This window comes from Periplaneta americana, chromosome 7 (assembly GCF_040183065.1).
Source record: "Periplaneta americana isolate PAMFEO1 chromosome 7, P.americana_PAMFEO1_priV1, whole genome shotgun sequence".
NCBI classification, from domain to species: Eukaryota; Metazoa; Arthropoda; class Insecta; order Blattodea; family Blattidae; genus Periplaneta; species Periplaneta americana.
This window is the reverse complement of record NC_091123.1, coordinates 2,174,226-2,246,314: the sequence shown is the minus strand read 5'-3', so window position 1 is coordinate 2,246,314 and position 72,089 is coordinate 2,174,226. Positions and strand designations below refer to the sequence as shown.

Here is a 72,089-nt window from a genome sequence, read left to right as displayed (position 1 = left end):
TAACTTTCCAAGAATTTTTTAATATACTGGGGTGAATCATGTTGCTTTTTGTCAAGTGATATCGACCAGAAATCAAGTTTTCTTATAAATCCTTTGATTTTATCTTGGCCTCGCAAACTACTGTTCAAAGTATTTAAGTGTTCGCAAAACATATCAACAATCTAAGAAGCTAAACAGAATTGGAAAATAGCTTTGCATGTTTGCATTCCTCGTGTAGCACGTGTTGGTTGGGTGGTATCAGTGCTTTTGAGTATAATTATCATTGTTTCTGATTTTACAGGGGATTTACGTTTTTCATGTTGAATCTTTCGCACACTACATTTAACACTTGAATATAAATAATTGATTAAATGGCGATGTTACTCGTGTTAATTATGTAAGCACAAACATGCTGCATTCAGGACAATGGTACACAGATTACTCAACATACCCATGAGCCAACAACACTACAATGAAGAAGTGAACACAATCAAATGCATAGCACAAGAAAACGGTTACAATCCAAACAGAATAGACAACATCATAAGGAAAACAAAACAAAACAAAAACACAACAAACACAAAAACACAACACAAACACAAGAAATACATCACACTAACATACGAAAACAAAAACACACATAAGATCGCATTCTCATTCAGAAAACAGAAATACAACATAGCATACAGAACAGAAAACACACTAAAAAGACATCTCAACACACAAACAAATAAATACAACCACACAGGCGTATACAAACTCACGTGCAATAGTTGCGACAGTTTCTACATTGGACAGACAGGCAGATCATTCCAAACTTGATACAAAGAACACATTAAAGCAATAACCAGAGGACACAATACATCTACATATGCCGAACACATAACTAATGCTAACCATACATACAATAACATAAATGCAGACATGGAAATCCTACACATACAACCCAAAAACCAGAATCTCAACACACTAGAACAATATGAAATATACAGACACACTAAAACACACCCTGATCAAATTCTCAACACAGATCAATTTCAGAACACACACACTATTTGACACCACATTTCAACACTTTTCAACAATCGAACACATCCACACAACAGGCAGAGAAGTACGAGATGACGCCGAGATCTAGTAGGCTCTGAGGATGGTGTGAAGAAGCACCGAAACAGCTGTAAGCCGCACAGACTTACATAATTAATACGAGTAAGTCCGCTAGTTAATCAATTACTTATATTCAAGTGTTAAAAGTAGTGTATGCAAGATACAAAATGGGCCAAATTTGTAGTTGGAAAATTATATAATAATGATATTTCATATGCAACCCTCCAAAAATGCTTAGGAGGACAGCAAGGGCTAAAATGTGGGTTAGTATTCGAAGGGAGATACTCCCATCTAACTATATTCATTCTTTGAACTAAAAGTAAATTTTGAATGCAGCTATTGTTAATTTTGTCTACACACACACATAGTCGATATGATTTTCTTTTAATTTTGTCTTGCTTTAATTTTCATTAATTTTTTTATTTCATGGGTTCTTGTCGTCAACTGCTGCTTTCCTGTGCACGAGAATGTCCGCTTCTCCACTCCCTGCTAAGCTTGCATGGACAGAGGTTTACCGTCCCTGGCACATTTTAAGGAGGTCAGTCGATATTCCCATTCTTGCATTCTGGTTGTTGTTGGGTTGTAATGGGAAATAATATCTTACTAGTGGCTTGTGCAAGAACTGCTGCAAACTAAGTTCTTTAGACGTTCAATTAAACATTTTTCAGATTTATTTTCAGTGAAGAATTGCAGACATTCTGAAAGTTATTTGCTTCCATAATAATGAAAGATACTCTCTCTCGAGCCAATACAGAAGAGAACCACGCATATAAATATCTACACCACACCGCCATTAAATGTATGAAAAAGACCCAACCCCACTTGATTAATAACTATAAAAATATTTGATTTTTAATAACATTATTATCTTACGTAAGTTTTATAGCTTCCAGTAACATATACTATATGTACTATATAGCCGCCACTCAGTAAAATATAGAAATCAAAATCTAATTTAAGTAATTCTCTATATCTACTTATATAACCTCAAAACGTTTCACTTTCATATCATCAATATAGCATTAATATGTGTAATTAATGAAAAATAGTCACATCATGGTATTAACTACAATAATATTTCATTTCTAATGGTAATAATGTCATTAATTGATGAACTAGTGGACTTACTCGTGTTAAATATGTAATATTTGTCCAGCTTACAGCTGTTTCAGTGCTTGACGCACCATCATCAGAGCCTACTAGATCGCGGCATCATCTCGAACTTCTCTGCCTGTTAGGAGGGTGTGTTTTATTGTTGGAAGGTGTTGAAGTGTGGAGTCGAATAGTGTGTGTAAGCCGGACAAATATTACATATTTAACACGAATAAGTCCACTAGTTCATCAATTAATTATATTCAAGTGTTAAAAGTGGTGTACGCAAGATTCAAAATGTAATAATGTCATCAAACCATCTCAAGTTTTGTAATTTTTAATATCCAATACACAGCTGTACCCAGAAAATTACACACCACAGAATCGAACCTGTAAATTACTTTTAGTAAGTTAAGTTTTTAATAACCAATTTAATTTGAGCTCTAAATATGTCAGCATTCTTGCAGATCATGGCCTTCGTGTAATATTGTTTACTGTAGTGTGTGTTTTGTTTTATTCTGAAATGCAATTAGCTAGTTCTCAAAACTGACGACAGATGGATTTTGGAAAATAGGAAAATTATGTTGAAAAATTGACATTTCACTGAAAAGTACTATTTTTCTGAAAAACTTTGAGTTCCAAGCTTCAAAATGAGGGGTCATTTATTAAAATCCGTTCAGCCATTTTCCCGTAATTTCCATTACCATTTCAAATTATATATAGGCTATAGATATGTTGGAATTACGTGCTTGCTTCATACTTCGCTAGCAGACTCTAATTTTGATGCTAAAAATACTAAATGTTATCACAGTTTCTATTCCAAGCAGAAAATGTTTATAGAGTTCAACAGATTCATGAGTGGATGCGGTAAAAAAACTTCAGTGTGGCTGGTAGATGATGAATTCAGGATTATTCTTCTCTGGAGATTTCAGATTTCTTTAACGAAGTAATATGATTTAGACAAAAGAACTTTATGTGGCAGTGTTACATAGAAGTATAATAACCTTTCGTATTCATTATGTTTTAATGATGCAGTATTAACATTATTAAGTTAATGCCTAGGCTATATTAACCTGTAGTAGTAGCTATTTAAAACAATAATTATAAACGAATGAAATGTTTCTTTTGCTGTTGGTTCCAACCCTCCCCCAAAAGTCTGAATTCAACACTATAAAGCAATAGGACTAGAATTATAATTTGAACATTTTTCTGGTGTTTCCAAACTTATTGAGGGAAAAAAAGGACCCTGTTGCATGATTTTACTAATATTACAGTATTAGAATAAATTTACTAATACTTTCTGTTACATAATATCCATCAGTTTACTGATATTGTTAGTGATAGTCGCTAGAAAAATTTTACAAGTTCTCCAGAGAACCATAGGCATGTCACGGCCTCTTGGACTATAACGTATATATCAGTGCCATGGTGACAACGATGGCAACTATAACAATCTAGATGGCAGTGAGTGTAAATACCGCGTAAATTAAAAAGTAATTGTTGTGTCTAAATTTTTTGCAATGGAGAAGAGAGAGGAGCAACGAAACTCAAATTGTGCTTATGAAACAAAATTAAATTCAAATTGTGCTTATGAAACAAAATTAAATGTAAAAAAATGAATATTCTTTTGTCGATTTGGCGACACATTAATATTAAAGATGACATAATTAATAGTTGAAAAGAAATATGTGAATATGGGAAATCAATTGGAGCAATACTGCAGAACAAAGATTGGACATATTCGAGAGATGTTTGGTGGCCAAATATAAAAAGGCATCAGTGGTAAGAAATAAGACTTCTATGAACAATATATAGTTACAGTTACACACTTTCTAGGAGGAGGCCTTGGTACCAGTAAGAATCCAAAACTAGATAATTAATCAGAATTTAGTTCACTATTATTGACTAACAACAAACTAACCTCACTAATTTGTAATAATGGGCGAATGCAAACTTGTAGAAAGAATATTAGACTAATAACTAATAATATTAGTTTCAATTATGCAACAAGAGCTTCTAAAATTTACTAATAATATTAATATTTTACTAGTAATTTGTAAGTTGTCTTCTTAGCATTATGCAACAGAAATATTCTACAAATTACAAATCACAAGTAAATTTACTAATTTCATTAGTTTGTAAATTATTATCCGACAGAGGTGTAATCTGGAACCCTCTTGAACCCTAATAATATGGTACCAGTCATGTGAAGAATTCCATTTCTGAGATTGCAGGGCAGAAGGGCACCTTTAAGGAGAAATTTATTACCCCTGATTATAGGACATAGGTAGAAATAATGACTGGCAGAGTTTAGCTTTGCTGTAGACGAGAAGTAACTGGTTGGCTGTTGAAGAGCTGAGCGTTTTGAATAATCAACTGTGTTGTTGTTTTACTTTCCCCATAAAGGAAGGCATGCTGAGTATTTTATTGCCTTTAAAAGCTACTGCCATGCCTCAGGAAGTTCGGATGTGATGACAAGCTTAGTGTGAACCATTAAAATGAATGAATCACCAATGGCACACACATTTTTTCATTATGCATTTTGTACGTTTCGAAATAATTCGGTTCTGAATAATTTCTAGGGAAAAATTGTTCCTGGGCCGGGCATCGAACCCGGGACCTTTGGTTTAACGTACCAACGCTCTACCAACTGAGCTACCCGGGAACTCTACCCGACACCGATCCAATTTTTCCCTCTATATCCAGAGACCTCAAAGTGGGCTGACAACCGTCAAGCAACCAACTCCGAGTGCACACTAACTCCGTGTGACTTAAATTGTGGTTTTCTGTTAACGAACAGTGGCGTGTATTATGCAAATCAAGATTTCAGGTGTAACTCCCTGTAAAGTTGATTTGAATAATTTCGAAATCTTGATTTGCATAATACACGTCACTGTTCGTTAACAGAAAGCCACAATTTAAGTCACACGGAGTTAGTGTGCACTCGAAGTTGGTTGCTTGACGGTTGTCAGCCCACTTTGAGGTCTATGGATATAGAGGGAAAATTTGGATTGGTGTCGGGTAGAGTTCCCAGGTAGCTCAGTTGGTAGAGCGTTGGTACTTTAAACCAAAGGTCCCGGGTTCGATGCCCGGCCCCGGAACAATTTTTCCCTCGAAATTATTCAAATCAACTTTACAGGGAGTTATACCTGAAATCTTGATTTGCATAATTCGGTTCTGTAATCATGTTGCAAATTATATTATTGTTTGCAATTTGTTTTCTTGAATTGCTGTTCAGAAAAATGCCCAAATCAAAATACGGTATAATATATTTGTATGTATTTAACCCATCATTGACATACGTATCTCTGGCAGAGTTTCGGTACCTGCAAGAAATATAGTTACACTTATTTGCCAACAGGGACAGAGGGTCAAGTGGTAAGCTCATCACCTCACGTGCCACCTAAGGTATTACTAGGATGCGAGAGAGGAGAAATTTGGTCCACAGGCTCTAATTTAGGTTTGGATATCTTTAACATGCCGGGAAACTCCGACATGGGACACACAGCTTAAAGTCCCTCCTGGAGGACTTGCGCTCCGGATTTTTGGATTCTGAAAAATCCTTAGACCTCAGCTGGGTTTGAACCCACAACCCTTAGGTCTAGAGGGGAGCGTTTTACCCCTAGACCACTGGGGGTGACCATTTAATATGTATGCAAATTAGAAAAAAAAACATTTTCTGTAATACAAAAATTAAGATTTTTACGATACCTACTTACAAATTGTACTATTCAAACATTGTAATATATCATTAATAATAATTATTCAGGAATTACCTACTTAAAGTAACTGTATGTACAGGATTGCTAAGGATCTAACGTAAAAGTAAGCCTGCATAAACACACTTGGCTGTTGTAACTTCCTTAATTATAAATAATTGATTAAATGGCGATCTTACTCGTGTTAATTGTGTAAGCATGTAACTCCATAAATTTCCTAGACATCACCATAACAAAAGTTGACAACAAACACACCTTCAAAATATACAGAAAATCAACCACCACCACCACACACATACACAACACATCTAACCACCCCACACAACACAAACATGCTGCATTCAGGACAATGGTACACAGATTACTGAACATACCCATGAGCCAACAACACTACAATGAGGAAGTGAACACAATCAAATACATAGCACAAGAAAACGGTTACAACCCAAACATAATAGACAACATCATAAGGAAGACAAAACAAAAACTCAACAAACACAAAAACACAAGAAATACATCACACTAACATACGAAAACAAAAACACACACAAGATCGCATCCTCATTCAGAAAGCAGAAATACAACATAGCATACAGAACAGAAAACACATTACAAAAACATCTCAACACACAAACAAATAAATACGACCACACAGGCGTATACAAACTCACATGCAATAGTTGCGACAGTTTCTACATTGGACAGACAGGCAGATCATTCCAAACTCGATACAAAGAACACATTAAAGCAATAACCAGAGGACACAATACATCTACATATGCCGAACACATAACTAATGCTAACCACACATACAATAACATAAATACAGACATGGAAATCCTACGCATACAACCCAAAAACTCAACACACTAGAATATGAAATATACAGACACACTAAAACACACCCTGATCAAATTCTTAACACACAGATCAATTTCAGAACACACACACTATTTGACAACACATTTCAACACTTTTCAACAATCGAACGCACCCACACAACAGGCAGCGAAGTTCGAGATGACGCCGAGATCTAGTAGGCTCTGAGGATGGTGTCAAGTAACATCGAAACAGCTGTAAGCCACACTTGCTTACATAATTAACACGAGTAAGACGCCATTATATCAATTATTTATATTCAAGTGTTAAAAGTTGCATACGAAAGATTGAACATGAAATAAACTCTCTTATTATTATATTTACTCTTTGACACTAAGAAATAAAAAATAATAAAAATTCGTTTCTATTCACCCCCACTTTATGGTTCCATACTCATTATTTCTCATTGAATAGCTTATTTCTAGCTTTAATGCAAACATGTACAGTAAGTAAGGGCAATTGAGGAGCATTTTTGCAAAAGTCAATAGATGCAGAAATCAAGATTTTACAGAAATTACACTAAGTGACAGGATCTATCGAGTTTTGAAAAAAACCTGGAAGGTTTGGTAGTTTCTACATACGGTATGAATCAAGTTTTGGTAAATCTGATTTCATAGATCGATTCCGGAGGTAGAAAATATACGATATCCATATGTAACTCACTTTCGAAAAGTTCTGCATCTATCGACTTTTGCAAAAACGCTCCTCAATTGTGCAGGTTAATTTCATGGTTTTCCTTAAATTTTCAAACAAAATTCCAGTAATACTCCATATTCGAAAGTCTTACACCTGATTTTATTTTTCAACATGCAATAATTTACTAATCATTCATTGGTCGTTTTAACTTAAAGAAAGGTTTACTGCATATTATGCCAACTTCTAAGCACGTAGAACTAAAATGGCTCGGTCGGATAGAATCCTTCTGTATAGAAGGAATGATTCAATGTATCACCTCTTCACAGAAAAGTCACGAGTGATTGCTTCAAAATGGGCTGTGATCTGTATTTGATATAGCACTGTTAAATAGAACTAAGAATTTAAGCATAGTTGATAGTATGTGGGTCAGAATATCAGTGGAAGTAATTTATTCTATTTGCCATTATTGTCTTGAGATTTGCTTCAAAGAATTTGAGGGCAGCTAGACACTATATTTAACATGGGCATCGTTCTTAACAATTTTATGAACATTAACTACTATTCCATATTAATGAATGACGACAACATAACATTTCGCTCAATCTTGCAATCACATTCATTTTTAGATTCGTCATTGTGTTATTTTTAACACCAGAAGCAATTTTTTTTCTTAAGTAACTTATTTTTAAATGTACAGGAAAATAATTTTCTTAATTCATTCTACCAGTGATTACGTTTATGCATAATTTTTAAGCATCGTTCCTGAAAACACACACTAAACCAAAAATGAATTTGAAACTGGTATGATTATTGTCAAGTACACATATGCGAAAAGAATATACACTTTTTTTTTTTTTTTTTTTTCAAAATAATTCACTTTCCATGGAAATTTTTATCTCCCTGTAAATTGAAGCTTGAATATTGTTTTGTAATGTACAGAATTTCTTCAACATTTCATCAGTATTAACTTCTTTTATATTGAATTTGAAGATATTGTTGATATCTTCTAGATCAAACTATCTTATACTTGCATTGTTTAATTGTAAACATTGTAAATATTTATAATCCTCTTAAAATGCCACCATTGTTTGATATACTGTAAAAATTTGTTGTAAAACTTAAAAAAAAAATTATAAAAAGTTTGGAATTTTAACTGTAGTAGAAGTTTATCTGCAGCAAATTTCCCTTAAGTTTATTACAGAGTGAACTTTCACAGTTATTCACGTGATAAGCACAGATAAGTGAGAAAATCCTGCTTAGCATTACACGTTTATCAATTGTTTACAATCAGACCTCATTGAAATTATTGATAATATGTATGTATAAGTTTGGAATTGTATCTGTTGTCAGAGTTTATTTTCATTATATCCCATTTGAGTTTATTTTTATTCAAACATAGAGGAATCTTAATTGCATAAAAATCAACATAAAGTTCTGTTTGCAGTGAGATTATTGTAGATGGATATCATTGGAAATTAATGTCAACAATTAATCTGCCAATTAAACCATAAACAGCCCGAATAGAAGAAAATTTAATAAACATAGGTATGAGATAATGGTAGGGCAAACTCGGCTAATTTCGTGATACTTTTATTTAAATTTATCACGAAATTATACCAGCCACAAAAGAAATTCTGTAGGTATAGTATAAATGACATAAGATGTACTATAACATAGATTTTGTTGTTGTTTTCTAATGCCAGGCATTTGACAATAAAGTCATTTGACCTCTTGCACTCCAATATTTTTCAAAGATATTGTCATGGTTAGCCACTGACGCACAGATTTTGAGGTGTTCCGAATCCATTTCTTGGTTTGAGTTGCACAATGGGCAGTTAGGGGACTGATATATTCCAATTCTATGCAGGTGCTTGGTCAAACAGTCATGGCCTGTTGCCAATCTAAATGCAGCTACAGACGATTTTCGTGGTAAATCGGGAATTAACTGTGGATTATGATGCAGAGAGTTTCATTTTTTCCCTTGGGATTGTGTTATCAAATTTTGTTTGTTGAAGTCTAAGTATGTAGATTTAATAAATCTTTTCACAGAGTAATACGTAGATTTAGTAACAGGTCTGTAAGTAGCAGTGCTGCCCTTCTTTGCTAAAGCATCCGCATTCTCGTTTCCCAGGATTCCACAATGGGATGGTATCCATTGGAATACAATTCTTTTATTGAGTGATATTAATTGAGAGAGCATTTTAGTTATTTCTGCTGTTTAAGATGAAGGTGTGTGTTTAGAGACTATTGATAGAATAGCTGCTTTGGAGTTGACAATATAACTGCATTCTTAAATTTATTGATGTGGCATAGAAGATTCCTGAGACTTTCACTTATTGCAACGATTTCTCCATCAAAACTTGTTATTCCATATCCAAGAGATCTATAAAGTGAGAAGAGACAGCACGTAACACCTGCACCGGCACCTTGTTCTCTGGAGATCAAGGATCCGTCGGTGTATAAATGAAGCCAATTTTGTGGAGGGTACCTAATATTGATTGTCTCAAAAGACAATTGTTTCATTATTTCAGTATTTCTTGTGTTAAATTTAGATTACACTCTATATTTAATAATTGTTAAAGGGTTTGGTTTAATTTGTAAGTTTTCTTTTAAATTCGGGACGTTGATTTTCTGTTTTAATTCTTGAACCATGGATATGAAACTTTTTTGAGTTTTTAATCTATGGAGAGGACTGTGTGAATGCCAAACATAGATTTTGTTCACTGCGCTCTTGCAGTGATGTAAGCAGATTTTTTTTAACTACTTGAAGAGTTGTGAGATCTATAGCTCTGTGAAGATTCCTTTCAAAAGATTTTCTTTGTTAAAAGAAGAGTGTTTTGCTATGTTTTGTGGTCCAAATTGTTTTCAATGGTAAGTACTAACATTGTATACTTCTTGGTAAAAAAATATAAACTTATCAGTCCACTGATTATGTAACAGTGCCTTATCTTGGGAGGTTATTTTCTTAGCGTTTTTCTCATTTCACGAGACCATTTTTTCTCTTTAAATTTTTTCTATGTTATAATAGCATTCTCTGGTGGAAGAAATATCAAATGCATGAAACGTAAAACATTTGTGTGTGTATTTATAGCATCTCTGATATGTTGTGCATGTTGCAGATAATCGCAGGGTCAAATGTGAAAAGAATACAATATGAGTGATATGAAAGATGCAGTTGGTTGTGTCTAAAATGAAGGAAAACCGTCGCAGAGAAACTTCGTCTTTTTCCTGGCAAGTTCGATGAGGACCAAAGCAGCTGACAAGGAGAATGACATTTTCAGCCTCTGAAGTGAGTTAAAAGAGGTAGACAACGAAACAGCATCATCTTCAGGAGCCAAACAAAGATGATCTGTGCTTGAAGAAGAGTCAAATGATAAGCCTAATGATTTTTGTGCGAATCTTGCTCAGGAAATTTCAACGACTACAAGCAAAAAATGGATTCAGTGTGTCAATTGTGGTCAATACTTTTCAATTATAAGAAGAACTTTAATTGTTTGGGTTGTAGTATGAATTTGACTGAGGAATTAAAATTTGACTGAATAAGCCTAAATATTTTGGATTTAAGGACTATCACGAAATTATACCAACCCTTCTAGAGTGCTAATTTTTTTTTTTTTGTTTATTTATATTGCTTGTTCGTATTTTTTTTTTTTTGTCGTTGTTGGTAACTCTTTAGCATCTATTAGATGCTTTATGGTTGTGCTAATAGATGGAGTTACTTGTCAACAATGTGACGCTGAAATGTGTGTTCAGGTTACTGCCCGGCGACAGTCCTGATGTATTTTTATATTTTAATGATTGGTTAATTAATATTAACCCGACACACTCACATTCATACGAATTTCCAGACTCTAGACACCCAGGCCCAGGGAATTCCTCTTCTTCAAGAAAAATTCACTGAGAGCTGAGCCCGGGAATCGAACCCGGGACCTCCTTATCTGGAAGCCAGCATGCTGACCAGCAGACCACGGAGGCAGTCTATTCGTAATTATTGTATAAATTTATTTGAGGTAAAAATGCTGGTATGTAACTTTCTGAAACCTAATAATGTACGTACATTAAAAACACTATTTTTAATTTGAATCTTATTTTTGCACCAAAACCTTAGTATCACGAAATCAGCCGAGTCTGCCCTTTAATATCACACTGTGCTACAATATACTCATATACAGTGAGTTCCAAAATAAAACTTATAACCATTCTATTATATGAGTATATTTTAACAAGAAAAGTGGTCATACATTAACTCATTAAGTCAAAATAACAGATATTCAAAATGACCACCACCACTGCCAGTACATTGTTGATAGCGTACAATAGAATGAAACATGCACTTTGTTGTTTGTTGCAAAATAGCAGTAAAGAAAATTTCGTGTCTGGTGTTTTTGGTTTTGTGGCGTACACAGTGTTTTTTAGAGTCCCTCTCTGATGCTGAGTCAGTAGATTAAGCTGGATATTTCACACTTCCTCTTCGTCCTAGAGAAAGTGACATTGAAAACATTTCTCACATCAGTGTGGTAATGTGATAGGCATTGATACAAGATATGACATTGTATTGCAACATAAGTGAATAAATAAGAAAGTAAGTAAATAAATAACTAAATTCATCTTTATATCGGGCTTTCCAGTCTAAATAACAATTTATTTCAATTAAATTTAACTTAAACAAAAAACGTCAATTGAAGATTTGAGTACAATAAGTGGGTTATGAACCAAAAGGCAACTTTTCAGGACAACAAAAACAAGTTTCTATTCACTTTATTTTTTAGAACAGTATATTACATGAACTTCAGTTTCTAATACTACAAATGGGTTTATGAGAGAACCAATGACAGATTCCGATTCTATGAGGTGGGAATAGTAGGAAAGTTTGAAAATCCGAAAATGCCACATTTGGTCGATAACCTACTTATTGTTCTGAGGTCTTCAATTTATATATCGAGAGGGAAGTTTAAAACCAGTATTAATTGCTTTGTAAGTTTCATTTCCCCTTTGAAATTTCATATGGCACTTTTATAATACTTAAATTTTATTTTTAAAAGTTTTCAATTGTCTATACATCTCATTCATTTTTTTTTTTTCTTTTTTCACATCTTTTGTTTTGTATCATGGCCTGGAAAAACAAGATGGAGGATAATAAAAGCCAAAGTTTGTATTTACGTTATTTATGTATGATTTTGATACTATGGCAATGCTCTGTAGAGGAGTTCCAGCATTACTGCCTAGCCAACAATGGAGCACATTTTGAACATTTAATTTAGTAAATTTAATAATTACATTTAGGAAATTACCCAAAATAAACCGTGTTTTCATCCTACAAGTAACTGACAATAACAACAATCTAGGTTGCCAGGCAGTGATGGAAAACAAAAGATGTGAAACAAATGAATGAGATGTATAAACAATTGAATGCTTCTTCAAATTTAATTATGAAAGTATAGCTAAAAGATGTCATTTGAAATTTCAAGTCGACGTGAAAGGATGAAAGCTAAAATGCAATTAACACTGGCTTTAAACTTATCTAAATTGACGTGTTTTTTTTTGGTTAAATTAAATTAAATTTAAATAAAAGTTGTTTTGAATGGAAGCCCTGTAATATTTTGTGCAGTGAGACAATAAAAATGAAGCTGGCATGTAAATTTAGACAATTTCTCCATAAATCGAGAGATGTTTTCGATCTGTTAGTAGACCATTTTTACACAATATACAATTGGGAGAGTGAGTGCTGGTTCGAGTCCTCATGAGGAACTAATTTTTTTTATGGAATCTCGACCAGTGTAAGGCACCAGTGCCCACCCATCATGATGAATTTGGGGAGTAGATGATTGCTCACCACCGCTGAGGCCTGTGGTCGTTGTGGATGCTTCTGGTCGGTGTTGGCTTGCCATAAGGATAGTTTTAGGGAAATAAAGTAGTGTTAAGAAGTAAATCTCTGGAATAAATAAACATAAAATTCCTGAACAGTTTCGTTGAACTTTGGGAACGTGTTCTACTGTCTGCAAGAATCAAATGGTTTACAGAAACTGAATACTGGCATTGCACATTCACTTGCTACAATTTCAGCTTGAGTGAATATTGGCTTTGATACGGTAAGTAATGTATGTATTATATCGCAATAAGTAATAACTGTTCTTGCCTATTATTACTTGAAACTATACAGGGTGGACCATAAGTAATGTCATTAATTTCAGGGAGTTATTCTTTGAGATATTTCAAACAAAAAAGTTCAATACAATTGTGGTCGTTTTTTGTTTCCTTTTCGAGATGAAAATTGTTTTACATGAAACATTTCATTTGGAAAAGCCATTGATTTAATTCCCAATATGCTCAGTCAGTTAAAGAGAGCAGTGTGTTTTGATAGTAAATTAGATAATAATTTTAGTTTTGTCCATTAAATGTGCAGAAACTTGATCCTAACAGATGTAATTTTTTGTTCTGCAAATGAATTTTTCAGTGTTACATTTCTTTGGATCAAATAATTGCACATTTAAAGTACAAAACTAAAATTCTTTCAATCATTTATTATCATAACACACTTACTTACTTACCTGCTTTTAAGGAACCCGGAGGTTCATTGCCGCCCTCACATAAGCCTGCCATTGGTCTCTATCCTGAGCAAGATTAATCCAGTCTCTACCATCATATCCCACCGCCCTCAAATCCATTTTAATATTATCTTCCCATCTACGTCTCGGCCTCCCCAAAGGTCTTTTCCCCTCTGGCCTCCCAACTAACACTCTATATGCATTTCTGGATTCGCCCATACGTGGTACATGCCCTGCCCATCTCAAACGTCTGGATTTAATGTTCCTAATTATGTCAGGTGAAGAATACAATGCGTGCAGTTCTGCGTTGTGTAACTTTCTCCATTCTCCTGTAACTTCATCCCTCTTAGCCCCAAATATTTTCCTAAGCACCTTGTTCTCAAACTCCCTTAACCTATGTTCCTCTCTCAAAGTGAGAGTCCAAGTTTCACAACCATACAGAAGAACCGGTAATATAACTGTTTTATAAATTCTAACTTTCAGATTTTTTGACAGCAGACTGGATGACAAAAACTTCTCAACCGAATAATAACAGGCATTTCCCATATTTATTCTGTGTTTAATTTCCTCCCAAGTATCATTTATATTTGTTACTGTATCATAATACACTGCTCTCTTAAATTGACTAAGCATATTGGGAATTAAATCAATGGCTTTCCCAAAACACGCTATGAAATGTTTCATATAAAACAGTTTTTATCTCGAAAAGGAAGCAAAAGCGATCAAAATTATATGAAACTTTTTTGTTTGAAATAACTCAAAGAATAACCCCCTGAAATTAATGATAATATTTACCATTCTCCCTGTATTTCTATTAAAATACGTATGTTGTGATAGTATAGAACTAAGAGGTTTTTATACAATAGCACTTGGAGGTTTCTGTCTAGTACAGTGAAACCTTGTAAACCGGAAGTGCTTGGGATTGGAAATAATTTTCGTTTTAGGGAGGTTTCTGTTTCATGCAAGGGTGACAGAATTTTTAAACATCTCTGCTAGTATTTGAATATGTGCATTAAAATTTTAAAATTCAATAACCTTTAATGAAAAATAAATAAGTAATTATAATATTATGAAAACAGCTATTTATTGAAAAGCAAAAGGCACTCCAGTGCTATAAAGCTGTAAAGTACAGCGAAACCTGTCTAAAGTGGCCATCTGAAGTTACCTTGTAAAATGGCCATTTTATCAGGTGGCCGCTTGATTAAGGTTGTGGTTTTTTTATGAATCAGCGTGAAAGTACTGAATTTCATTGACTTTTTAGTATTGTGCGCGTACAACAATCGTGCATATTAATGTCAGCCTCTTCCATTCTTGCAATTAGCCTTTTCAAAACTCAATTTCTTCGCCCTCGCACACTTGAACCATTCGTAAACAAAATCATTCACATTACTAAACACAGATTCTCTCTTCTTTTTTGGCCACCATGCATATTTTCCTCCCATTGTTTTAATATTTCATCTTAATTATACCGTGTATTTGTGTCCTTCCACATTTGAATATTTCTGCAATTTTTCTCGCAGATGTTCCCTTCTCACTTTCTTCAATCATTTTTCGTCTCACCTCTAAACTTAATACCACTCTAGATTTATTGTTAGACTCAAACTAACGTCACAGTTCCTCTGAATCAACTGAATGAAAAGAAGAAAAATTCGTAAAAGCTGGTCCAAATAGAAAAAGATGGAAAGAGGAGAAAAATAAATTTAAAAAACTTCGAATGGTTAACTACTGACCTCTAAAACATACTGTGACATTTTCGATAGAAAACGTCCGTGTTTCAATCCTTTAAAAACGAGTAAGAATTTATAGCTGTGCAGGGTCGGAGTGGAAAGTGACAAAAGAGTCATAAAACTAACCAACTAACTCCAAGATATGGAGGGTGTACTGTTGTACACTTAGCTATTGTACTCGTGATATTGCTCTCTGTCCTCTAACCATCGAAGAAATAGGTCAGACAGTATCCGTGAAAAAAAAATTTTGTTGGACAGTGACTGTTATAGTCAGGTTCCAATCCAAAGAGACCCCGGCCGCTGGCCAAAGCATGAGGTGGCCACTAAATGAAGAGACAATTTGTATTGATCTTATGGCAAATCCAATTGGTTCCAGAGAAAATTGGCCTTTTGGCCAGGTGCCGTTTAAATGAAGTGACCGCAAAGGCAGGTTTCACTGTATTATTTTCTCCAAATTCCTTCAATATTTTTTTCTTCATAACTTTCCAGGAGCTTTCTCAATTACACATTTTGCTGATGAAAGATATAGTAGTAGTTCTAAATCATTTGCAGTTATTGCAAATTCCTCCAATTGCAGAATAAATTGCTTCTGAATATTGCTTGCTTTTGTGAGCTTAATTTCTTCGTGTGGGGTAAGAGCTGTATGTTTCTTCTCTGCCTCGTCACTACCAAAGGGTAACACTCACAGCATGACCACACTAACGGATTGAAGTTGTAGAAGGGTACGTCTGCAACCCAAGGTTATCAGTACACTAGTAACACCAAAGAACAAGCATTGTATTGTATTGTATTTATTAACATTCCATGGTATTTATACATTGCTTCACAGCTAGAATATGGAACAAGTAAAAAAACTTAATACTATTATAAAGTCTTAATTTATAGTCACAGTCTAGATGAAATATATACAGACGAGATTTACAATATAGTCTACTAGTACAACACAAAGTTTTAGTATCAATTTCATGAAGCGTTATTGAATGTCATGAATTCACCTACAGAATAGAAGGCGTGAAAAATTAGGTACTTCTTTAATTTGGCCCTAAATAATTTTATGTTTTGAGTTTCATTTTTTATATCGATAGGGAGGCTATTAAAAATTTTTACTGCCATATAACGCACCCCTTTTTGATATCACGATAGACTTGCCGATGGAGTATGAAAGTCATTTTTTAACGTGTATTTATGCTATGAACTGTTGAATTAGTTACAAAGTTTTCACGATTACATACGAGGAAGATTATTGATGAAAAGATATACTGACAAGCCATGGGCATTATTTGTAGTTTTTTTTAAAATAGTCCTACAAGATTCCCTAGATTTGGCACCTACTATTATTCTAATTACTCTTTTTTTGTAATAGGAATATACTGTTACTATCTGTGGAATTTCCCCAGAATATTATTCCAAAACTCATTACCGAGTGGAAGTATGCAAAGTATATTGTTTTTAAGGTATTGATATTTACTATCTTTTGCATAGATCTAATAGCAAAACAAGCTGAATTTAGTTTGGGGGTAATTTATTTAATATGATTTTTAAGCCAAGAAATTTGGTTGTTGTTGTTGTTTCTAATAGGGATCTATTGTTAATCATTGCGCTAGACATTTGCGTCATTGAATTTGGACAGGATTTAAATTGAATTATGTTAGTTTTGTTACAATTTAATACTAATTTTATTGACTGAGAACCAGTCACATATTTTGAAGAGAATTTCCTCTGTTGAAGATTGCATCACATAGCTAGTGAGTGGTACAATTTCTTGTCTGTGATTTTTGCAGTATTTTGTTTTAATGTTATTGCATTTAACTGGCAGCAATTCCGTTTTATTCAATGATGTTTCTCTCGTAGGACTGGAAGTATTGTTCCGTTTCTGCATTGAACAGGTTTCCAATTTAATTAATTTTTATCGTCAGTTACGTTCATATTATTCTATACAATTTTGATAAGTAACATCAACTAACATTACAAATTTGTAGTACAAAGTAAAGCGAAGGCATAACTTTAACATAAAAAGTTAAAAAAAATAATCAATGCTGTAAAAAAGAGATTTTTAACACCTGTATTGTGAGAAACTTTTTTTTACGGACTCCTAGCCTTATTTTTCTTTTGAAAGAAGTCATGTTTTTTTATCGCTGTTAAAAATCGATCACTAATTAGATTTGAAACTGGAAATCTTTAATGAGAAGTGTGGTAATAACTCAGTCATCGAAAATAGTAAGTAACATTGCTGTCAACAAAAGAAAAGTAACTGGTATTCACGTGTAGGCTACAAAAGTGACCTGCGATTTAATACCCAAGAAAATAATTACACCACAGTCTAATATATAGTCACGAAGCTCAATATGTAGTAAATATATAAACATTAGATAGTTGCTCACCACTAGGATCGCTAATATCGCCTCATTACAGACAATGCGAAATAGTACCAGCACAGTCTATTGTTTCTAGCATCCTCAAAACTCTAGCTTCGTGACTGTGATTACATCCACAAGAACGAAGACAGAGGAAGATCTCCCATAACGATGAAGAAAAAAAAAATGAATACTGTTTCAAAACATATATTTTCGAAGGAGAGTAACTAATTTATGACGCTATTGCATTAAGTGAGTCCAAAACCTTAAAAAATGTGTATGCAAAAATCTGACTTCTGTGCAAAGGAACTTCTACAGAAATTATAAAAGAAACAGTTTCAGTAAAAAGCGGTTTGTGATTGGAGAATATCGAGTTCAAAACTACATCAATACATGAAGCAGCATTTGTAAGAAGGATCAAAATGTAAATTTATTTAAAAGGATAATAAAGCTACCATTTCTTGGATATTGTTATTTTATCGTGAATCATTTCAGTTGCAACATCTTAACATGCTGTAGACATTGTAACCTTCACTTCAACCTGCTATCCTGACAGACCAGTCCTCGGCTGGTGTTAAAATGCAAATAATTATTATACTAAATGTTGAAAAAACTAAATGGTACTTTCTAACCAAATAATTATTAATTAAAAACTTCTTTGTATGCACTCATTTTCTTTTTATCTGTAACTATTTTGATGCTTTTTGATATTCGTGACATGCATTTGAGCTTTCCATCCCTCTGCCAAATCTGTATTCATATATCAAGCAGCAGATCTTGAATGCCAGCATTCTTCTTTTCAGCCTTCTTTTAATAAATGCGCAAAAATCCTATTGCCTGGCCATTGAAGAGTGTTTACTTACTTTTAAGGAACCCGGAGGTTCATTGCCGCCCTCACATAAGCCAGCCATTGGTCCCTATCCTGAGCAAGATTAATCCATTCTCTTTCATCATATCCCATCTCCTTCAAATCCATTTTAATATCCTCCCATCTACGTCTCGGCCTCCCCAAACGTCTTTTTCCCTCCGGCCTCCCAACTAACACTCTATATGCATTTCTGGATTCGCCCATACGTGCTATATGCCCTGCCCATCTCAGACGTCTGAATTTAATGTTCCTAATTATGTCAGGTGAAGAATACAATGCGTGCAGTTCTGTGTTGTGTAACTTTCTCCATTCTCCTGTAACTTCATCCCTCTTAGCCCCAAATATTTTCCTAAGCACCTTATTCTCAAACACCCTTACTATATTACTATATTTTAATTTTACAAGTTGCTAAAAAACTTCTCTTCATGGCAGGGAGCTGTCTTGTGCATCAGAGCCATTGTTTGTGAACTATTTATTTTATGTGGAGAATGTCTGATGTCCAGTACTGTTTGTTCATAGTCCTTACAATACAGCAGGTCCATATACGGACAGACATACAGATTTACATTATTATTGACGGTGAATATCCGACTGTCTATGGGACACACTGTACATAAAACAGCTTAGCAAATATTTTTCTTGTGTACTGACTGACAGGTGTTACATTAACAGACGGAATCTCTGTTGTAATTAGTGGAACAAAGCTGCATCAAGAATATAAAAATATTTATTGAATAAGTTGTCATCAAAATGACATCAATATTAAAAAAAAAAAACCTGTAGACACATAAATAATTCATTGAAGTTAATATGTTGTTAATTATTTATTTATTTATTCTGGTGTAGTTAAGGCCATCAGGCCTTCTCTTCCACAACACCAGGAATACAAATACAATAATAAAAATAAACAGAAAAAAATTCATTTACAAAGTAAAGCTACACAAGAAATAAAGACGGAGAGAAAAAAACACTACAAACAAAGTAAAGCCACACAAAAATATACACAGGTTGCAGTCACACAAACTTTAAATGAGTGATTAAGTATCATAATTAATTGTATCCTAACTAATTAACTAACATAAACAAGAAACTTGCAATTTTAATCTAGATTAAAAAAGAAAAAAGAAACACAAATCAATACTTCTAGCAATACCTAAAAACATTAACTAAGACAAAATTTTCCAATTTAATTTTGAATTGTGATAAAGTCCGGCAGTCCCTGACGTCATTAGGTAACGAATTCCAGAGGCGAGGTATTTCTACAGTATAGGAAGATGAGTATAAAGACGTTCTATGATGAGGGATAGAAAGAAGTGCTTGATGTCGGTTTCAAAGAGTTGTAAGAAATTGAAAGCGCGATAACAGATAATTCGGAGTAGAAGTATGCATGATTCTAAACAGAAGAGACAGTGAATGTATTGTTCTTCGTTCCTTCAGACGCACCCATGAAAGTAACTGGAGGGAAGGCGTTACATGGTCAAGTTTACGAGTATTGCAGATGAATCATATGCACACATTATGAACACGTTGTAGTCTCTCAGCTAAGAATGAACTTACATTAGTTAGTTATATGCCTAAATATATATTTTTTTTAATATTGATAAGTCATTTGACGGAAACTTATTCAATAAATATTTTTATATTATATTTGACTTATCTGAATACCTCTACATTGTTTTCTAACATACATCAAGAATGTCTGGATTTGCCCTGCTGTTGTAGGAAGGTCAGGAGCTATAACAAAGTAACTGCTGAGTACGTACTACAAACATCTTAGACCAGGCATCTTTCTGTGAAGTTTTTTATGATCTTCAATATCTTTTTGAAGCCACTTACAAAAAATTCAGTATGGATTCCAAAACCTCTAGGAATCTGAGTGCCTCGTTTGCTCATGGGATGACAGGAAAATGCCTCATTGGAAAATTCATTTTTATTATTTTCATTTGTTATTGCTTGATGGTATTCAGTGCGTAGCCAGGAATTTAAGAAGGGGTGGGGCGTAAGTTTTTGGATCTTTAGTTGGAAAATTTACCCATAGCTTACAACGTGCTGCCTAGATCTGATAGACTTGTTAAAAATTTCTATATGTTTCTTTTAAAACTGGACATTGCCTATTATTTAAGGTGCCCTTTACATGCATCTGGCCTGAAAATATGGGCCTTTAAAAGGACAATTTGTTATTAAAATATGTTTACTGCATTTTAAGCATCTGAGTTTGCACTGGTAGCCAGAGAAGGACTGAACTGTATGACATTGACGTAAACGTTCTTGTGGATTGTGTGATTCTATTTTCATACATTAAAACTTTTCATTCTTAGGCTTTCATGTGATCTTGTGTTGTTTTCAAGAGTTATTAGGTAGGCCTAAATAGGGAGTTTGTAAGACTCATCTGCTGAGCTTTTATTTGTTACCCATTGATACAATACAACCAACCCGCTCTAGGACGTAGTTCAAGAATTTCCGAGTAGATGTCACGTCTATTTTCTTTTATTTATATTATATTAAGCAAATTGTACTCGTCTTTTGTTCGTATTTACCGTATCCTATGTATGATTATAAAAGAGTTAAATTTATTAATAACTTTAGAAAAAAATCGGTCCTTTTATTATGAAGTATTCAGCTTTTTGACTAGCATAGTTAGCCTCCACAGATCATAGCCACTTCCTGTTATTATGTGTGGGGTTGTTGGCAACATTGTAAATGTTTCCGTTCCAAGCTTGATCAAATATTGTGGTCTGGGTTTTCAATAATGAATCATGATGGATATTGTTTTTCTGCAGTTTTCGTAGAACTGGTGAAATTATAAGTATTCCTCAGTAGAACTACACGAAAAGAAGAGGACATAAATAATGGATCCAGCACTTTTGAGGGAGCGGGAGCTCTTTAAAAAGAGAGCTCTTGCTACACCAACGTAAGTTCTGAACAAGGGTTATGTTACCTGTCAGTTTCACATATTATATTATAGGAGACTGAATTTGCTTCTGTATTCCATTTATGTTTAATACAACAGAATGTGTATATTAATTTAATGAAACACAAAAATAATTTTGTTTGTCTTTAGTGTAGAGAAAAAGAAGAAAGATGCAGATATTATTCCATCACAGAAAGATGAGTCTTCAAAGAAAAAGTCAAAACCACCTTCATCATCGTCGGCTGGACCAAAGCTTGATGTTGTTAAGTAAGTAAAAGTATGAAATACGGAATAGTGAGCTCTGAAATTGTAGTTCAGCCTTTGAGGCCGTAGTAAACTTTGTACTTACGTTTTCTTTAAGTTATTGGTGAATGTTACTTATGTCCCGTCCACTATAGAGACATAGGCCAGTTTTACACTAAACATATTAAGTATAACTTGTTGAATAATTATATTATATTATTACTCATTTCAACGAGTACTGACGACCACTGCAAAATACGATAATTTGGTCCAGGGAGCATTCTCTTTTGGCACAAGGATGATTTATGTAACATGTTTCTAAATTAGTCTTTTAAATACGGGTACATTCTTTAATAAATCACTGAAAAACAAAATTTGTTTCACATTTAATGTGAATATAGGAAGTGGAGTGAGTACGAAATTATTATTATTTTTGACGCATCATTTTTTAAGTAAATAACGACAAATAAAAAGGGATTATTAGCAAGTATGTACACTGCGTTTGTCAAATGCGCGTCACCATGCCTTCGAAAAGGCACTTTTCAGTGCCCGACACCCCGCGTTTTTTCATTATGTGCTACACGTCGGATCATCATCGGGGCTTGCAGCTCCGATACCCCGCTTTTTACATCATGTGCTACACGTCCGATCATCATCGGGGCTGGCAGCCCTGATACCCCACTTGCTACGTACAACATAATTATATTGTTACCCATTTCAGCGAGTACTGACGACCACTGCAAAATACGACAATTTGGTCCAGGGAGCATTCTCTTTTGGCACAAGGATGATTTATGTAACATGTTTCTAAATTAGTCTTTTAAATACCGGTACATTCTTTAATATAATTTGGTCCAGGGAGCATTCTCTTCTGGCACAAGGATGATTTATGTAACATGTTTCTAAATTAGTCTTTTAAATACCGGTACATTCTTTAATATAATTTGGTCCAGGGAGCATTCTCTTCTGGCACAAGGATGATTTATGTAACATGTTTCTAAATTAGTCTTTTAAATACCGGTACATTCTTTAATATAATTTGGTCCAGGGAGCATTCTCTTCTGGCACAAGGATGATTTATGTAACATGTTTCTAAATTAGTCTTTTAAATACCGGTACATTCTTTAATATAATTTGGTCCAGGGAGCATTCTCTTCTGGCACAAGGATGATTTATGTAACATGTTTCTAAATTAGTCTTTTAAATACCGGTACATTCTTTAATATAATTTGGTCCAGGGAGCATTCTCTTCTGGCACAAGGATGATTTATGTAACATGTTTCTAAATTAGTCTTTTAAATACCGGTACATTCTTTAATAAATGACTGAAAAACAAATGTGAATATATAGGATGTGGAGTGAGTACGAAATTATTATTGTTTTTTATTTTTGACGCATCATTTTTACGTAAATAACGACAAATAAAAACTAACATGCCACATAACATTATTTTAAGAAATACAGGAAACAAGCATGAATAATATTCACCATTCTAAATGATCTTGGGATAGAAAAAAAAAGTATGGAATAGAGATTACATACAAATGTGCGTGTAATAAACAATAAGCAAACCATCTTCGATTAATCATTTCAAAACAACGTGAATATAGCGTGGATTGTGTAGGAAAATAATTTCTTATAAGTTGCTCCCATGTGCATCATTGTTAACTTACGAAAACAAATGAAAATTAACATGGCATATAAACACTATTTGAAGAAAGATAGTAGATATTAAGTAATATTCAGCGTTCTTAATGAACTTTGGATGGGAAATAAAAATGAAATATGTATAAAATAAAAATTACATAACAGGTGATCGTATAAAAACAGTAAGTAGAATCATATTTGATTGATAAGCTGAAATTACTCCAGTTTAGTGTAAGAGTGGTCTATATCTAACGATGTCTCCCAGCAAATTACTTAATTATTTAAAAAACAAAAATATCGTGTTAGAAAATTGAATTTGTGTATTTTCTCTGAAACTTTCCAAATATCTGTAGGCAGTCTTTTACATTAGATTGCCGAAAATTGGTTTATAGTGCATTGGGAGTGATAAAAGTGATAATATTCGTTCAGTGGCGGTGGATACTCTACATTGACCAAGTTATTTTATTCCTGAGTACCGAAATATTATTTCACTTGTATCCTGAGGTTTAGAGTGTTGCTCTCGTGTTGCTGGTTGCAGTTACAAGACTATGAGCCACAGTTCACAGTACAAATTTGGAGTACTGGCTAAGATAGTGAAGCACATGAGGTCGAGACATCAGGAGGGCGACGATCATCCCCTGACACTGGACGAAATCCTGGACGAAACGAACCAGTTGGATGTAGGGTCTAAAGTGAAACAGGTTTGTAGTGGTGGTGATTTATTTAACAACGCTTTCTGCAGATTAGGCTTGAGCCTCTATCAGGGACAGAATTCTTTTATTTGCTGTAAATCTGCTACGTGGGACCCTCAGCTTTACTTCCTTCCTAGAGGGATTTCATTGCCCTCGACTGGGCTTGAACTCGCGAGTATCTGCGTCAACAGTGAACTTGACTGTCCGGGGTTGTTATAATGTGCAAACACAACTTCTTGATACAAATCTGGCTTTCAGGTAGTAGCTCCCTGTAAAGCAGGTTTGAATAATTTCAAGGAAAAATTGTTCCATGGCCAGGTATCGATCCCGGGACCCTTCGCTTAGCGCGCGAACGCTCTACCAACTGAGCTACCCCAGGAACTATACACGACACTGTTACAAAAAAAAAAAAAAGGAAAAATTGTAACGGTGTCGTGTATAGTTCCTGGGGTAGCTCAGACGGTAGAGCGCACGCTAAGCAAAGGGTCCCGGGATCGATACCCGTCCCCGGAACAATTTTTCCTTAAAATTATTCACAACTTCTTGAAATAGAATATAACTGTAGTAGGCCTAGTATGTTTTCCTCTGAATGTAATGATTAGGGGCTAGGTTTTAATTATTTAAAAAGATGACTTTATGGAGCATAAAGTAGTAACCTATATTATGCTTAAGTATGATAAGCGAATCCAATGTTTCCGGCCAAGGTGCAGCCGACTCCAGAATATGGGATGAGTCCACTGAAGTTCTTCACGTAGGCCCTACATGTTGCATACAATATTATTTTTAGTAAAAAATTCTCTCCTACATATTATATGAGGAATCAATCAATCTCCTTACTGTATCCAGCTGTTTGCTGACAACATAAAGTTGTTGTTGTTGTTTTCTAATACCAAGCATTTGACAATAAAGTCATTTGACCTCTTGCACTCCAATATTTTTCAAAGATATTGTCATGGTTAGCCACTGACGCACAGATTTTGAGATGTTCTGAATCCATTTCTTGGTTTGAGTTGCACAATGGACAGTTAGGAGACTGATATATTCCAATTCTGTTAAATGGCAAGTTGTAGCTGATTTAAGTGAACACCATATTTTAACGTTTTGTTGGCTACTTCATTCACACACAACCCCCAGAATGTCTGGAGGACCACACCTGCTGTTGGTCGACGGGTCCATTGGACCTAGCTGGGAGATCTTGTTGATCACCAGCTTTCCCTCCTTAAGCCACTGGAGGACGATTTTAGTGCCATAGCAGGTCAGCACTAGGAACAGAAAAGTGGAAAGAGGAGGAAGGAAAGGGAAATAAACCCCTAGGCCTCGATTGCTCTAATGCCGTCAGGGTCGAAGAAAGTAAGAGTTCAGTCAGAGGACTGGATAAGAAAGGGTAAAGAGGGAATTAGGTATTGGATAGAGGAAAATTATACCAAATTCAGTCATTAACTCATCAAGCTGACCAGTGCTAATTGATGAGTAGCCCCTCCCTTTAGTTCAGCTTGTAAAATTATGCTTACTAACAGCTGCACCACGGGAAGGTAGGGATGGGACATTGGGTATTTGTCCAGGTTGGTTCCTTAAAGCCTTCAATGGGAAGGATTAATGGCTCTCCCCCCTGTATCCGACATACCGTTTTGCAACTTAAAGTCCACTATAGTCCACTGTAGTCTATTCAGTTGTTGTTTTTATATTATATGAGGAACTTAAAATTGAATTATTTTCATTAAAAAAAAAATTAAAAGAAAATAGATAAAAGAAAATGTCATGATTGAATCAATTCTTTTGTTTAAATGTCTGCTAAAGTTCAATTTTTCGGAATGATAACAGTCCGAAAAGCAACTGTTTTAGAGAGCCTGCTCTAAGCGTCAAGTAAAAGTGACCTAAAAAGAAAAAAATCTTTTCAGATTGCTGATATTTTCAAATTTTACAAATTTGCTGACTACAAAATATATGACGTAAGAATTACCTTTATTTTGATCTTGTTATACAGTGATTTTGCACACAGTACAGCCAGCGAATAGGGATTATAAAGAATGGACACTGAGCGAATTTTCCTGTGTTTTGTTTCTCTGTGCGCCGGCGTATAGTTCCACTTTCAAGCGCTAGAGGTTAGTGTAATCGAGCATACGCTAAGATAATAACTGAGAATAGAGTTGAGACACAGGATCCAAACATCGCCTACCTTATTGCATAATCCAGTAACGCTTTGCTTCAAATAAATTCAAGTTAACAGCTTTTCCTTATTTCTCAGTGGCAAACTAGTTGTAATAATATTTTTTTTATATTTCAGATTAATACATTATATTATAAAATAATATAATACATTATAAAATTAAGTATCAAATTCGTTTAATATTTGTATATAATATAATATAGGTATATGGTTTTACTTCTCATAAGAGTTTTGTTTTTCCATTTTCAGTGCTATCAAATCATTACATATTTTAATTGTTGTTGGGGTCAACGTCTCAACTCTCATTATAAAGGAACTCTAGAGTCTAGACATTACAGTTAATGACGGATTTATTATTTTATGGATCCAATTTATTTTATTTGAGTACATAATGTACCTAGATGTATTAATTATATGTGTTATATTTCCGCTGTGTCGACTGCTAGCTGGTGTGATGTCAGCGCCAACTCTAGGGAGAAAGCAGAATCTCACGCTCTAGCTGGCTTGAAGGTCATTGAAATCAGTCCGGCTACATCAAAGGTACCGACGCGAAGTGTCCATTCTTTATAATCCCTATTCACTGGTACAGCATTGCAGTTACTTCTAAACATCTTCCATAGATTTTAAAATGTGAAGGATTGGCGATTTGTCAACTGAAAGGGCCTTATACATGGAAGAAGCTCCTTTCTACAAGGATTGAAGACACAAACCTTACAATGCAATGGACAACTGCTTATGCCACACCCTTCAAAGGATAAGTCTTGTCTTTCAGGTGTAGGAATAAAAATGAATACTTCTGGTAGCATCAGTCTAGTTCGAGAGAAGTATATGTAGTGGGAGTAGGATTGTCACAGATTTCCTAGAATTGCGAACTATTTAGTTTTGAAGAACATGAAAATTGATTTGTACTAATATTATAATGACAGTACACTAGAATTGGCTTAAAATGACAAAAATATTGATTTTTTTTTTTCTCTTTAAAATGACCTTAAAATTTCTTACAAAATGTACAAAATGCTCTGTCTGGGAGAAATGGCAAAAAAAAAAAAAAAAACTATAAAAATGGTTTCATTTCATTTTTCTCGGTATAAGCCACATTTATTTTCTACAGAACATTCTGCTAGCATCATCAGAAAAAATGCAATCATCGAAATCTGAACCCTATAGTCCCGTCGCTCTAATTTCCAGCAGCCAATCGCGTTGCAGGTCGGCTGCATTTAAACTTGTGCGTCTTGTGATTCGCTGATGAAGACATTCATTTCTTAAGTCTCGATAAATACTTAATATAATCGCCCGCCATTTTGGCTCTTTCGTTGGCGTTTGCAGAAAGCACACGAGGACGTTATTTGCCGCTCAATTATTTGCTGAATTACAGTGCGTTTGATTTATCATAGAAGCTACGACATGATAATGTTTAACGGTGTGGCATATAGATTCCTTGTCTGGTAGCTCGGCAACGAAAGAACAAAAATGGCGAACGATACTACCTACCTAGACTTGCTAGAGCCTTCACTTCCTAAGACGTAAGCAAAGAGGAGGAGTCACGCCGGAAATAACAGCATCGCGACTTTAGTAATGATTCTTCGGAAGCTAATTAATTTCTGGGCGTTTCAGCTGCAGTCCTCATGCTGTCAGGTTTATACTGTATGTACTGTTCCTATTTGTAAGTTAATTCTTATGCGGATGGATATTGATGATTTCAGTGGCTGTTGACGGAGGCATTAGTCAATAACCCCAAGATCGAGGTCAGTCCTGAAGGGAAGTTCATTTTCAAAGCGTCATACAAAATAAAGGACAAGAAGAGTTTGCTGCGTCTGTTGAAGCAGCACGACTTGAAGGGTCTAGGGGGAATTCTGTTGGAAGACGTCCAGGAATCTCTGCCGCATTGTGATAAAGCCCTCAAGGTAATTCATAACAGATTACGGCTGCTGGAACCTGAAATCCAAGCTTTTTAATATTTTGTGGTCACAGGTGAGCTGCACATACTAGCCAGTGAACGCAGATAATGATGATGATGATAATAATAATAATAATAATAATAATAATAGTTTTATTTTCCCTGGCAGAGTTAAGGCCTTCAGGCCTTCTCTTCCACTCAACCAGGATCAAATCACATACAGAAAAATACATATCGAAATATTAGCTTAAAAATAATAATAAACCTAATTAAGTAAAAAAGAGAGATTGAATACATATACACAATCAGTATTAACTTTAAAATAACAATAATAAAAAAAAATATTTATAATAATAAAAAAAAAAAGAGACTGAATACATAATCACAAACAGGAAAATACATTCTAGTATACAAGTATTAACTTAAAAAAAAAGAATTAATACATATGGATATAATCTCACAACTAAAGGAATGGTACAATTAGTATGATCAGCACAGCACGTGTTACATTGAGACAATGACAATTACCTAGATATTAATAATAATAATAATAATAATAATAATGATTTATTTTAGCTGGCAGAGTTAAGGCTGTAAGGCCTTCTCTTCCACTCAACCAGCAAAAAGTGTATATACATATGCATGAACTTACAAAGAATTCAACAATTTGATTTAGATGAGAGTTACATGTATACAAGAGTTATTTACGAATTAAACAACAAAATACTATGAACTATTAATTAAACACTGAAATAAACTGTGTAGCAGAATTAAGCTAAAATACATAGAATGATAATATATTTCAAATGATATTAGATAATAGAAGGAGATTATTATGAGACAATTTTGAAAATGCAGCACAATCAGGATGATGTCTAAAGAAAAAAGTAACAATGTAGTCAGTGATAGTTTAAATCAGTATGATTGGAGTGAAATGCTAATAAGGTTATCTTTTAAGCTGTTCTTAAAGGTGTTTGTTGTCTTGCAGCCCCTAATACTTAGTGTTAATGGAAAAATAAAGTAATGACTGTGTAAAATAATAATAATAATAATAATAATAATAATAATAATAATAATAATAAATAAAAATTATACATAAAAACTAGTTCTGTGCATTTAAAATATTTCTCAACAACCTAATTTTGAACAAATGAATGATGTTAATGATAATGATTTCTCGTACCATTCCTGGTCTTCTTCCTTGTTTTGGCTTTCGTGGCTTATCTCTCTGCTTTTCTGTGTTTTTCCACTTTTTCTTTTTATGCTCTTTCTTCTGACTTCTGTATTTACGCCTTGTCCTTTTCTTTCTGTTCCAACTGTAATGCATGACAATGTTCGGAAGGCAATTAGGAAATGAAAACTACAAAAACAATTGGTAATGATAGAATACCAAATTTTGTTACATCAGCTGCTTGTTTATGCGGATGATAAAGCAGCAAAGGTCTTGTTTGTATGTGGAATTCAGACTTTATTGTTCTAAAATACGGTATTCCCGAGCTTTGTGGCATAATATACCGGTATTGTGTAAGTGGAGATGAAATGGACGTTAGTTAAGCGAAAGAAATTGACACCTTCTTGACTAGCATAGCAATGTAGTGGGCCGACCTCTTCAGCTCACTCAACACGGCAGTGTACTACATTGCCGACTCTCTTAGTCAAAGATTCATTGCCACTAAATTCAATAACTCACTTTCTAGTTACAGACAAACATATCGAGGTCTACCTCAGGGCGCTGTCCTCAGCACAACTTTATTCAATATTTATATAAATGACTTACCCTCCCTATTAGAGGAATCAAACATGAAAACAGCACTATTTGCAGATGATATAGTTTTGTGGACTTCCGGATCTTACAGACATAGAGACAAAATTCAAAATTCTGCTCTTAAAGCTCTAAATCAACTACATGAATGGAATACATCAAATTTGATGACACTCAATTTAAGCAAAAGTAACTACCAAATATTTTCACTTGGTAAAAAAGAAAGAGAATTCAATATCCAATACAATGGCCAACACCTTCCTAGGACTTATGAATCCAAATATCTTGGAGTTATTTTCGATAGTAAGTTAACATGGAGCAACCATTTGAAATACATTTCTGAAAAAGCTCGTAAAAGATTCTCCCTTCTAAAAAGACTAGCAGGAAAGAAATGGGGATGCTCTAGGAATACTTTGAACACTACATACAAAATGTTTATACAGCCAGTGCTGATGTACTGTGGAGAAATTTTAATTACTTCACCTTTCATAAACGAAATAGAATATGTTCAAAACCACGCTTTCAGATTCATTACTGGTGGAATCAAAACAACTCCAATAGATTCTATGAGACTCCTCACTAATATTAACAGTATCAAAATGATAATAGAAGAAAAAGCACTGATTCAATACGTAAAACTTATCAGATTACCAGGAAACAATTGGCATTCATACAGTCCTCTCTGTAGATTGAAAACTCAAAAAAGTTTCATATCCATGGTTCACGAATTAAAACAGAAAATCAATATTCCGAATTTAAAAGAAAACTTACAAATTAAACCAAACCCTTTAACTCTATTAAATATAGAATATAATCTAAATTTAACAGAAGAAATACTAAAATCAGAAGTAAACACTGAAATACTAAAACAATTGTCTTTAGAGACAATTAATATTAGGTACCCTCACAAAACTGGCTTCATTTATACACTGACGGATCCTTGATCTCCAGAGAACAAGGTGCCGGTGCAGGTGTTACGTGCTGTCTCTTCTCACTTTATAGATCTCTTGGGTATGGAACAACAAGTTTTGATGGTGAAATCATTGCAATAAGTGAAAGTCTCAGGAATCTTCTATGCCACATCAATAAATTTAGGAATGCAGTTATATTGTCAGACTCCAAAGCAGCTATTCTATCAATAGTCTCTAAACACACACCTTCATCTCAAACAGCAGAAATAACTAAAATGCTCTCTCAATTAATATCACTCAATAAAAGAATTGTATTCCAATGGATACCATCCCAGTGTGGAATCCTGGGAAACGAGAATGCGGATGCTTTAGCAAAGAAGGGCAGCACTGCTACTTACAGACCTGTTACTAAATCGACGTATTACTCTGTGAAGAGATTTATTAAATCTAAATACTTAGACTTCAACAAACAAAATTTGATAACACAATCCCAAGGGGAAAAATGGAACTCTCTGCATCATAATCCACAGTTAATTCCCGATTTACCACGTAAATCGTCTGTAGCTGCATTTAGATTGGCAACAGGCCATGATTGTTTGGCCAAACACCTGCATAGAATTGGAATATATCAGTCCCCTAACTGCCCATTGTGCAACTCAAACCAAAAAATGGATTGGGAACACCTCAAAATCTGTGCTTCTGTGGCTGGCCATGATAATATCTTTGAAAAATATTGGAGTGCAAGAGGTCAAATGACTTTATTGTCAAACGCCTGGCATTAGAAAACAACAACAACAACATTGCCGACTGCGTCCTTAAATATCTCGTTATAGGCCCAGCCCCTATTTTTTTGTGGTGGTGAAATTTGGCAAAGAAATGTGGGGCTATACACGAGTAAATACGGCAGTTAAAGAAAATGAACCACAAGTAGTAATATGCAATTCATATCATGATAAAGAAGCTGAATTGTTACCCACTGTGTAAAATGTGTCATTAAAAACTGTGTGTCATCTTCGTGATACTCGCGTTTTCATAATTTCAATGTGATGTGTTTGTAGGAATGCTGTGTGTTAGTAGAGTTCTGCTTCTTGTCCCAAGGCTTGATAACCTAATGTTGAGCCGTCAAGTCCCTCCATTCTTGTCTACCTTGTGCTAATATTTTCTAATTCCTTGTGCCAAGAATCTTCTTTGTATCTCCCCCAAGGCATCAATCCACTTACTACTGTTTCTCCTACACATCTCTTGTCGCTGATTGTGCTGTATAGAATTTTCTTTGGAATGAATTAATTTTCCATTCGTTGGATGTGTCTTGTCGTGCTGTAGTTGCTACAGATATTTCTGGAATGAAGTGTTTGTCCTTCATTATTCACTTTTCTGTTTGTAGGCTTTGCAGAATGAGATCATATACATCTCTCGACCAATTGACAAGAAGAAGATTGTGTTCTACAATGACAAGACAGCAGCGCTGCCTGTGGATGACGAGTTCCAGAAGCTCTGGCGTTCCGTGGCAGTCGAGAGCATGGATGACCAGAAGATAGAGGAGTATCTGGAGAAGCAGGTGAGTGTAGCGAAGTCGAAGGCATTGTATGGGGGGAAATGACCGGTGATGTCATGTCTCTTCAAGAGGGTTTGGATTGCTTATGAAATATAGAACCACAGTACTTCTGTATAAAACAATTTTTTTTTATTTTGTTTATTTATTTAAATATACAGAATAAAGAATTTCATGTTGAAGATATACCGATAAGCTGTCACAATTTGACTATAATTATATGTATATTTACCGCCTTTGCTTATCATACAAAATGAATGAGTTAATTAGTCATATTTTCCTCATTAACGTTTTCGGTACGTGACTTGTACCATCTTCAGATGTTTGTATATTATTTTAATTGTAAACCAAGCCTGTGGGTGCATGTATCTGGACTGAAATGGTCAGTGTTTTTGTGTATGCTGTGCGGTGTCGGTGAAGTGTTGTCATGATTACACAAATGATCACCTTAACTCTTATATGCTATTTGGTACCACACTTTATCAAACTTGAATTGCAATGTTTCTGTCGTCGTTTAAAACACTATGTAAGACACTGTTTAAAAACTGTTTAAAACGATTTAAAAATATTTAAAAGCACTTAGTTTTTACATCACTTTGACTATGTGAAGTATGTGATCACTGCTGGTTGGAAGTTAGATGAGGCACTTGTGGTGATCTTGTTTAGCGTTGAGTTGGACGCAAGGTCGTGACATGACTATGTTTCTAAAAGTGATGTTGAGACACTTGTATTAGATTGATGGCTTATGTAATATTATAACAGGATGAAGATTGTCAGGTCCGTGGCTATAGTATCGCCTGGCGTGTCTGTAACAATATGATTAAATTAATTTATAAAGTTGGGGATGTTTGTAATTGTATTGGAAATTCCTTTGGTATGGTTAACTGCAGTGCCTATTATGTAAGAAAAGTAACTTACAGTTATGGATGTATTGGTCTGCTCGTGCTTGATGCTAGGCTGATACTAGAGCGAAGGACTTGTTCACAGTATTTTAGTTAGTTATAATATCTGTTTCCGGAAGTAGAGGGGGTGTCGGTGTAATCTGTGTGTGTGATTGTTTGGGCGGGAGTAGTTTGAATAAATTGAAGAGTGGGTTATTTATGTTGGCTATTTGTTTCAGGCGATACTATAGCCACGGACCTGACAATCTTCATCCTGTTATAATATTACATAAGCCATCAATCTAATACAAGTGTCTCAACATCACTTTTAGAAACATAGTCATGTCACGACCTTGCGTCCAACTCAACGCTAAACAAGATCACCACAAGTGCCTCATCTAACTTCCAACCAGCAGTGATCACATACTTCACATAGTCAAAGTGATGTAAAAACTAAGTGCTTTTAAATATTTTTAAATCGTTTTAAACAGTTTTTAAACAGTGTCTTACATAGTGTTTTAAACGACGACAGAAACATTGCAATTCAAGTTTGATAAAGTGTGGTACCAAATAGCATATAAGAGTTAAGGTGATCATTTGTGTAATCATGACAACACTTCACCGACACCGCACAGCATACACAAAAACACTGACCATTTCAGTCCAGATACATGCACCCACAGGCTTGGTTTACAATTAAAATAATATACAAACATCTGAAGATGGTACAAGTCACGTACCGAAAACGTTAATGAGGAAAATATGACTAATTAACTCATTCATTTTGTATGATAAGCAAAGGCGGTAAATATACATATAATTATAGTCAAAGAATAAAGAATATAATTACAAACAGGAGAAATAGAAATAAGATAATACAAGCAATATAAAAAGGAGATACAGTAGTATTAACATAATTTGAGGCCGAATGAGCGCGCTCGTGTTCGGTCGCAGTTCAGATATAATATTAATAGGCCTATAAGAGAATAGAAAATAAAATAGGAAATAGAATTAAAATTACAGTTACAGAAATTATATAATACAAGATTAATATAAGAGAAATATAGAAAATGAAAAATAAATAAATAAAATGAAATAGGAACTAAAATTTAAATTTCAGTGGCAGTGGAATTATATAATATATTAACACTAGAAGAGAATAATATCGCACGTGAAAAGTAGGACAATTTATATATATATATATTTGCGCTGGCCTTCTATATCCAAGGTTGCGGGTTCGATCCCGGGCCAGGTCGATGGCATTTAAGTGTGCTTAAATGCGACAGGCTCATGTCAGTAGATTTACTGGCATGTAAAAGAACTCCTGTGGGACAAAATTCCGGCACATCCGGCGACGCTGATATAACCTCTGCAGTTGCGAGCGTCGTTAAATAAACCATAACATTTTTATATATTTTTATTTAATCAAATTGAAGATATTAACACGTTTCTAATTTTCTTGTTATATGTTAGTGGGTTACATGTCAGAAGTTCTGGGTGTAATTTAGCTAAAGCATTGTACAACCGAGGGCCAAAATTAATGCTATGCTTTAGACCAGCAGATGTGAGACATTTAGGTTCTACTAATGTTGAATTAATATTTCGTCTTGTGTCATAATTGTGTGTCTGTAATACAAACTTATTACGATTTTTATGATAAAATTTTAACAGCGTATACTTATAAATTTGTTCAATATTAAATACATTAAATTCAGAATAAATTAATTTAATTGGATAATCGAAACGTTTCTTCAAACAAATTTTAATTATTCGTTTTTGTAGTAAATTTAACGGACTAAGATTAATTTTTGTACTTCCACCCCAAACAATTATACCATATTGAATGATGGACTGAATAATGGCCAAATAAACATTTCGTAGAACTCTAATGGGTAAGTAGCATCGAAATGAAATATTACATACTAGTAGGGTACCATTTAAAAATGCTGTCGATGACGTCATAACTTGCATAACAGTAGTCTCAAAAATATTTTATTTCGATAGAAATGTTCCTTTCTAAATACGAGATTTGATGCATCTGAGCTTTTCGTCTAAAATCCCTTCATTCAATTTTAATTGTAATTATGCGTAACTTTTGGAGCACCCTGTATATATATATAATATTTGTGTGTGTGTGTGTGTGTGTGTGAGTGAGTGAGTGAGTGAGTGAGAGAATTAAATGAATAAACAAACGAGTTGATAAGTATTAGTTAATAAATAAATTGACACGCTACGTTTATGCACTTACACATGTTGTGCTGGTTTCCAGGGAATCCGCTCCATGCAAGATCACGGACCCAAGAAGCCGATGCCCCACAAACGTAAGAAACCAAACCAGCGCAAGAAGCAGCTCAAGAAGCCGCGAGACAACGAGCACTTGGCTGACGTCCTGGAGACCTACGACGACAAGTGAAGACGGCGAAGTGAGAGTGGGATTATTTATTATGACGTGGTAGAGGAGGCTGACGCTGTTTTATACAGATGGCAGACCCTGTGCAAGGACGCAGTTTGTGCATTGTGTACAGAAGGTTGTATGTTGTATCATGTGTAATTGATGGAGCATACAACTCTGTTTTAATATACTGTGTCAAGAAAGCGTTGTAAGATTGCCCCCTTTACCTTGTCCGAGCATTTATCCAGCCTTGTACAATCATGCAGAACAAAATTGTGACGTGCTAATTGGAAGGTTATACCCAGCTTTGTAACTGAACAGGTAAATTAAATGCCGCATTCAAAATTCTAATGATAGCAATAGGCTGGGGAGTGCAAACAAGTGACTTTCTAGCTGGTCAATGAGCAATAACTATCATCTTCAAATAACAGTCATTTAATAGCAATGACATGACATACAACTAACAGCTTGGAAGTAACAGCAAACGTTAAAATAAAATTATTGATTAAAATCAATTATAAATATTTAAAAAGATTTTAACACAATGGCATAATTTAGTCATTCGTTCTTTCTTTTCTGCCCGAGGTCAGGTCCTTCATTGCAAACCCAGCATTCTTCAGCCTTCCCTTTTTTCCCCACGTTCATCATACTTTCCGTATACAATTTTATATCTTAACTAGATGACAAAAGCTTCTCAACCGAATAATAACACGCATTTCCCATATTTATTCTGCGTTTAATTTCCTCCCGAGTGTCATTTATATTTGTTACTGTTGCCCCAAGATATTTGAATTTTTCCACCTCTTCGAAAGATATATCTCCAATTTTTATAGTTCCATTTCGTACAATATTCTGGTCACGAGACATAATCATATACTCAGTCTGTTCGGGATTTATATCCAACCCTATCTCTTTACTTGCTTCAAGTAGAATTTCCTTGTTTTCCCTAAACGTTTGTGGATTTTCTGCTAACACATTCACGTCATCCGCATAGACAAGCAGCTGATGTAACCCGTTCAATTCCAAACCCTCTCTGTTATCCTGGACATTCCTAATGGCATATTCTAGAGCGAAGTTAAAAAGTAATAGTGATAGTACATCTCCCTGCTTTAGCCCGCAGTGAATTGGAAAAGCATCTGATAGAAACTGGCCTATACGGACTCTGTTGTAATTTTCGCTAGACACATTTGAATTAATCGAACTAGTTTCTTGGGAATACCAAATTCAATAAGAATATTATATAAAACGAGGGTACCACGAGAAAAACCTCCTGCAACGTCTGTTTTGTCCATCACAAATTTCATCGGGACCTGGCTGGGGATCGAACCTGGGTCACCTGCGCCAGTGCGCCAACACCTGACTCACAGATGAGGTTAACTTTCTTAATACATCTCTACTTTTTATTTTACCTTTCAATTCCTCTCCGGTAAGCTTAAATTTAGCGTCGCTTCCTTTTTATTAAAATACCCATTGCTAGTAAATCACATGATTTAGCTATTTGAACGTCCCTAATGATTAGGACATTCTCCTCACCCCATTGTTCAGCACAAGAATGAAGCTGGACACAATTTCGAAATATTGTGAGATTCTTACATATTCACTAGCAATTGAAAAAATCCATTCAGCACCTCTTTCGACCAATTTCTTAAGCTGGTATTCTGAACAATATGAGTAACAAACCTTTATTTTCTTTTCTTTTTCTCGAAGAGCATGTTGGGCTTCTTGGAGGCGGAGAGCTACGTCTGGTCCAGGCTGACGGGACAGGCGGTCCTTCAGATTTTGACATAAGTTCTGGGAGTCTTGTAGCTGGGCCTCTCGTTGACTTAGAGTTTCTGATATCGCCAGTAATCTCTTTTGTAGAACTTGATTCTTCTGGATCAGGTCGTATGTAGGCGGATCTGTCCCCTGTGTTCAAAGGGAAAGAACAATAAATACACAACTATCAAAGTACTTGCATTGTTATGTTATGTACCTCTTCATATACTGTAAAATAACAAGTGTAGAGGTTCTCTAAGACGATATACCAGATTTTCAATGTTTTTTCGACAGGAAAAAGAAAAATCATGGAAGATAGAAACAACTGTAATTCAAGAATGAGTAAAGCCCTGTATGTTCTTGCGAGGGGTATGCTTGAAATCCCCACAGAGCTTTCCAAGTCTGGTTTAAGATATAAAACATAAATTACAGCTATTTAAATTAAAATAAAATTTGCTATTAAAACACAATCACTTAGAGTTGTTTTACAATTAATATTATTAAGATGTAAGAATATTTCTGCAGACATTAAAAAAATGAGTAATTTAAATGATCCTCTCAGTGAGTGGTTACATATTTTACAGACGGATCCTATTTAACAAATAATGCAGGTAAGCGTAGTGGTGCTGCTGCAATTGTTCGCTTTCTTCCTTCTGTAGATTCAAACACTTATTTATTGGCTTTTAAGGAACCCGGAGGTTCATTGCCGCCCTCACATAAGCCCGCCATTGGTCCCTATCCTGAGCAAGGTTAATCCAGTCTCTACCATCGTATCCCACTTCCCTCAAATCCATTTTAATATTATCCTCCCATCTACGTCTCGACCTCCCCAAAGGTCTTTTTCCCTACGGCCTCCCACCTAACACTCTACAGTATATGCATTTCTGGATTCGTCCATACGTGCTACATGCCCTGCCCATCTCAAACGCCTGGATTTAATGTTCCTAATTATGTCAGGTGAAGAATACAATGCGTGCAGTTCTGTGTTGTTTGGGTCCAGGGAACATTCGTCTTTGATAGAAGAATAGATAGTTTAATATGCTACTTAATTTAAATTGTATTTAAATAATTAAAATTCTATCATTCTGGTCCAGAGACCACTCATTTGGTGTAAATATAATTCGTTTAACCTTTTTCTGAATTATTCTTTAATGCATCCTTTAATAAATCACTCCAAATTAATAGAGTTGATTGTGTAAAAATGTAAGAATTCACGATCTCCTATGCACTACTGCCATACAATGAATAAATTTGTTTTCCTTCCTACTAAAAAAAATAATATTTTGTATATAGCAGATACGGAACAACTACACTTTAATCTGAGGCGGCGGTGGAAATGTTTTGTATTGTTATTTTAAAACTCTTGTATATCCTTAAATGTCAGTCCTATCAAAATTATGCCTGGAATAAGACTTATCGGAAATCATTTTTAAGGAAACTTTTGTTATGTAACATTTTTCAAAAAAACCAATAATAAGCGAGATATTTCGGTTTATTTAATTCAGGTTCCCTTATAAATAAAGTATTTTGAATGCTATATAGCCTAAAATCTAAGTTGCAACGAACTTAATTTATATTCCAATTGTCATCGAAATCCGTTCAGCCATTATCGCGTGAAAAGGTAACAAACATCCAGACAGACAGACTTAAATATCAGTCCTATCAAAATTTTCCCTGGAATAAAACTTATCGAAAATAATTCTTAAAGAAACGTTTGTTATGTAACCTTTTTAACAAAAATCAATAATAAGCGAGATATTTCGGTTTATTAAATTCAGGCCCCTTTATAATCCCCCTTTTAAATAAAGTATTTTGAATGCCATATAGCCTAAAATCTACGTTACAACGAACTTAATTTATGTTCCAATTTTCACGGAAATCTGTTCAGCCATTATCGCGTGAAAAGGTAACAAACATCCAGACAGACAGACATACAAACAAAAATTAAAAAAAAAGCGATTTTCGGTTTCAGGATGATTAATTATACATGTTAACACCAATTATTTTTGGAAAATCGAAAATTACCAGAAAAATTTCGCTTACAGATTTATTATTAGTATAGATGATTTTCAATTATAACCCATTCATGTCACCTAGGGTACCTCTCTTGCTACTCCCATTGGGCATCAAATTCATGATTTATTTTGTACCTTCCATGTGACATTCTCTGGATATTTCCTGATCAGGAAAGCTCCTTACTTTCTCTTTCATCTAGGATTTTCCCCTCTTGTAAGTATTCACAGTATTCGATAATAGTTATTTATGGTACTTGTGAGGTAAGTGCATAAGTGCCATACGTAATTTTATCCATGACCATAACGAAATAGTAATATACGTTACAAGAGCGGTATGTTGACGTTTTCATGTTCGAGGAAATGATTGAAAAAGCGAAAGGTAGTTGAGCTGTTTTAATTTCCGAGAACATGAAAACAAACATACCGCTCGTGTATCGTACATTATTTTGTGCGAAGATCGTTTATTACATACATGAAAGACGAATTTCTAATTAGTTGCAATGAAATCTCCATGTTGGTTTCTGTTTAATGACGGCAACTTCGGAAAACCAAAATATCTTTCTTCAACATTGTTGCTATAAAATGTTTTCTGTGTTTACTATACTCCAGCAGGACGTGATATACGTCTGTCTTTTTTTTCCCCCAGTCTATAAATGCGAACTTAAAACAAACGGTAAGGTTATGTAATGATTTATTTTTCATTTTAATATTTTAACAATATTATTTATATAACATATTGCAGTAATAACATTGGCATCTGGAATCTTGTTGATTTTTACACGGCTTCCTTAATGTTACTTGTATCAGGAATGCAATAAGTTTCGTGGAGTAGTAGACTTTACTTAATTTTTGCAAATATTTAAAAACAGTAATTAACATTGCAATTTAGGTGAAATTGCAGTGGTAAGTTTCCAATTTATAATTATTACTATGTTAAACGTCTCTAAAAATAATATGTTAAAAGCCTAAAGCAGTGAAATGAATGTCGCGCTTAAGCGGTAAGAAGAGGGAAATTGTTATGTGTGTTACGTTGGGAATACTGAATGTGGTGTTTCACACTTACCGCGTATTGGTTCTGTGCGGAAAACAAGCAAATACGCACGATCTCGCACAAAATTTTTTTTATAAAAGTAAATATGTTGAAAATAAGTCCTAATATACTCGCATACCATGGCATGGATTTTAGAATCGATACGTGTACTAGGTAGGTCATGATGTAGGAGGCCATGATTAGTGAAGAATGGTATCTAAGGCGTTGGATAAATAACAAATTATAATTAATTATATAATTTTAATTTATATTTTTTCATTTTAAACGTGTATTTTCATTTTTTGAAGTTTCAGGGATTATTTAGAAGTGTGCACGAGACTAATGTGATTAAAATAATTTCACATTTTACTTCTGTAAACTTAGAGGAATATTAAAACGTAATTAATTATCGTGTCTGTTTAACTCAGTTGACTAGTAACTAATATAATAACTTCTTGAGTAATAGTTGAATGGAAAAGTATACGTGTATACCCGGGTACTAGGAAAATCCTAATGAACTGTGAGATAAAGTTCAAACTGTGAGGTAAAGTCTTTATCTCACTAGTGGAATAAAGTAATGTTGAACAAAAGCCTACTTTACAAACGCAAAACTATTTAGTAAAGGCATGTTTTTCGTTATGGTCATGGATAATAAATTTTATCTCCATATTTTTCAGCATATCATATCCTACCAAATATGAATAAAATTCGTAAAAAGCCTTAGGTGTAAATTGAGAACAGAGACAGACAGACAAAATCGGAAAACAATGTTCTGTTACACAACGATAATAATTTTGAAAAAGATAATATGAAAAAATACAGTGGACATATTTCACAAAGACGCTCTCACTTCTAGAACTCTCCACCGGTGGACATTGGTTTGAGTTTGTAACTCTTCTTCTAGGGCGCGGCATTTTGATCTTTCTCTTGTGACGTCTCTTTCGAGATTCAGAATCTGGCGCCGCATGTCAGTTGTGTTCGCGATGTTGCAGGTTTGGACGTTTTTCTCGTGTCTGAAAATATTTGAAAACGTTTTCATATAATATACAGAGGGTGGCGAAAAAATGTATACACACTTTGACAGGAGATATCTATTTAATATATTTTAAAGTTGGACCGAAAAACAACAGAAATGTGTAGTATGATGTTCTGTAAACAAATGAAACTCACATATGTTATGCCAGCATTGCTGTGCGACAGGTCAATCAACAACAAAAAGGAGCCAAGATTATTGTTTGAACAGCGGAAAGCAATTTTGTAGTGTATTGGAGAACCGAGAATGTTTTAGAAAGTTCAACGGCAATGGAGACGTGAGTACACAACAGAACGACCAACGCGATTAACAATTGCACGCATACTTACTTACTGGCTTTTAAGGAACCCGGAGGTTCATTGCCGCCCTCACATAAGCCCGCCATTGGTCCCTATCCTGAGCAAGATTAATCCAGTCTCTATCATCATATCCCACCTACGTCTCGGCCTCCCTAATGGTCTTTTTCCCCTTCGGCCTCCCAACTAACACTCTATATGCATTTCTCGATTCGCCCATATGTGCTACATGCCCTGCCCATCTCAGACGTCTGGATTTAATGTTCCTAATTATGTCAGGTGACGAATACAATGCGTGCAATTCTGTGTTGTGTAACTTTCTCCATTCTCCTGTAACTTCATCCCTCTTAGCCCCGAATATTTTCCTAAGCACCTTATTCTCAAACACCCTTAATTTCTATTCCTCTCTCAAAGTGAGAGTCCAAGTTTCACAACCATACAGAACGACCGGTAATATAACTGTTTTATAAATTCTAACTTTCAGATTTTTCGACAGCAGACTGGATGATAAAAGTTTCTCAATCGAATAATAACAGGCATTTCCCATATTTATTCTGTATTTAATTTTCTCGCTAGTGTTATTTATATTTGTTACTGTTGCTCCAAGATATTTGAACTTCTCCACCTCTTCAAAGGATAAATTTCCAATTTTTATATTTCCATTTCGTACAATATTCTGGTCACGAGACATAATCATATACTTTGTCTTTTCGGGATTTACTTCCAAACCTATCACTTTACTTGCTTCCAGTAAAATTTCCGTCTTTTCCCAAATCGTTTGTGGATTTTCTCCTAACATATTCACATCATCCGCATAGACAAGCAGCTGATGTAACCCTCTCTGTTATCCTGGACATTCCTAATGGCATATTCTAGATCAAAGTTAAAAAGTAAAGGTGATAGTGCATCTCCTTGCTTTAGCCCGCAGTGAATTGGAAACGCATCTGACAGAAACTGACCTACACGGACTCTGCTGTATGTTTCACTGAGACACATTTTAATTAATCGAACTAGTTTCTTGGGAATACCAAATTCAATAAGAATATCATATAATACTTCCCTCTTAACCGAGTCATATGCCTTTTTGAAATCTATGAATAACTGATGTACTGTACCCTTATACTCCCATTTTTTCTCCATTATCTGTCGAATAAAAAAAATCTGATCAATAGTTGATCTATTACGCCTAAAACCGCACTGATGATCCCCAATAATTTCATCTACATATGGAGTTAATCGTCTCAAAAGAATATTGGACAAAATTTTGTACGACGTCAACAAAAGTGATATTCCTCGAAAGTTACTACAGTTAGTCTTGTCCCCCTTCTTAAAAACAGGTACGATTATGGACTCCTTCCATTGATATGGTACAATTTCCTTCTCCCAAATAGCAAGTACAAGCTTATAAATTTCGCTATATAATGCGCTTCCACCTTCTTGTATTAATTCTGCAGGAATTTAATCGATACCTGGAGACCTATAATTTTTCAGATTTTCTATCGCAATTTCGACTTCAGAAAGTGTGGGTTCGGGTACAAATGGCTCAGCAGTTTGTATTTCAATTTCGTACCGATCATTTCTATTTGGCCTATGTATATTTAGGAGTTGTCCAAAATAGTTTTTCCATCTGCTCAGGATTGAATCAGCGTCTGCAAGCAAGTCACCATTCTCATCCTTGATCACGTTTACCCTTGCCTGATATCCATTCTTGAATTCCTTTATGCCCTTATATAAATCTCTAATGTAAATCTCTAAATAACCTACTAAAAAAAAAAGGTATTTGTCACAATAAAACTGAAACATGATCCCACAGATAGGAACTTATCAATGAAGTGCTGAGACAGGCAGGCATGCAATGGACACTTACCTCAGTTTTTTTACTTCTATCTTCAGTAGACGAACGTCTTCAAGTCTCTCTTGATATTGTATATCGCCTTGTTGTACTCGGCTCTCCAGGACTCTTTCTCTCTCTTGTAGCAAAGACAGTTCGTCGTTTCGTCTGACCATTTGCGTTCCCAGCATATCTTTTTCTTTCATTGTCTGAAAAGAAGCTTGTCATGTAACACTATTTATCACCGGTTTATGCAGTCTGATTGGAATTAAATTCCTTTTCTTTACTTACTTACTTACTGACTTTTAAGGAAACCAGGAAGTTCATTGCCGCCCTCACACAAGCCTGCCATTGGTCCCTATCCTCAGCAAGATTAACCCAGTCTCTACCATCATATTCCACCTCCCTCAAATCCATTTTAATATTATCTTCCCATCTACGTCTCGGCCTCCCAAAAGGTCTTTTCCCCTCTGGCTTCCCAACTAACACTCCATATGCATTTCTGGATTCGCCCATACGTACTACATGCCCTGCCCATCTCAAACGTCTGGATTTAATGTTCCTAATTATGTCAGCTGAAGAATACAATGCGTGCAGTTCTGTGTTGTGTAACTTTCTCCATTCTCCTGTAACTTCATCCCTCTTATCCCCAGATATTTTCCTAAGAACCTTATTCTCAAATACACTTAATCTCTGTTCCTCTCTCAAAGCGATAGTCCAAGTTTCACAGCCATACAGAACAACCGGTAATATAACTGTTTTATTAATTGTAACTTTCAGATTTTTTTGACAGCAGACTAGATGACAAAAGCTTCTCAACCGAATAATAACAGGCATTTCCCATATTTATTGTGCGTTTAATTTCCTCCCCAGTGTCATTTATATTTATTACTGTTGCTCCCAGATATTTGAATTTTTCCACCTCTTCCAAGGATAAATCTCCAACTTTTATAGTTCCATTTCGTACAATATTCTGGTCACGCGATATAATCATATACTTTGTCTTTTCGGGATTTACTTCCAACCCTATCTCTTTACTTGTTTCAAGTAGAATTTCCGCGTTTTCCCTAATCGTTTGTGGATTTTCTCCTAACATATTCACGTCATCCGCATAGACAAGAAGCTGATGTAACCCGTTCAATTCCAAACCCTGCCTGTTATCCTGAACTTTCCTAATGGCATATTCTAGAGCGAAGTTAAAAAGTAAAGGTGATAGTGCATCTCCCTGCTTTAGCCCGCAGTGAATTGGAAAAGCATCAGATAGAAACTGGCCTATACGTACTCTGCTGTAAGTTTCACTGAGACACATTTTAGTTAATCGAACTAGTTTCTTGGGAATACCAAATTCAATAAGAATATTATATAAAACTTCTCTCTTAACCGAGTCATACGCCTTTTTGAAAACTATGAATAACTGATGTACGTGAACTAAATATTTTTTAAATAACGTTAGGGGAAAGGAATACATTAATCATTGCGCACTAGAAAATTCCTGTTCCGTTCAAACTGAAGCAAGGAAGTTCCCACCGTACAATTACTTGCCTGTACTTTTAATCCTTCTTCATCCATTAGATGTATTAGTTTACCGTTTATCAATTAAATTGTATGAAATAAGAGGCATCATCAACTGGTAAAGACCTGAGTGTGTTAGATATCTATATCAGAAGTAACCAACAAAACTTGGACACAGAATTATTTGTACCTCTTCCAGTTCCCTTTTCAGATTTTGTCTTTCCTCGTGAGCATCCTGAAGACTTTTCTGGAGGTTCCTCTCTTTCACATCAAGGGCGGCATTTTGTTCTTTGAGTGATTTCAACTCCGCATTTGTTTTATTCACTTCTCGTTTTAGGTGGGTTTTCTCCTTCTCACTTTTCTGCAATGCTATAATAGAGTTTAAAAGATTTTAATTTGCACATATTTATTTCTCCTTCGCTGTGTGCTGCTACTGATAAGAAGCACAAAATAGAAAACAAAGTTATTCTGAATAATTTCAGGGGAAAAATTGTTCCGGGGCCAGGTATCGATCCCGGGACCTCTGGTTGAACGTACCAGCGCTCTACCAACTGAGCTACCCGGGAACTCCACCCGACACCGTCTCAACTTTTCCCTTTATATTCACACAACTCGCGTGGGCTGACGAAATGCCAGAGACCCACATCGAGTGCACACAATCTCTGTGTGACTTGGAATTGTGGTTTTCTGTTAACGTACACAGTGACGTATATATTATGCAAATCTAGCCTTTCAGGTGAAGCTCCCTGTGAAGCAGATTTCAATAATATCAGGGGAAAAATTGTTCCTGGGCCGGGTATCGATCCCGGGACCTCTGGTTTAATGTACCAGCGCTCTAAGTGAAGTCTTTATGAACTTTCAATTTATTTAGGACAATATATATATATATATATATATATATATATATACACACACACACTGTATATATAAAAAACTATTCTATAATCAACGGACTGTCTAATCATCTTAAATCTCCTCAAACCCTGTGTAGGTGTCTGTTAATCCTTAGTCAAAAGATAAGACGGAGTTTTACGAAATACGAACATTAAGGGCCGATTGTATAAACCATTAAATCTTAGATCAGAGGTTAAATTGATCCTCGTTGTAGCTGAACTTGGAATTTTGTGTTGTATAAAGTCTAATCTGAGATTAATTTGTCTTAAACTAAAGTCAATTTTGACTGAAGAAGTTTCTCCGATTAAGTTATATGATCCAAGTTCAGTTATTTTCTTTCTGTTTGAAATATACGAGTGGCAGATTGTGTTAAAAGAATAACCATTATTATTAATATATATATATATGTTTCAATTTCTTGCCTTAATACACAAACATTCTTATATTTTATAAGGCTTTATCGTGTTCAGCAGTATCAAATTACATAACCTATAATTATATTATGTTTATAACAACCATGAATTATTAATGGATATGATGGGTACATTCATAAATTTTTAATTAACTTTTTTACTAAAGGAAAATTGTCGTTTTATAAAGCTTTTATAGTTCTATTTCGTACAATATTCTGGTCACGAGACATAATCATATACTTTGTCTTTTCGGCATTTACTTCCAAACCGATCGCTCTACTTGCTTCAAGTAAAATTTCCGTGTTTTCCCTAATCGTTTGTGTATTTTCTCACAAACTTAAAATATTAAAATGTTCATGGATCCTGAATGTGTGTATCCATAGTGATCTAGTTAGAAAAAAAAAATGAACATTTTAATTTAACTTATAGTTTTGCGATTTTCCAACACTTTATTTCCGAAATGTCTCCTTTTGCAAATTGACCACAGTTATCACATGCTTACGTTGCATGAAGATTATATACTTGTGTGTGTGTGTGTGTGTGTGTGAGGAAGAGGGTTTGCATCATTTCGTGATAAGGTTTCAAACATTCGTTCTCTACCATTCTGTAATTATGTTCAGACTATCGAGTGGATTGGAGAGACCCATAACTCTGAGCCACGTGTATAAAACACGGTCTTTTTCTCCTGTGTGCTGATATCATAATCCGCCGCTCGACTCCAGGCAGAGCTGTCTCCTTGCTTCTTGTAAGCATCATTGTGGCGACGCGATATGAGCAGGGAGACAAATGAAAGCATTGACTTGTGTATAAGATGCAAAAAAAAGACATGATGACGTAATATAGGCCTATGTGTACTAAAGTAATCCGGGCATAGAACTAGGTCACTGCAGCGTGCCAAAAAGGCAGGAGAAATTCCGACTTTTAACATAAAAATCAGTAGAACAGTACATTCAATGGAAAAACAGGAAATCTCCTGCTAAATCAGTAGGTATGGCAACACTGCATTGAGATCAGCTGCCAAAATCGGCGCCTCCGACTATACCGAAAATAGCTATACCATCTCTTATCATAATACAGTGCAACTATCAACAATATTCTCTTGAAAGAGATAAATAATAATAATTGAATAAATATTACCTATCTTATCTCTCGCCAGTTGTCCCTCTTTCATAGCGATGTCCTCATTTCTTTGTTTCGCAGCGTGGTTCATCTCCTTGATTTTCTGTCTCAACTCCAGGATCTCCTCCTTGTGCTGTTTTTCTGCATGTCTCATCTCCAGGATCTCATTCTGTACACATGAAAAATTAGAGCGGTGATTAGTATTACAATAATCCTAATATTCTTTATCTTAGTGCTCAACCAGCCAAGGATTAAAACTTGAATGTCACATAGTATCACGGAGACCTGACTATCCAACGCGTAATACAAAGAAATCATATACATTCTAGTGAAAATGAATTACTTATTGCATTACGAATTTAGAATTTATAAAACAGATATATTACCACTTGTTCTGTATGGTTTTTAAATTTAGAATCTCACTTTGAGAGAGAAACAGAGGCTAAGGGGTTTGAAAATAAGGTGCTTACTTACTTACTGGCTTTTAAGGAACCCGGAGGTTCATAAGCCCGCCATTGGTCCCTATCCTGAGCAAGATTAATCCAGTCTCTACCATCATATCCCACCTCCCTCAAATCCATTTTAATATTATCTTCCAACCTACGCCTCGGCCTCCCCAAAGGTCTTTTTCCCTCCGGCCTCCCAACTAACACTCTATATGCATTTCTGGATTCGCCCATACGTGGTACATGCCCTGCCCATCTCAAACGTCTGGATTTAATGTTCCTAATTATGTCAGGTGAAGAATACAATGCGTGCAGTTCTGTGTTGTGTAACTTTCTCCATTCTCCTGTAACTTCATCCCTCTTAGCCCCAAATATTTTCCTAAGAACCTTATTTTCAAACACCCTTAATCTCTGTTCCTCTCTCAAAGTGAGAGTCTAAGTTTCACAACCATACAGAACAACCGGTAATATAACTGTTTTATAAATTCTAACTTTCAGATTTTTTTGCAGCAGACTGGATGACAAAAGCTTCTCAACCGAATAATAACACGCTTTTCCCATATTTATTCTGCGTTTAATTTCCTCCAGAGTGTCATTTGTATTTGTTACTCTTGCTCCAAGATACAGTATTTGAATTTTTCCACCTCTTCGAAAGATAAATCTCCAATTTTTTTAGTTCCATGTCGTACAATATTCTGGTCACGAGACATAATCATATACTTAGTCTTTTCGGGATTTACTTCCAACACTATCGCTTTACTTGCTTCAACTAGATATCTCGGATATTGCCCCTCACGTTATTAACATCCAACTCTTCCTCAGCTTCGTCAGCAGTTGCCAAAGCAGCAAACCTATTTGAAATTTCAACCTGATAATTTTGCTTAGTTTCCTCGCCCTTTAATTTCAAAATATTGAATCTAGTAATATTAGCTTGTTGCTCTACTCGCTTGGCTACTGATAGTCTTTCTCTTAATTCTCCAATTACCAAAAAATGGTCAGAATTACAGTCTGCCCCCCCTGAAAGTTCGAATGTCTACTATACTAGTATAATGTATTTATACATAATTTGTACATACCGGTAGCCTTAAAGTTGGCAACATTTTATGTATTCCACAACTAGTTTAGGCATCACTGATATTACATAATACCGTAATGTCTTTTTTTTTTACTCTGTCTACCCTAAATACCTCTGTAGCTAACTGAAGCACAGTGATTTTGAGATTTGTGAATATAAATCAGGGGAATGAAACACTGATCACGAATTCTACCAACTCCTTTACTGAAAACAAATGAGCATTTTTAATATGTTTTCACAGTAAAAGTTACAGGTAGGTAGTTGTATCTTACCTCGGCCTCATTCAATTGTTTGCTGAAAGCACGCCGTTCTTTCTTGGCTCCATCAAGGCGGTTTTGCTGTATTTGGAATTTTCTGTTTTCTTCTACCAACTTGTTGTCGTGGTCTAAGATTTCTTGTTCTTTTAGTATCACTTTGTGTTCCGCCACTTCTACTTTATGTGACAACTCCCTGTTTTCAAGCATATATCTATAACAGATATGAAATGGTGAACTTAATGTTTGGAATACCAGAACCATTTACATCAAAATTTTGTTAAGAAAAATTGACAATAAGAAATCATTTTACTGCTACAAAATAGTATACTGAACATTCTAAAAAGAAACTCTCAAAATAAAAGTTGATATGGTAATGATATGTTTACTTGATTTAAAGTTGAATTTCTCTACATTCATCAGCATGAAATAAACAGCGTTTTGCAAGTGATGCATACCTTCTTACAATTACACAACAGTACCAAATGTAAATTTTATATCTCGAATTTTAAGAACTTGTACTCACGTGTATTTTTTAATCCCTCCCCACCATCCCCAACCGCAGCACTCTTAACTTTATCGTTAACTTACTTACTTACTGGCTTTTAAGGAACTTGGAGGTTCATTGCCGCCCTCACATAAGCCCGCCGTTGGTCCCTATCCTGTGCAAGATTAATCCAGTCTCTATCATCATATCCCACCTCCCTCAAATCCATTTTAATATTATCTTCCCATCTACGTCTCGGCCTCCCCAAAGGTCTTTTTCCCTCCGGCCTCCCAACTAACACTCTATACGCATTTCTGGATTCGCCCATACGTGCTACATGCCCTGCCCATCTCAGACATTTGAATTTAATGTTCCTAATTATGTCAGTTGAAGAATACAATGCGTAAATCAAGATCAGTTGGAAAGACATTGAAAATGACACCTCACCAGTGTCGAAACAGGACCCATCTGTCATAAGGTACATAACCTCTTTAAAATTATAACACTTTTAACATGTCAACTAAGAAAGTTTTATGATTTTTTAATTCTCATCAATAAGAAGAATTGTAATTTTATTAACATGAATTGACGCACGACCAGCAGAAGATTCTTATATCATTACTAGCCCTACCCGTGCGCTCCGCTGCACCCGTTAGAAATAAATATAAAGTAATTACATAATTAAAATAGGACATTTGATCCAGGGAACATTCGTGTTTGATATAAGGATAAATCGTTTATTATGTTACTTAATTTAAATTGTATTTGCATAATTAAAATGCGATCATTTTGATCCAGAGACACTCATTTGGTCATAAAAATTATTTTAGGAAATACAGGAAACGAATGTACAGAATAGCCTATCAAGTTTTCTGTGCATAAGAAGCTATTTTAATCTTGACTGTCCGTGATTCACTCAGAAGTTGCTGTAATAACATTATAGCATTATGTCCATCTAGAGAAACTACACTTTCCAATGATGAATTAATAATTAATTATACAAATCGGTTAATTTAGCTTAAGATATTACTTCATACAAACACAGAAACATTATCTGTAGGCTATCTTTCATAGCTTTCGATTGTTGCTGTCCAAGGCCCCTTAGAGACGAAGTCATTTGTTTTTTAATTCATTACACGGCCTTAGATGGCAGTTATTTTAATTTTAAAACTCATTTATCTCATTAAATATCAGTCCTATCAAAATTTTTCAAGGAATAAAACTTATCGGAAATTATTTTTAAAGAAACTTTTGTTATGTAACATTTTTCACAAAAATCAATAATAAGCGAGATATTTCGATTTATTTAATTCAGGCCCCCTTATAAATAATGCATTTTGAATGCCATATAGCCTAAAATCTAAGTTACAACGAACTTAATTTATATTCCAAATTTCATCGAAATCCGTTCAGCCATTATCGCGTGAAAAGGTAACAAACATACAGACAGACAGACATACAAACAAAAATTTCAAAAAAGCGATTTTCGGTTTCAGGGTGGTTAATTATATATGTTAGGACCAATTATTTTTGGAAAATCGAAAATTACCAGAAAAATTTCGGCTACAGATTTATTATTAGTATAGATGTTGTCTGTCATCTGATATCTTCTTCTGCCCCGAACTCTTCTCCCGTTCACCATTCCTTCCAGTGCATCCTCCAGTAGACAGTTTCTTCTCAGCCAATTCCTTTTTCTCTTCCTGATGAGTTTCAGCATCATTCTTTCTTCACCCTTCATTTCTTATTCTGTCTGTCCATTTCAGTGCTCCATTCTTTTCCATATCCACATTTGAAATGCTTCCTCTTTCCTTAGTTCTTCCAGAGGCCCTCACAGTGCCTGTTTCCTCAAATAGTTCAGACCGTCTATGGACGTTTTTCTCATGCGGTGGTCTTTAATGGTACCCTCGTTTGAATCACTATTGCACCAGAAAAATGGACTGATTTCCGCCAGCTATGAGACACATGTAGGTTTCTCTAGTATAGTCATTGCCTTCCACAGCACAAAATGCACCGTCATTCTGCGTCATGGCGGACCAATTGTTTGCTTATATAGCAAGAATAATCAAGGTGGTGCTTAGTCCCAAAATTCAGCACTCTACAGCATTGTGATCTCTTGCAGTTAATGAATTAAAAAATGACGAAATCTGTTCAATTTCCTGAATTTAATAAAAAGTTTTATTGAACATTTTGAGTAACTTGTGTTTCAGAGTGACCTTACAGCCATTCTCAGGGATCCTATATGTATTACAGTTGAAATTCCAGAAGTGAGGCTTGTCCTCATCTGGGGAAATTGATTCTTTGGCGTGAGCACATTAGATGGAGGTCCCACGCCGTGGCGTCGCGGCCTAAGGCATCCTGCCTAGGACTCGCGTTACGGAATGCGCGCTGGTTCGAGTCCTCATGGGGGAAGAAAGTTTCTCATGAAATTTCGGCCAGTGTATGGGACCGGTGCCCACCCAGCATCGTGATGCACTTGGGGAGCTACGATAGGTAGCAAAATCCGGTTGCGAATGCCAGCTATAACGACCTGGAGGGATCATTGTGCTAACCACACGATACCTCCATTCTGGTTGGATGATCATCCATCTCTGCTTCGGCATGTGAGCGTGAGGCCAGCAGGCGTCTGGTCGGTCTAGGCCCTTCACAGGCTGTAGCGCCACGGATTATTATTATTATTATTATTATTACATTAGAAGGAGAGACAGGATGGTGGCAGAAAGGTCTATTTATGAAGAACAATAGGAAATATACACACATACAAAACTCAAACTGAATTTGAGAATGCATTATTTTATCACAGCATAACCAATTGCAAAAACATCCTCACCTCTACCTACCAAGACACCAAGCAAGAAGAAACCAGAAGAAAGCCCAAGACCTCACTAGAAGTTTGATAATGGCATGAAGTTCCTTCCAAAACTAGTAATTGAGGTAAAGCACCGTACTAATTTCATTGTTTAACACAGTGAAGCTATAAAAATTATTGTAAATTTAACAATTTTAACCTTGTCATTAGTTAGGTTGCCTTAAAATGTATAAGTTACTTGTTCTTTTAATACCTGTGAATGTAGAACAGACATGTCGTTATGAAACCATTTTAATTTATCAAATAAACAACACAGTAATTTTTTATGCGCAAAGTTTTACTATAGATTACATGAACATAATTTAAATTTGCATCAATACAGTTCGTTTTTGCATTCGAAAAAAGAAGTCCACTGCATAATATAGACCTTAATGTTTATTCTTATTTTGTCTTTCAGTAAATCCAGAACGGAATCGTGGTATATGCTACATTGGTGAAGATAACCTCACATGATCACCTGTATCACCAAACATGCAGCCCACTACCCAGTTCACTGTGGAATTTTCTTCAAGAAGTTGGTAAGAGAATTGAATCTATATAAAAATACTTATAAATATATTTCACTTTTATAAATTATGCTATGAAGTCTGTTCACTTAATGTTAGGGACATAACAGCTGAAGTGAATGAATGAAGAAAACAGGTAATACACAAATTAAATGAGAGAAACGTAAAATTGAAGTTTATTACTTTTCTCATTCCAGTTGAATTTTACATAAGGAGCAAAGAATGTACATGGTCTTTCACTTTTGTACACAGTTTTATGTAACTCTTTTCCAAAGTACCTATCTTCACAATTGAGGACTGTTTTTGCAAAACTTGCTAACTGAAAAAACTAAATTTTTACAGGAGAGACAAAACCCTATAGTAAGCAAGTTTTGCTGTAACTCTCACTTATAGCAGAAAGCAAGTTTTGAAAAAACGATCACATTTTGACACACTACAATGAAGAGAAATAACCCAATTTTACTAAGACGCTTTGAACATCATGTAGAGGCCTGCCTTATGTTAACGAATCCATCAAAATCTCAATTTTGCAAATTTTGCAGTTAGCAAGTTTTGCAAAAACAGTCCTCAAATTCAGTTCCTCACTAATTTACGAAATCAGCATTAATATCTTCTTCCTATTCCTCAACACACAAGTTCCTATATTGTAGCATTGCCTCAACTCTGAAATTCTTTACCTAGTGACAGCAGATGCTAGACACTGTCACAGTTTAAAATTAAACTAGAAAAACATGTTTTATGCAAAGAAATCCATTGCTTAGAAGTTGTTAGATAGGCTGATATTGTTTTTATAATTTTAGTAATAATTTCCTTGTATTAAATACTAGAACAGCCTATCTCCCTTTGATTAATTGAGTGTCCCTGTAAATGTTGTATAATATTAAACCAGTTTATATTATTTTGAATTTCTGCTTTATGTGCAGTTGCTTTTTTATATAATTTCCATTTATTGACACACCTCCATTATATATATATACTGATTTGCATTTATATCTACACTTGTGCTTGTAGTAGTGGTGGTGTGGAAGAGAAGGCCTGATGGTCTTGACTCCTCCAGAATAAAAAAAATAATAATAATAAGGAATATCACCGTGTTTAGTTGTATAGTCATGTCCCAGCAGTGTTATGGCTCTGAATTTGTGCACCAGTGGTGTGGTAAGTCTAGGAGATTTCTTCCCCTCCCCCCTCTTTAATACGAAATAATTTTTTCATATAATCTGCTATATTTGCTACTAATCATTACGAATTTTTAAAATGAATGTTTACTTTGAAGGATATCTTACTAGTTTCATGATACCATGCTGATAAAGGATACTGGTATTATATCCCGAAAAGACTAAGTATATGATTATGTCTCGTGACCAGAATATTGTACGAAATGGAACTATAAAAGTTGGAGATTTATCCTTCGAAGAGGTGGAAAAATTCAAATATCTTGGAGCAACAGTAACAAATATAAATGACACTCGAGAGGAAATTAAACGCAGAATAAATAATGGAAATGCCTGTTATTATTTGGTTGAGAAGCTTTTATCATCCAGTCTGCTGTCAAAAAATCTGAAAGTTAGAATTTATAAAACAATTATATTACCGGTTGTTCTGTATGGTTGTGAAACTTGGACTCTCACTTTGAGAGAGGAACAGAGATTAAGGATTTTTGAGAATAAGGTGCTTAGGAAAATATTTGGGGCTAAGAGGGATGAAGTTACAGGAGAATGGAGAAAGTTACACAACGCAGAACTGCACGCATTGTATTCTTCACCTGACATAATTAGGAACATTAAATCCAGACGTTTGAGATGGGCAGGGCATGTAGCACGTATGGATGAATCCAGAAATGCATATAGAGTGTTAATTGGGAGGCCGGAGGGAAAAAGACCTTTGGGGAGGCCGAGACGTAGATGGGAAGATGATATTAAAATGGATTTGAGGGAGGTGGGATATGATGGTAGAGACTGGATTAATCTTGCTCAGGATAGGGACCAATGGCAGGCTTATGTGAGGGCGGCAATGAACCTCCGGGTTCCTTAAAAGCCAGTAAGTAAGTAACGTATTATAACATATTCCTTAGCAACAACTTCATCACATAATGTCGTAATTTGATTGCCTTCTGATTCATAGAGGTCTATTTATACAACATTTGTTTTTCTGGGTGTAATACAAAGGGATTTAACACTGCCATAAGAAACGCATGTCTAAAAACAATGAAGAAATAACTTAATCAGTGAGTCATGCTTAGAATTTAGCAGGCTTTGACAGTTTGTAAAACAAGAGAACATCAGGCTTTGACATAGCAACCATAAATGATGTTCTCTTGTTTATTTTGCGTCATATTTCCAAGTTTTTGTGTCATATTTTGGTTTTTTAGGACATAACTGCATGCACATTTCCAGACTTTTTAGGTCGTAGAAATCCAAGCCCTTCTCATCGCTGTGAGAAGGAACAGCTGTGCGAGTTCAGTTGTAAAGAACTTCCCTGTAGCTTCCCAGACATCAGTGTGTTTTATTTATCTTGCATTCTTAATGCATTGTCAACTGTATCTTACATTCTGTAACTCTTTGCTCTTTTCGTTTTCATACAGTTGCAAGAACTCATATCTCAATAGTTCTTAATTTGGCCCTTTATTCAACTTCATCAGCTCTTTCACTTAGCAGAATTATTCTTTTTCCATTCCTCTTCCTCTCTTTTTTGCTGAATACTACATGAAAGAAAAATTTTGATTGTGAACTGAGATGAATCTCTAGGACGGACTGTGAAATGGTCACGTGGATTTTTCTTGCAGTTTATTTTCTCCTTGTATTGGATGGCTGTGAAAACCTGACTAGTAATATGAGGTTGTGAAATGTCAGGGCACATTCGAAATTGCTGAAACTGGTTACAGAAGTTATGTTTACTCATAAATAAAAACGCCATTTTATTCACAGAACAATGTGTTTATTTTTGTAAAAAGTGATTAAGGGACACAAGACAAGTATTTCTTTTTATGTGGTTGCATTAAGTGTCCAATTCCAGTCCGATCAATATAACACACGTTGTGAATATTCCCCTTCAGCTTTATAATGACACTATTGATCTTATTATATCGCACCCCTAGAATAATACTCCCAGGAAATGAATTTTGAGTTATAGACAGTTTTGTGTTCTTTATTTAACCCTGTATCAAACAGTGAAACTGTCATATCTCCAAGTTCAAGTGCAAGTCTGCCGGGCTCATAGTGATACTTGGTAATCCTGAGTTTTCATACGACTTTGAAATGGTTATCTTGCATTTACTCAAAACTACTTTTAGTAATTACAACAGTGTTACTTTAAGGGTGTGATATGCTCGTATGACATGGTAGTGTGAATTCTTTGGTCAGCAGGAAAAAGCACATAAGTCAGAAAAGTCGATTTTTCTGTTTTACCCAATCACATAAGTCTAGTATTTTTTCTAGTTTTTGAAATAATAAAATTTATTCTATACTAGCCGTACCCGTGCGCTCCGCTGCACCTGTTAGAAATAAATATTAAGTAATTACATAATTAAAATAGGACATTTGCTCCAGGGAACATTAGTGTTTGATAGAAGGATAAATCGTTTAATATGTTACTTAATTTAAATTGCATCCAAATAATTAAAATGCGATCATTTTGGTCCAGAGACACTCATTTGGTGCAATGACAATTCCTTTAACATGTTTCTTAATTTTTATTACATGCAACCATAGCTTAATGAAGATTGACATCATTTAGATTTAATGTGTGTATTTTATTTTACTTGTTATAGGTTTCCATTGAATTATGGTAATAACTTAATTTTAACCCTTGTTTTCTATGTATTCAGTAAATGACGCTTGGCCAACTATGGTTCTGAACCCTTCAAATAACTTAAATTATATTATATTATATTATATTATATCAGACGTTACTGTAATAACATTATAGCATTATGTCCATACAGAGAAACTACACTTTCCAATGGTGAAATAATAATTAATTATACAAATCGGTTAATTTAGCTTCCGATATTACTTCATACAAACACAGAAACATTCTCTGTAGGCTATCTTTCATAGCTTTCGATTGTTGTTGTCCAAGCCCCTTATAGACGAAGTCATTTGTTTTTTAATTCATTACACGGCCTTAGATGGCAGTTATTTTAATTTTAAAACTCATTTATCTCATTAAATATCAGTCCTATCAAAATTTTTCAAGAAATAAAACTTATCGCAAATTATTTTTAAAGAAACTTTTGTTATGTAACATTTTTCACAAAAATCAATAATAAGCGAGATATTTCGATTTATTTAATTCAGGCCCCCTTATAACCCCCCTTTTAAATAATGTATTTTAATGTCATATAGCCTAAAATCTAAGTTACAACGAACTTAATTTATATTCCAATTTTCATCGAAATCCTTTCAGCCATTATCGCGTGAAAAGGTAACAAACATACAGACAGACAGACAGACAGATATACAAACAAAAATTTCAAAAAAAGCGATTTTCGGTTTCAGGGTGGTTAATTATATATGTTAGGACCAATTATTTTTGGAAAATCGAAAATTACCAGAAAAAATTCGGCTACAGATTTATTATTAATATAGATTAAATTGAAAAGGATCTTACTTTAACCAACATGCATGAATTTCATTATTATACTTTTATTCACTTAAGAATAAATTAAAAAGTAAATCAGCCCACACCTGTGGAGTAACGGTCAGCGCATCTGGCCATAAAACCAGGTGGCCCGGGTTCGATTCCCGGTCGAGGCAAGTTACCTGGTTGAGGTTTTTTCCGGGGTTTTCCCTCAACCCAATATGAGCAAATGCTGGGTAACTTTCGGTGCTGGACCCCGGATTCATTTCACCGGCATTATCACCTTCATCTCATTCAGACACTAAATAACCAAAGATGTTGATAAAGCGTCGTAAAATAACCTACTAAAAATCAAATCAATACTGGTTTTCCCTCAACCCAATATGAGCAAATGCTGGGTAACTTTCGGTGTTGGACCCCGGACTCATTTCACTGGCATTATCACCTTCATCTCATTTAGACGCTAAATAACCGAATATGTTGATAAAGCGTCGTAAAATAACCTACTAAAAAAATCAAATCAATACTGGTTTTCCCTCAACCCAATATGAGCAAATGCTGGGTAACTTTCGGTGCTGGACCCCAGACTCATTTCACCAGCATTATCACCTTCAGCTCATTCAGACGCTAAATAACCGAAGATGTTGATAAAGCGTCGTAAAATAACCTACTAAAAAAAATCTCTCCTGAAAAAATTATTTTTTTGACTTATGTGCCTTTTTCCACTGACCAAAGAATTGTTCCTTGAAACGATTTTTTGTTGCTATAAAAATTACATTTTTTAAACTTTAGGTACATTATATTAAGAAAATACTATTTCCTAATTACGTATCTCAAAATATTAGATTTGCAGTTAGTAGTAGTAATGGACCCACGAAATAATGTAATGTTTAAAAAGTGAATTTTTTAAATTAAAATTGTAAATATGTTGTGGTTGGTGACTAGGATCTTCATTATTTTCAGTGATCGCTGGATTATTACCGTTGCACAGGGATGACAGTGGAGACAGTTCTGTTACCATGGTCAAGGACAGAGATGTGGGTAAGGCTGCAAATTACCACAGTTTGTAGTATTACCAGTAGATGTACTAGTGTTCTTGTTCGTCATCGTTGTGATTTGATAACTGGTAGATATAGTTTGTTTGTTGTTAAGCCACTGGCGTGGCTCAGTCGGTTAAGGCGCTTGCCTGCCGGTCTGAATTTACGCTTGGGCGCAGGTTCGATCCGTGCTTGGGCTGATTACCTGGTTGGGTTTTTTCTGAGGTTTTCCCCAACCGTAAAGTGAATGCCAGGTAATCTATGGCGAATCCTCGGCCTCATCTCGCCAAATACCATCTCACTATTACCAAACTCATCCACCCTAAATAACCTCGTAGTTGATACAGCGTCGTTAAATAACCAACTGAAACAAATATATATATATATATATATATATATATATATATATATATATATATGTATATAGTTTGTTTCTGCATACCTGTACTATGGAGTGCCATAAATCAGCGTGTCTGATATTTTCTTACAATATCATCGAAATCCATATCAGATACCAATTGTGGATGTATTTAGAATAGGGAAAAGAAATCGAAATCGCAATCCAGATCAAGTTAGGCCTATACTAGTGAAATTCAAGAGCATGACAACAAAGGATAAGAGCGTGAGAAGCAGAAGGTTGCTAGGGGACACTTCTATCAGAATGGACAATGACTGGAGTAATGAAGTAAGGAGCAGAAGACGGGTTTTGGCTCCTTTCCTGAAAGAAGCTAGGAAAAGTGGTCAGTTTGCAAAACTGTGTAGAGAGAAATTAAAGATTAACGATTTGATCTTTAGTGTAGAAGAGTGTCTCGAAAGCATTAACGAGTCGGCAGTAGATTCTGAAGAAATGGAGAGGAATAGGAGAGTCCTGAAGGAGAAACTTAGGGGATTAGTGTCGAGGAGCATTGGAAATATCAGCTTGGACAACATTAATGAAAATAGCAAGGCAAGTTCATCAGACAGACATGGAATGCAGAAAGAAGCAACTTTAAGCGATCGAAAGAAGCCTATGACGTCATCTGAGGAGGAAATATCAACACATAGCAGAAATCTTCAAACGCGTCAAAATTCCTGCAATCAGCATTTCGAGGTGATTCCAAGGCGAGTACGTGAGTTGCGGAGTCAGGGGAAAACAACGACAAGGCAAGTGAAGAAAAATGGAACGGATTCAGGTAGCAGTGATGAAGGAATAAAAGTGAATAGTAAAAAGAAACATGATTTAAGAAGTTGGTGTAGGGGGAAGTAGTGGGGGTAATACAAGAAAATAGTGGGAGGTCAAGATATCAATAGGAAGTAAAGTGAAGGGAGGATATAAGTGTAGGGGTCAGTAATGGAGAAGTGGGGCAATATAGATTGATAGGCTGGTGAACGAGAGGTGACAAGATGCATTTAAAGAGAACATAAGTGAAAGAGAGAAAAGTAAGTAAGTTATGACTTGCATAAATTTGCACTGTATACAAAATATGTGAAGTGCCATCTCACCGGAAGTAAGTGCTTAACGACAAATATGTTGTTGTTGTTTTCTAATGCCAGGCGTTTGACAATAAAGTCATTTGACCTCTTGCACTCCAATATTTTTCAAAGATATTATCATGGCCAGCCACTGAAGCACAGATTTTGAGGTGTTCCGAATCCATTTCTTGGTTTGAGTTGCACAATGGGCAGTTAGGGGACTGATATATTCCAATTCTATGCAGGTGTTTGGCCAAACAATCATGGCCTGTTGCCAATCTAAATGCAGCTACAGACGATTTTCGTGGTAAATCAGGAATTAACTGTGGATTTTGATGCAGAGAGTTCCATTTTTTCCCTTGGGATTGTGTTATCAAATTTTGTTTGTTGAAGTCTAAGTATGTAGATCTAATAAATCTTTTCACAGAGTAATACATAGATTTAGTGACAGGTCTGTAAGTAGCAGTGATAAATGTGATAAAAGCTTTGATATAGTGTAATAAACCCAAAACCAGACATTTGTTCATATATATTTGATCAAAAATGTTATCATATTCTGTGACACAGAAATTTGATAGTGTAATATAGGCCTAAGACGCAGGTGGTCATAATCCAGTGATTACTGAATTTCAGCCTAACTTAATTTTGTATAATTTTATAATATCCGAATTGTACTGATTTTGTTTTATTCACTGTCTGTAACTACACAGAATATCCCGACATATATCCAGCTACAGTTCCTCCAATTGTTTGTGCCCCAAGTTTGGTAACATCAAATGTTATAAAACCTTACAGCCAGGTCCTATTCACTGTGCTTCCCGTCCTCCACCATGTCCGTTAGACCACCGCTGCCAACAGTTGGAAGGACTTGCATTACACTGAAACTGTAACAACTCGAGCCGCGCACTGAGATGTGTTGTTGTTGTTGCTATTCCTTAGGCAGCGCGCTGTCGCTCTTGCCCCGCGAGTACGCCCGCAGGCCGGCGGACTTGTTGCCCAGCATACGGTCCAGCAGGGACTGCTTGTTCTTGCGCCGCACGCTCAGCACCTCGCGACACAGTTCATGGAATGCCTCGGCCACCTGCGTCACCTGCTCAGCGGCTGCCACCTCGCTGAACCAGCACTCGTAGTCCTTTGCCAGGATCTCCCCTGCAACAGTCCGTACCGGTACTTACAATGGCACATACTTTTAACACAGGTCTGCAAAATTAAGGGCCATAAAAATTGTTCTAAAAATTTATGCTACATTTATGGTTTCTTGGGGTGCTGATTTTTTCCTCTAGACTGATTCTTTATGCCATTAGGAAAGTTCAGGATAACACAGAGGGTTTGGAATTGAACGGGTTACATCAGCTTCTTGTCTATGCGGATGACGTGAATATGTTAAGACAAAATCCACAAACGATTAGGGAAAACGCGGGAATTTTACTGGAAGCAAGTAAAGAGATAGGTTTGGAAGTAAACCCCGAAAAGACAAAGTATATGATTATGTCTCGTGACCAGAATATTGTATGAAATGGAAATATAAAAATTGGAGATTTATCTTCTGAAGAGGTGGAAAAATTCAAATATCTTGGAGCAACAGTAACAAATATAAATGACACTCGGGAGGAAATGAAACGCAGAATAAATATGGGAAATGCCTGTTATTATTCGGTTGAGAAGCTTTTGTCATCTAGTCTGCTGTCAAAAAATCTGAAAGTTAGAATTTATAAAACAGTTATATTACCGGTTGTTCTGTATGGTTGTGGAACTTGGACTCTCACTTTGAGAGAGGAACACAGGTTAAGGGTGTTTGAGAATAAGGTGCTTAGGAAAATATTTGGGACTAAGAGGGATGAAGTTACAGGAGAATGGAGAAAGTTACACAACACAGAACTGCACGCATTGTATTCTTCACCTGACATAATTAGGAACATTAAATCCAGACGTTTGAGATGGGCAGGGCATGTAGCACGTATGGGCGAATCCAGAAATGCATATAGAGTGTTAGTTGGGAGACCGGAGGAAAAAATACCTTTGGGGAGGCCGAGACGTAGATGGGAGGATATTAAAATGGATTTGAGGGAGGTGGGATATGATGATAGAGACTGGATTAATCTTGCACAGGATAGGGACCGATGGCGGACTTATGTGAGGGCGGCAATGAACCTTTGGGTTCCTTAAAAGCCATTTGTAAGTAAGTAAGTAAGACTGATTCTTTTCCTAAAAAAGCCATTACTTTAGATTTATCAATTCAGATGTTCTGCAGTTTGATGTAAATTATGAAAACATTAAGTGCTAAACTCAGACATTGGAAAGTACCGCAAATTATTAAATCAGTAAAATTGTCTGTCTTTGATTAGGCTCAGCAGACAAACATATGACAACAAGTGCTGGAAGAGCCCACTCAAAATTGAACAAGGTACACACATCGTAATGTGTTGCTATACATTAACTGAGGAAATAGGAAACAGAAGTGGAAAAAGCCACAAAACTCTGGAAAGATTTAATTGCCTGAATTGTGGAATATAAGGAGAAAAAAATATTGGAACAAAGATAAACACAGTATGAGATATGAAGGAACTTCTGAAAGCAATTTTGCTAATATTTGTAACATAAATTATAAAATATACAAAGAAACTTTAGCTCGCCCCTGAAAGAGTAGAACTCATGCTCAGGGGCGGAAAACCAGAGGTTTTCATAAATAAGAAAATAAAGTAAATAATGCTCAAAGCAGTTTCAGAAAGGGATTTAATTTAAATAAACATTGTCATCTTGTATCCATTGTATTTGTATTCCAATGGATACCATCCTATTGTGGAATCCTGGGAAACGAGAATGTGGATGCTTTAGCAAAGAAGGGCAGCACTGCTACTTACAGACCTGTTACTAAATCTACGTATTCCTCTGTGAAAAGATTTATTAAATCTACATACTTAGACTTCAACAAACAAAATTTGATAACACAATCTCAAGGGAAAAAATGGAACTCTCTGCATCATAATCCACAGTTAATTCCCGATTTACCACGAAAATCGTCTGCATTTAGATTGGCAACAGGCCATGATTGTTTGGCCAAACACCTGCATAGAATTGGAATATATCAGTCCCCTAACTGTCCATTGTGCAACTCAAACCAAGAAATGGATTCGGAACACCTCAAAATCTGTGCTTCAGTGGCTGGTCATGATAATATCTTTGAAAAATATTGGAGTGCAAGAGGTCAAATGACTTCATTGTCAAACGCCTGGCATTAGAAAACAACAACATATATCAGTAAATAAGTGAGTTGTCAGATATTAAAAGTGGCCATTTTATTACTTAGAAGCATATCTGCAACCTTTTCCGTTTCCTCGAAACTTAGGAGACTGAATACGCACACACCTTCCTCCGTGCTGACCTGCCGCAGGTGCACCATGTCTCCCTTGTTCCCCACCAGGGCCAGGGGTGCGTCGCAGCACAGCATCTGCTTGACACGGCGCACGAAGTTGAAGGAGCGCCGGTCAGTGATGGCGTACACCAGCAGGAAGCCGTCTGCCCAGTGCAGGGTCTCACTGCTGGGGAAGTCCTCTTCACTCTGCAACGCAACACTCACTCACATTGGCTTCTGATCAAACTATGGTCTGTCCAAAACAACTTCTGACCTGACAAATGCGCCTTTAGCATGTTACCATGGCAACCATTCAAATCAACCAATCACAAGAGACGCGTAACCATGGTAACGGGACGATGTTGCCTTGTCTATGTTTACAAGTTGCACGTGAATACCAGGGCCTAGTGGTGAATACAGACTGAGTTGGCTGGTTAACGCGTGCTTTGTGTGAATTAAAAATATTATTTAGTTGTATTATTGTTTTAGTGTATCGATAATTATTGTGTTTAAATTATATTACACGTATTACCTTCGTTGTCATTGGTGGAGTGTGTGGCTAGTGTGCGTTTTCTAGTTTCTGCGAGAGTTTCTAAACAGATGACTTGTGCAATATCGGAAGGAAGGAAGGAAAGGCAGGGGGAGAATAAAGAATATTGGACAAGGTGCCCCATTGAAGAGTCAAGCGCGAGAGATGGTGTGTTATGTAAGAGAGTATTTTGACAGGAGAAAAGATAATGGCGGGCCTCTTTTACCTTTGGCGCAAGTCGTAATGAGAACTGTTGCTTGTGTTAAAATTAATAAGAGCACTGTTACCAATATTTGAAAAGAAAAAGGCCGTGCAGATTTTTAATTATAAATATTTTTACAGTTTACAATTATTTTAACGCCTTTCTAACAATATTACATTGAAGAATACCGACACTCATAAAAGTAGAGGCTTCGTATTAAATTAAAACTGTTTTTACAGTTTACAGTCCTTTCGACGCTTTTCTAACGGTATTTACATTGAAGAATACCGGTACTACTACTACTACTACTAATTATTATTATTATTATTATTATTATTATTATTATTATTATTATTCTATTATTATAGGCTAATAAAAATAATAATGTACACAAATTTTAATGCCTAGTGTTCAACAAACTCGTTAGAAATATATGTGTTCATGTCAGCTGTTCATTACTTCACTCTATCGCTTACACGACAGATGGGCAACATGACAACACTGCTCCCCCTTCTCTGTAAACTGTCAAGTCGGAAGTAGTTTTGGTCAAGGTATAATGTCACTCATATCACATTCTCCACAACAGAGATTTCTTCATATTGCTGTCATTGTTCATGTGAGCCCCTCTAATCACTCAAATTTGTATTATTCTGTGTTGATTGTAAGAGTCCGTCTTTCATTATTGAAAACTTTCCCTCATATCATCCTATATTCTACTCTTCAAAATATCCCTTCATATCATCCCATTATATCACCTACCCTGTTTCAACATCTACTTGGAGGATTTAGTGAAGAAATTGTTTTCAGAACATTGAAGGGACGATAGTTTTAGTAATAGTTTTATTTTATTTTCACTGGCAGAGTTAAGGCCATCAGGCCTTCTCTTCCACTCAACCTGGATCAAATCACATACAGAAAAATACATACCGGTATACAAATATTAACTTAAAAATAATAATAAAAAACATAATTAAGTAAAAAAGAGAGATTGAATACATATACACAATCAGTATTAACTTTAAAATAATAATAATAAAAAATATATATAATAATAAAAAAAAAGAGACTGAATACATAATCACAAACAGGAAAATACATTCTAGTATACAAGTATTAATTAAAAAAAAAAGAATTAATACATATGAATATAATCTCACAACTAAAGGAATAGTACGATTAGTATGATCAGCACAGCACGGGTTACATTAAGACAATGACAATTACTTAGATATTAGTAGGAGGAAGAAGAATAAAGTGCATCAGATTTGCTGATGATATGGCGTTGTTAGCAGAAAAAGAGATGATGCTAAGGGATATGCTACTGGAGCTAAATGACAGCTGTGAGCAGTATGGGATGAAGATAAATGCAAACAAGACGAAGACCATGGTCATAGGAAGAAAAATAAAGAAGGTAAACTTGCGAATTCTAAATGAGGCAGTAGAGCAAGTGGACAGCTTCAAATACTATAAGCAGTAACATGAGCTGCTGCCAGGAAGTCAAAAGGAGGATAGCAATGGCAAAGAAAGCTTTTAATAGAAAAAGAAGCATCTTCTGCGGACCTCTGGAAAAAGAACTAAGGAAGAGACTATGAAGTGCTTTGTGTGGAGTGTAGCATTGTATGGGGCAGAAACGTGGACATTACGACGAAGTGAAGAGAAGAAAATAGAAGGATTTGAAATGTGGATATGGAGAAGAATGGAGCGTGTGAAATGGACAGACAAAAGAGGAAATGAAGTGTGCTGGAAGAAGCGGGTAGAGGAAGAATAATGCTGAAACTGATCAGGAAGAAATTGGCTGGGTCACTGACAGAGAAGAAACTGTCTACTGAAGGATGCACTGCAAGGAACGGTCAATGGGAGAAAAGTTCGGGCATTAGAAGATATCAGACAATAGACGACATTAAGATATATATGGATTGTATTAGGAGAATAAGAGGAAGCCAGAAAAGATTTTGCTGTAAGAATTTTACGTTTTAAATGAGTTCAGGTTAATGGTTACTTCTGATATTTACAGCTTATAATACAAAATTAAAAATAGCCATGCAAATTTTGATGGTTGCTCACCTTAGGACAAGTGTCCAGTATTTCGAACAACACGGGTTCTCCGTCCACCAGGACTTCATGTTTGTAGCGGTTCTCTGTGAACAACATGGCGGGATTTAGTCATGTGCTCCAGTAAATGTTCAAATTGTTAAGAGGACTGTAAATTCCTTTCTTTCGTCAATATGTAATGTTCAACAACTCATTCATTCATTCATTTATTTTATTCCATAGATCTTACATGAGCAATGAAGCTTTAAGATGTGGAACATGTCAACATTTTACAATATTACAATTACAATTTTTACAAATTTTTATAGTTTTACAATTTAGTAATTTTCTACAATTTTTACAATTTTGTAAATTTTTTTTTTTTACATTTTGGCGAGATGTAGTGAGATGAGATGAGGTCCGAGGATTCGCCAAAATATTACCCGGCATTTGCCTTTTGGTGGGGGAAACCTCGGAAAAACCCAACCAGGTAATCAAATCAAAGCGGGTAATCAAATCAAAGGGGTTGATGCCAAGGACTCGCCATGGACACTATATATTACAAAAGGATCTAAAAATACATTTAAAATTGCAAGCCTCGTCCAGATCTCAGATATTCTTCAAACTGTCAGATGATATCCTGTGTAATTTCTATAAAGTAAAAAAAGAAGAAATACCAGTCTATATCACAGACACACTCATTGCTAAAACTCCAGTTGTGAACGAAATTCCTCCATGGAAATGGGTGATTCCAGAACATAGCATACAAATTCCAGGAAATCATTCCAAAAATGATCCTCCATACATTCTTAAGTTAGATGCCATGGAACTACTCTGCAGCACATATAAGGATCACCTTCAAATTTATACAGATGGATCTCTAAACCCTAATAATGGGACATCAGGAGCAGGGTATTATATTCCAAAATATCAAGAAAGTTATTTCATACCATGTTCATCCTCCTCCAGTCTTGACACTGAATTGCTAGCTATTGATGCTGCTCTTCAGTGTGTTACTCAAATTTCTGAAAAATCTACTTGCATACTTACCGACTCCAAGGGGCTATATTTAATATAATAAATATGTACCAAACCTATATGCACATAGAATTATTCCAATTCAGAAACAACTAAGTAAACTAAAAGAACTCCAAAAGGAAATAACATTTCAATGGATACCTAGTCATTGTGGTATACCTGGAAACGAGAAAGTCGATAATATTGCAAAACAGGCAACATATTTGCAACCAAGACCTCTTCAAGTGATATCTCTATCCAGTGCTTTTGCTTCAGTAAAGTCTCATTTTACAAACCTATGGATCAACAATTGGCTCTCTTCTGACAAGGAAACATTTTACAGTCTGTATGAAAGAAACCAAATGACCTGGAAATGTACAAAAACTTGCCCAGACATGTCCAAACATTTTTAACAAGAGTCAGAACAGGTCACATTGTCACTCAATTGTACCTACACCGATTTCACATTTCTGATAATCCTACTTGTCTGTGGTGTGATAATCATGATGAAGATCTGGAACACATTCTTCTATACTGTCCATCCATAAACCACAAAAGAAGTAAATTAAAATCATCAGTACCAGTTGCAGAAGACACAGCCCTGCAGTATTGACTACACTCCAACTCTGGTTACTAGCAACAGGCATCTATAATGAACACCGATCAAAATACCCCTCATTTCTCGTGAAAAACAACAACTGAATAGACTACAGTGGACTATAGTGGACTTTATGTTGTCAGCAAACAGCTGGATACATTAGGAGGATTGATTGATTTCTTTCGTCAATGTTTTCTGTCTGTCTTTGTTGTCGTAGAGCTCCATTTCAGTCTCTTGGTCCATTTGATCTATCCTCTATTGTTTCATTAGCATTTTTTCTACGTTTTCTCAGAGTTCTTACACATGATATAGCCATATACTGAATATTATTTAAATTTAACAGGAAATCTTAAGAAATCTGATACTCCTTCAGACATTTCAGAATCATTAACATTGGGAACAAATTTAAATTATTCTGTCAGTGAGTGGCAACATATCTTTATAGATGGGTCCTGTTTACCAAATCATGGAGGTACTGGTGCTGGTGTAATACATTTCCTTTAACAGAGAATTAGATTCAAACACTACAAATTTCTTCAGGATATGTGTGGTAAGACTTTCCTGTGTTAAATTTCAACGTACCTTGTTAACATGTTTCGACCTATTTTGGTCATCTTCAGAACTGGTCGTTGTTGGTCTTGGCGCCACTTGTTCTGTTTCCTGTGGGGGTGTGTTCCTGTGGTATCGTGTAGAGTCAAAGCGTGTGTGTGTTTTGAAGTTGAGTTGTGTTGAGAATATCGTTGGGGTGTGTTTTCGTGTGTCTGTATATTTCATATTGTTCTAGTGTGTTGAGTTTCTGGCTTTTTGGTTGGATGTGCAGTATTTCCATGCCTGTGTTGATGTCTCTGTAGGTGTGGTTAGCATTTGTGATGTGTTCTGCATATGTGGAGGTGTTTTGTAATTTTTTATGGCTGTGATGTGTTCTTTGTAACGTATTTGAAATGATCTGCCTGTCTGTCCTATGTAGAAGTTGTTGCAGGTGTTGCATTTGAGTTTGTATACGCCTGTGTGGTTGTATTTGTTTGTTTGTGTGTTGAGATGGATGTTTTTGTAGAGTGTTATTTGTTCTGTATGCGATGTTGTAATTTAATTTCTTGAATGAGGTTGCAATTTTGTGTGTGTTTCTGTTTTCGTATGTTAGTGTGATGTATTTTTTGTGTTCTTGTGTTTTTTGTGATTATGTTTTGTCTTACGTATTATGTTGTCTATTATGTTAGGGTTGTATCCGTTTTCTTGTGCTATGTATTTGATTGTGTTTAGCTCTTCGTTGTAATCCTGTTGGTTCATTGGTATGTTGAGTAGTCTGTGTACCATTGTTCGGAATGCAGCTTGTTTTTGTTGTGTGGGATGGTTGGATGTGTTGTGTATGTGTGTTGTTGTTATTGTTGTTTTTCTGTATACTTTGAATGTGTGTTTGTTGTCTACTTTTGTTATTGTGATGTCTAGAAAATTTATGTATTTGTTGTTTTCAATTTCTAATGTGTAGTGTAGCTTTGGGTGTATTTTGTTTATGTGTTGATGCAGGTTTTGGATCTGTCTTTTGTTTCCTTTGTATAGTATTAGTATGTAATCTACGTATCTGTGCCAATATATGATGTTGTCTGCGTGTTTGTTGTTGTCTTTGTTTAGTATGTATGTATACAAATTTCTGTTGTGAAATTTCAGTTATTCTGTCAGACCTACAAAATCTCCCATATCAAATTGATAAGTATGACAAGACTTACAGTATAATATTCAGAAGCAGCTATCCTTGCTACAGCAATAGTAACCTCAATATTGTAGTGTGTCATGGAATTTTAAAAGAAATGATGAAGTAAGATTAATGATTGGTAGTTCAGTGGATCCCTGCACATTGCTGAGTGAGAGGTAATGAGCCAGCTGATTTCTTGGCTAAGAAAGGTAGCAGAATTACTTTGAATCTGTGTCTTACCATTGTGCTGAAAGAATAGTAAGATCGGAAAATACTACTTTAATAAAAAACAATTTCTAAAGGAAATGAAAAGAAGTGGGAGATGTACACAGTGTCCATAAAGTCCTGGTATCATTACAATCAATCATTGCTTAGGAATCACATGACTTAGAGCAGTGCAATTTTTTCAATATGTTCTACATCTCTTAAAGTGTTGTTTACTCTTCTTTTGCAGATTGGAATTGAACGACATGTGGTGGTATGCTGTACAGCAACAATGTGGAAGAATCCACTTTCCACAATGAGATGGCTAACATACTGGTAGTGTTACTGACTTGCTTTGGAGTGGACGGCCAGCTGTGAGTTGAACTGTGGACAGTGTGCAAGTTGCATTACAACGCAGCCCTCAGAAGTGAGTTCGTCATGCTTCAAGCGAATTGCATGTACCGAAAGCAACCATCATAAGCAGCTACAGATTCATGCTTATAAATTGCAATTGATTCAAGTGCTGCAGCCAAAATAGCATCCTCTGCGCTTTGAATTTGCTACTTTTATGCCGAACTCAATCGATGGAGACAGTGAGTATAATCTGACAACTTCAAGTGGAACCCCGTAAAACACGCCAACTTCTGGAATCTCTCTCTTTCTTTCTTCTCTCTCCCTCGCTTCTCGTCATTCAGTCACCAATCACCACGTAAATATCTGAGAGGGTGTGTGTGGGCATCGCGACCAATAGAAGAACCACTCTCCAGTATTACCACAATAACGGATTCTTCATTTTTGCCTCGACTGTCTGCTAGGAAGGTTCCATTATGCTAGCATTGCAGGCAACTAGTCAAACTTTCAATGCTTTTGTTAGCAGGTTGAGTCCACACCTGTGGAGTAACGGTCAGCTCGTCTGGCCGCGAAACCAGGTGGCCCGGGTTCGATTCCCGGTCGGGGCAAGTTACCTGGTTGAGGTTTTTTCCAGGGTTTTCCCTCAACCCAAGATGAGCAAATGCTGGGTAACTTTCGGTGCTGGACCCCGGACTCATTTCACCGGCATTATCACCTTCATCTCATTCAGACGCTAAATAACCTAAGCTGTTGATAAAGCGTCGTAAAATAACCTACTAAAATAAAAATTAGCAGGTTGACAAACTGTGAGTGGACCTGCAAGTACATAGTGCATAGTGCTCTCTCCCTTCCCCCGTGCTTTCTCACTTGCTCCTCCCCAAGACAGCCAGCGCTCACGTAGTAATTCGGTCAGGGTTTCAGTTCGATTTGTCAATCTCTACCTACGAAGTGTGATGTTTTCTGATGACATCTCTTTCTACTGCTGTAACATTCAGATGTGGGGTTCTGCAAGTTCTCAGGTCACTCGAGAACACATTCCTGGTAGTCCAGAGTGAACGTCTGGTGTGGTCTGATGCTCGATAAACTGACAGGTCCATATTTCTTGGTTGAGCAGAGAATTACAGGGACAATTTAATGCCACATGCTTGAATGCTATCTACTCCTTCAGGTGGAACAGCTGCAACCAGCCATGATTTTTCAAGACAGAGCACCTCCACATGGTGTAATAATGTTCGGGGAATTCTGAGTAGACATTTCGCTGAGAGATAGATAGGCCATGACAAACCAATCAACTGGCCACCACACTCTCCTGATATCACCCCGTTGCATTTTTTCCTTTGGAGATATACATGAGGGATTGTGTCTACCACACCCTGTAGTCATTGCAGACAAAGTCTAGCAGGCGATATCATGCTGTAATCTCGAACCTCTGACTTCATACTACAGTGACTTGTGAAACATGGCTAGCCGTGATTGTGTGGACTCCCCAGATAAATTTTCTTAGGCCTATATTTGTGGTAAGGTTATGATTAAGGAACATCACAGAAACATCAAA

General features: G+C 35.5%; 3 protein-coding genes, 1 long non-coding RNA gene and 2 other non-coding genes across 8 annotated transcripts in view; 3 read left to right on the top strand and 3 right to left on the bottom strand.

Annotated features, from left to right (window-relative positions):
- Positions 1–4,770: 4,770 nt before the first annotated feature.
- TRNAN-GUU (transfer RNA asparagine (anticodon GUU)) lies at positions 4,771–4,843 on the bottom strand. The gene has a single exon. It is a non-coding gene; the product is annotated as a tRNA-Asn (tRNA).
- A 363-nt stretch (positions 4,844–5,206) lies between these two features.
- Positions 5,207–5,279, top strand: TRNAK-UUU (transfer RNA lysine (anticodon UUU)). Its single transcript has one exon. It is a non-coding gene; the product is annotated as a tRNA-Lys (tRNA).
- Positions 5,280–21,594: 16,315 nt separating this feature from the next.
- LOC138702823 (transcription initiation factor IIE subunit beta-like) lies at positions 21,595–52,312 on the top strand. The gene is made up of 6 exons (XM_069830135.1): positions 21,595–21,817; positions 21,968–22,084; positions 24,246–24,408; positions 28,270–28,470; positions 32,521–32,694; positions 35,839–52,312. The coding sequence occupies exons 1-6, from the start codon at positions 21,756–21,758 to the stop codon at positions 35,980–35,982; spliced, it is 861 nt and encodes a 286-aa protein (XP_069686236.1). The 5' UTR covers positions 21,595–21,755; the 3' UTR covers positions 35,983–52,312.
- On the bottom strand, positions 28,964–49,898 carry LOC138702822 (cilia- and flagella-associated protein 58-like). Its single transcript, XM_069830134.1, has 7 exons — positions 49,653–49,898; positions 47,878–48,028; positions 45,624–45,802; positions 43,958–44,130; positions 41,612–41,774; positions 37,642–37,866; positions 28,964–29,779 (listed from the first exon to the last, which is right to left on the bottom strand). The coding sequence occupies exons 1-7, from the start codon at positions 49,896–49,898 to the stop codon at positions 29,750–29,752; spliced, it is 1,167 nt and encodes a 388-aa protein (XP_069686235.1). The 3' UTR covers positions 28,964–29,749.
- Positions 52,313–53,641: 1,329 nt separating the features above from the next.
- LOC138702824 (ras-related and estrogen-regulated growth inhibitor) overlaps positions 53,642–72,089 on the bottom strand; it is a 161,359-nt gene continuing 142,911 nt past the window's right edge. For 2 of the 3 annotated variants that reach the window (XM_069830136.1, XM_069830137.1), the window contains exons 4-6: positions 66,708–66,781; positions 63,927–64,119; positions 53,642–61,709 (exon numbers count right to left, since the gene is read on the bottom strand). In XM_069830136.1, coding sequence (XP_069686237.1) covers positions 61,489–61,709; positions 63,927–64,119; positions 66,708–66,781 — 488 coding nt within the window. In that variant the 3' untranslated portion in view covers positions 53,642–61,488. The remainder of the gene's footprint in view (positions 61,710–63,926; positions 64,120–66,707; positions 66,782–72,089) is intronic. The other variant, XR_011332899.1, reaches the window with a different exon arrangement.
- The window catches only part of LOC138702826 (uncharacterized), a 13,954-nt gene continuing 3,464 nt past the window's right edge, over positions 61,600–72,089 (top strand). Inside the window, exons 1-2 of the long non-coding RNA XR_011332900.1 lie at positions 61,600–61,727; positions 70,434–72,089. The exon at positions 70,434–72,089 is cut by the window's right edge and continues 3,464 nt beyond it. This is a non-coding gene — a long non-coding RNA (uncharacterized lncRNA). The remainder of the gene's footprint in view (positions 61,728–70,433) is intronic.

Coding starts and splice junctions, on each gene's coding strand:
- LOC138702823 (XM_069830135.1), top strand. CDS start 21,756: ATGGATCCAGCACTTTTGAGGGAGCGGGAGCTCTTTAAAAAGAGAGCT. Junction 22,085..24,245: donor CCAAAGCTTGATGTTGTTAA/GTAAGTAAAAGT, acceptor TGCTGGTTGCAG/TTACAAGACTATGAGCCACA. Junction 24,409..28,269: donor TAGGGTCTAAAGTGAAACAG/GTTTGTAGTGGT, acceptor TGATGATTTCAG/TGGCTGTTGACGGAGGCATT.
- LOC138702822 (XM_069830134.1), bottom strand. CDS start 49,898: ATGGTTCTGGTATTCCAAACATTAAGTTCACCATTTCATATCTGTTAT. Junction 48,029..49,652: donor AACAATTGAATGAGGCCGAG/GTAAGATACAAC, acceptor TCATGTGTACAG/AATGAGATCCTGGAGATGAG. Junction 29,780..37,641: donor AAAAAGAAAAGAAAATAAAG/GTTTGTTACTCA, acceptor CATGCATTACAG/TTGGAACAGAAAGAAAAGGA.